Source organism: Arachis stenosperma, chromosome 6, assembly GCF_014773155.1.
Source record: "Arachis stenosperma cultivar V10309 chromosome 6, arast.V10309.gnm1.PFL2, whole genome shotgun sequence".
Lineage (NCBI taxonomy): Eukaryota > Viridiplantae > Streptophyta > Magnoliopsida > Fabales > Fabaceae > Arachis > Arachis stenosperma.
This window is the reverse complement of record NC_080382.1, coordinates 89,612,801-89,684,889: the sequence shown is the minus strand read 5'-3', so window position 1 is coordinate 89,684,889 and position 72,089 is coordinate 89,612,801. Positions and strand designations below refer to the sequence as shown.

The window sequence follows — 72,089 nt, the reverse complement described above, 5'->3', positions numbered from 1 at the left end:
CAAAAGGGATACAACAGAAGGAAGAATCAAAGGGCTGCAACTTCAAAGGTTGTATCTAAACTTACTCCTTGCTGCTATAAATTGCTTTGAATCTGGGAACCCTTATATATCTTGCTAAAGTGTTTATCTAGTTGCAAGTGAAGTTGTTTGTTAAGAATGCTTATTTGCATAAGTGCTTGTCATTAATCACTTAGCTTGAATTCTGTTTTGTTTCCCATCTGCTTGAAAAAAAAAAGAGAAATATTTGAATTAGAAAGTAAATATCCAATGTTGCATAAGTTAGAATGGAAGTTAATGGTGGTGTATGTGTTTGATTAAATGCATAACTCATGAAATAATTGCTGCATAATATCATTTTCATTGAAGTGTGAGCTAGCTTGCTGTTATAAAGGGTCTTATCAGTAAAGAAAAAGCCCTTGAGAACAAAAAAAAAAACAGAAAGAAAAGGAAGAAGAAAAAGCCAATGTGGCAAGAAAAATAAAGAATAAAGGCTGGACACCAATAGCTTGGACCCTAGGACACATGCCTGTGGTGTTCTTGTACTAGGATATGCTTGGATAAGTAAATTCTGAGGGGTATTTCAAAACCCGGTCACTTAGATCAACTGATTTGGGATGGCCAATTGAAAGTCCACAATAAAGAGCAACCTAGATACAGAACATTTAGTTATCCAAAGAGATGTTGGGCATCAATGATTCTAGGAGAAAATAGTGAGCCATGTGTCTGTGGTGGAAAGATGTTGAGTAAAAATAAAGCCAAAGGCTACTATTGCAACATTAGACACCAAGCCTTCAAAGAATAATAAGCTTGATAAGCAACATGAGAAAGGAAAAGTCAGCAAGGGAGCAAAGAAAGAATAAACCTTATAACAGCAAGTTTAGTAAGCCTTTGAGGAAGAATGTATATTATGTAACAGCAACAATAACTGAGTTATCATTGTCTGCATAAAAACTCCATGAATCAAGTTCTGCTATATGCCTAATAAGGATATGTTTTCTTTTCTTGTTCATTTCATTTTCTCTTAGTTTTGATGCTTGCTTGGGGACAAACAAGAATTAAGTTTGGTGTTGTGATGACAGGTCATCATATACCCATTTTTCAAGCTAATTTCACTTGTTTTATTAGCCTTTATGCACTTTCTTGTATCTTAAGTAAGCAATTTGGAATGAAAATGCACAACTTCTTTAAATCAAGCAACCACCATTAAATTCATGCTAAATCATGAGGTTTGAGCTAAAATTAATTGATTTTTAATGAATTATAAACCTTATGAATTTAGAGATACTTTGAGTGGTTGTTTTGGTTTCTTATAGGTGAAGAAAGGAAGAAAAGAGGAAAAACGTGGCTTAAAGAAAGCGTGGCCCAAGGGAAGAAGAAGTGTGGCGCATGGATGGGAGGAAGCAAACATTGCCCTCCTGGTGCACGAAATGCAATCTAACTCTTTGGCAATTCGCACAACTAACCAGCAAGTGCACTGGGTCGTCCAAGTAATACCTTACGTGAGTAAGGCTCGATCCCACGGAGATTATTGGTTTGAAGCAAGCTATGTTTATATTATTATTCTTAGTCAGGATATTAATTAAAGTTATCAGTTGGAATTATTAGATTGGAAAAATAAAAGAGAATAATGGCGTTACTTGTTGTGCAGTAATGAGAAATATGTTGGAGTTTTGGAGATGCTTTGTCCTCTGAACTTCAACTCTTCCTTAAAATCCTTTTCCCCACGCAAGGTCCCTTCCATGGCAAGCTCTATGTAGGGTGTCACCGTTGTCAATGGCTACTTCCCATCCTCTCAGTGAAAACGTTCCTATGCTCTGTCACAGCACGGCTAATCATCTGTCGGTTCTCAATCAAGTTGGAATAGAATCCATTGATTCTTTTGCGTCTGTCACTAACGCCCAGCCTTCAGGAGTTTGAAGCTCGTCACAGTCATTCAATCCTAGAATCCTACTTGGAATACCACAAACAAGGTTTAGACTTTCCGGATTCTCATGAATGCCGCCATCAATCCGGCTTATACCACGAAGATTCTGATTAAGGAATCTAAGAGATACTCATTCAATCTGATGTAGAACACAGGTGGTTGTCAGGCACACGTTCATGGATTGAGGAAGGTGATGAGTGTGACGGATCATCTCCTTCTCCATAATTAAGCGCGAATGAACATCTTAGATAAGAACAAGCGTGTTTGAATGGAAAATAAAGGAATTGTATTAATTCATCGAGATGCTGCAGAGCTCCTCACCCCCAACAATGGAGTTTAGAGACTCATGCCGTCAAAAAGTATGTAATTCAGATCTGAAAATGTCATCAGGTACAGAATAATTCTCTAAAAGTTGTTTAAATAGTAAACTAGTAACCTAGGTTTACAGAATATGAGTAAACTAAGATAATTGGTGCAGAAATCCACTTCTGGGGCCCACTTGGTGTGCGCTGGAGCTGGGACTAGAGCTATCCACGAGTAGAGGCTTTTCTTGGAGTTGAACTCCAAGTTATAACGTGTTTTGGGCGTTCAACTACGGATCATGACGTGTTTCTGGCGTTTAACTCCAGACAGCAGCATGTACTTGGCGTTCAACGCCAAGTTACGTCGTCTATCTTCGCGCAAAGTATGGACTATTATATATTGCTGGAAAGCCCTGGATGTCTACTTTCCAACGCCGTTAAAAGCGCGCCAATTGGACTCCTGTAGCTCCAGAAAATCAATTTCGAGTGCAGGGAGGTCAGGATCCAACAGCATCAGTAGTCCTTTTTCAGTCTAAGTCAGATTTTTGCTCAGCTTCCTCAATTTCAGCCAGAAAATACCTGAAATCACAGAAAAATACACACACTCATAGTAAATTAGCCAACACTAAACTACATGAAATTACCCCCAAAAAGCGTATAAAATATCCGCTCATCACAACACCAAACTTAAACTGTTGCTTGTCCTCAAGCAACTAGATAAATAAAATAGGATGAAAGAATTTAAGAAGTAATAATATCTAAGAGTTTGAAATGGAGCTCAGATTCTTTTTAGATGAGCGGGGCTTGTAGCTTTTTGTTTCTGAATAGTTTTGGCATCTCCCTTTATCCTTTGAATTTCAGAATGATTGGCATCCATAGGAACTCAGAATTCAGATAGTATTATTGATTCTCCTAGTGTAGTATGTTGATTCTTGAACACAGTTATTTTCTGAGTCTTGGCCGTGGCCCTAAGCACTTTGTTTTCCAGTATTACCACCGGATGCATAAATGCCACAGACACATAATTGGGTGAACCTTTTCAGATTGTGACTCAGCTTTGCTAGAGTCCACAATTAGAGGTGTCCAGAGTTCTTAAGCACACTCTTTTGCTTTGGATCATGACTTTAACCACTCAGTCTCAAGCTTTTCACTTGGACCTGCATGCCACAAGCACATGGTTAGGGACAGCTTGATTTAGCCGCTTAGGCCTGGATTTATTTCCTTGGGCCCTCCTATCCATTGATGCTCAAAGCCTTGGATCCTTTTTACCCTTGCCTTTTGGTTTTAAGGGCTATTGGCTTTTTCTTCTTGCTTTTTCTTTCTTTCTTTTTTTTTCGCAAGAATTTTTTTTCACTGCTTTTTCTTTCTTCAAGAATCAATTTCATGATTTTTCAGATCATCAATAACATTTCTCTTGTTCATCATTCTTTCAAGAGCCAACAATTTTAACATTCATAAAATTCAATATCAAAAATATGCACTGTTCAAGCATTCATTCAGAAGACAAAAAGTATTGCCACCACATATAAATAGTTAGAATTTTCCTTATTAAGAACTCGAAAAAAATTAAATTGCCTCTTTATTCTAAAAAATCTACTATTTTATTCATGTTTGATGATGATGAGAAAAATAAATTATAACTTAATTGAAAATAAAATCAAAATAGATATGCTAATTACTACTACTCTTATATAACTTCTAAGGTAAAATCCTATAATAATACTTCCACAGAGTTAAAGTTAGAATTAGAACTTAACAACCTGTATTTTGGGAAGTGGATATTCCTCTAGTCTGTGGGTTGCTTGGTCTTTCAAGGAATAGCTTCTGACACTTTAGTTTCTTTAGTTCACATCCTTGCTCTTCCTATTCCCTTAGATGCCATGATCTTGATGGGTTTTACCTCAGTGATCATGGCAAATCACACCAAACTTAGAGGTTTGCTTGTCCTCAAGCAAAAGAAAGGAAATGAGAGGAATAAAGGGAGAGGTAATTTCGAAATCCAAAAGAAATGATGAGTTGAAAGAGATTTGAAAAAGATTTGGATTAGAAAAAGATTTGTGTTTATAAATTAAGATACATTTGATATTTTTGAAAAAGGGATTTTAGAAATTAGGGTTTTTAGAAATTAGGATTAAAATTTTTGGATTTGAAGGATGATATTTTGAAACATGTTTATGCAAGAAATCATGAATTGAAACATAAAAATTAGAAAATTTTTGAAAAAAAAACGAATTTTACCTCCTCCCCACCATCCTGGCGTTAAACGCCCAAACGCTGCATGTTTTAGGCGTTTAACGCCCAAATGTTGCTTCTCCTGGGCGTTCAATGCCCAGCTGATGCTTCTTTCTGGCGTTGAACGCTAGGAAGTCCTTTGTCACTGGGCGTTTTTCTAAACGCCCAGGATGCTGTCAATCTAGCGTTAAACGCCCAGAAGGTGCTTCTTTCTGGCGTTTAACGCCTAGAAGATGCTTCTTTCTAGCGTTTAACGCCCAGATGGCTACCCTTACTGGCGTTGAACGCCCAGTGGGTGCTTCTTTTGGGCGTTCAACGCCCAAAATGTTTCTTACTGGCTTTTATTCGCCAGTGGACTTCCAAATTCCCCTGTAACTCTGTGAATTCAAGCAATTGCTATTTTACCTTGAAGATACTTGGGCACATACCTGTAAAAAAAAGGAAATTTATTTAATTAGTAAATAAACTTTGTAAATGGCTGGGTTGCCTCCCAGCAAGCGCTTCTTTATTGTCTTTAGCTGGACTACCACTGAGCTCTAATCAAGTCTCAGTTTCGAGCATTCTTGCTCGAAGTTACATTCAAGATAATGTTTAAATCTCTGTCCATTAACAATGAACTTTTTGTTAGAGTCATTATCCTAAAGCTCTACGTATCCATATGGTGATACACTTGTAATTAGATATGGACCTCTCCACCGGGATTTTAATTTCCCAGGGAATAATTTGAGCCTAGAATTAAATAGCAGAACTTTCTGCCCCGGCTCAAAGACTCTGGATGACAATTTCTTATCATGCCATCTTTTCGCTTTCTCTTTGTATATCTTTTCATTTTCGAAAGCATTGAGTCTAAATTCCTCTAGCTCATTTAGCTGAAGTAAACGTTTTTCTCCAGCTAACTTGGCATCAAGGTTCAGGAATCTGGTTGCCCAGTAGGCCTTGTGTTCCAGTTCCACTGGCAAGTGACATGCCTTTCCATACACAAGCTGGTATGGAGAGGTCCCTATAGGGGTCTTGAATACTGTTCTGTATGCCCACAGAGCATCATCCAAGCTCCTTGCCCAATCCTTTCTACGGTTAATTACAGTCCGTTCCAGGATTCTTTTGAGTTCTCTATTTGAGACTTCAGCTTGCCCATTAGTCTGTGGGTGATATGGAGTAGCTACCCTGTGGCTAACTCCATAACGAACCAAAGCAGAGTAAAGCTGTTTATTGCAGAAATGACTGCCCCCATCACTGATTAATACTCTAGGGGTACCAAATCTGCTGAAGATGTGTTTCTGGAGGAATTTTAACACTCTTTTAGTGTCATTGGTGGGTGTTGCAATAGCTTCCACCCATTTGGATACATAATCCACTGCCACCAGAATATAAGTGTTTGAGTATGATGGTGGGAAGGGTCCCATAAAGTCAATACCCCATACATCAAACAACTCAATCTCCAAGATCCCTTGTTGAGGCATGGCATAACTGTGAGGCAGATTGCCAGATCTTTGGCAACTGTCACAATTAAGTACAAATGCTCGGGAATCTTTATAGAGAGTAGGCCAGTAGAAGCCACATTGGAGGACTCTTGTGGCTGTTCGCTCACCTCCAAAATGTCCTCCATACTGTGATCCATGGCAGTGCCATAGAATCTTCTGTGCTTCTTCCTTAGGCACACATCTACGGATTACTCCGTCTGCACATCTCTTAAAGAGATATGGTTCATCCCAAAGATAGTACTTTGCATCTGTGATTAATTTCTTTGATTGCAACCTACTGTACTCTTTGGGTATGAATCTCACTGCCTTGTAGTTTGCGATATCTGCAAACCATGGCACTTCCTGGATGGCAAAGAGTTGCTCATCCAGAAAGGTTTCAGAGATCTCAGTGAGAGGAAGGGACGCCCCTTCTACTGGTTCTATTCGGGACAGGTGATCTGCCACTTGATTCTCTGTCCCTTTTCTGTCTCTTATTTCTATATCAAACTCTTGCAGAAGCAACACCCATCTTATAAGTATGGGTTTTGAATCCTGCTTTGTGAGTAGATATTTAAGAGCAGCATGATCAGTATACATAATCACTTTTGATCCTACTAAATAGGATTTGAATTTGTCAATGGCGTAAACCACTGCAAGTAGCTCTTTTTCTGTGGTTGTGTAATTCTTCTGTGCGTCATTTAGAACACGGCTGGCATAGTAAATGACGTGCAGAAGCGTGTCATGCCTTTGTCCCAACACTGCACCAATGGCATGGTCACTGGCATCACACATCAATTCAAATGGTAATGTCCAGTCTGGTGCAGAGATGATTGGTGATGTAACCAATTTAGCTTTCAGAGTCTCAAATGCCTGCAGACACTCTTTATGAAAGATAAATGGCGTGTCAGCAGCTAGCAGGTTGCTCAGAGGTTTGGCGATTTTTGAAAAATCCTTTATAAACCTCCTATAGAATCCTGCATGCCCCAGAAAGCTTCTGATTGCCTTAACATTGGCAGGTGGTGGTAATTTTTCAATTACCTCTACCTTAGCTTGATCCACCTCTATCCCCTTGTTCGAGATTTGTGCCCAAGGACAATTCCTTCAGTCACCATAAAGTGACATTTTTCCCAGTTTAAAACCAGGTTAGTCTCTTGGCATCTTTTCAGAACAAGTGCTAAATGGTTAAGGCAGGAGCTGAATGAGTCTCCAAATACTGAAAAGTCATCCATGAAGACTTCCAAGAATTTTTCCACCATATCAGAGAAAATTGAGAGCATACACCTCTGAAAGGTTGCAGGTGCATTGCACAGGCCAAATGGCATCCTTCTGTATGCAAATACTCCAGATGGACATGTGAATGTCGTTTTCTCCTGATCTTGGGGATCTACTGCAATTTGATTATAACCTGAATATCCATCCAGGAAGCAGTAGTATTCATGACCTGCTAGTCTTTCTAGCATTTGGTCTATGAATGGTAAAGGAAAATGATCCTTTCTGGTGGCTGTATTGAGCCTTCTATAATCAATACACATACGCCACCCTGTAACTATTCTTGTAGGAACCAGTTCATTTTTTTCATTGTGAACCACTGTCATGCCACCTTTCTTAGGGACGACTTGGACAGGGCTCATCCAGGGGCTATCAGAAATAGGATAAATAATCCCAGCCTCTAGTAACTTAGTGACCTCTTTCTGCACCACTTCCTTCATGGCTGGATTCAGCCGCCTTTGTGGTTGAACCACTGGCTTGGCGTCACCCTCCAGTAAGATCTTGTGCATGCATCTAGCTGGGCTAATGCCCTTAAGATCACTGATGGACCACCCAAGAGCTGTCTTGTGTGTCCTTAGCACTTGAATTAGTGCTTCCTCTTCCTGTGGCTCTAAGGTAGAGCTTATGATCACAGGAAAGGTATCACCTTCTCCCAAGAATGCATATTTTAGGGAGGGTGGTAATGGTTTGAGCTCGGGTTTAGGAGGTTTTTCCTCTTCCTGAGGGATTTTCAGAGGTTCTACTATTCTCTCTGATTCCTCCAAATCAGGCGGAACATCTTTAAAGATGTCCTCTAGCTCTGATTCGAGACTCTCAGCCATATTGACCTCTCTTACCAGAGAGTCAATAATATCAACACTCATGCAGTCATTTGGGGTGTCTGGATGTTGCATGGCTTTGACAACATTCAACTTGAACTCCTCCTCATTGACTCTCAAGGTTACTTCCCCTTTTTGGACGTCAATGAGGGTTTGGCCAGTTGCTAGGAAAGGTCTTCCTAGAATGAGAGTTGCACTCTTGTGCTCCTCCATTTCCAGCACCACAAAGTCAGTAGGAAAGGCAAATGGCCCAACCTTGACAATCATGTCCTCAATCACGCCTGATGGGTATTTAATGGAGCCATCAGCAAGTTGAAGACATATCCTGGTTGGTTTGATTTCTTCAGTTAAACCAAGCTTTCTGATAGTAGATGCAGGTATTAGGTTGATACTTGCCCCAAGATCACATAAAGCTTGCTTGGTACAAGTACCCTCTAATGTGCATGGTATCATAAAGCTCCCAGGATCATTAAGCTTCTCAGGTAAGCTTTTCAGAATGACTGCACTGCATTCTTCAGTGAGGTAAACTTTTTTAGTCTCCCTCCAATCCTTCTTATGACTTAAGATTTCTTTCATGAACTTAGCATAAGAGGGTATTTGCTCAAGTGCCTCTGCAAACGGGATCTTTATTTCAAGAGTCCTTAGATAGTCTGCAAAGCGGGCAAATTGCTTATCCTGTTCCGCTTGGCGGAGTTTTTGAGGATAAGGCATTTTGGCCTTGTATTCCTCAACCTTAGTTGCTGCAGGTTTATTACCTACAGAAGTGGGTTGGGAAGCCTTTTTAGAAGGGTTGTTATCAGCACTTGTATGTGACTGATCCCCCACTGGCAATTGAATGCCAGGGGTGGAAGCTGGAGTGGCGTTAGATGCCACCTCCTTATTTGTTACTGGCGTCTGAACGCCAGAACTATGCTCCCTTTGGGCGTTCAACGCCGAATTCATGCTTGTTTCTGGCATTGAATGCCAGGAATGAGCATGAGCTGGGCATTCAGCGCCAGCTTTATTCCTCTCTGGGCTCTGATTGTCCTCAGAGGGATTTTGAGTAGCCATTTGTTCATTTCTTGGCTTCCTGCTGCTTTGAAGTGAGGTATTTAATGTTTTCCCACTTCTTAGTTGAATTGCTTGGCATTCTTCTGTTATTTATTTTGACAGTTGCTTTTCTGTTTGCTTTAACTGTACTTCCATATTCCTGTTAGCCATTCTTGTTTCCTGTAGTATTTCCTTGAATTCGGCTAGCTGCTGAGTTAGAAAGTCTAATTGCTGATTGAATTCATTAGCCTGATCTACAGGACTGAGTTCAGCAGTTACTGTTTTAGCTTCTTCTTTCATGGAAGATTCACTGATTAGGTACAGATGCTGATTTCTGGCAACTGTATCAATAAGCTCTTGAGCTTCTTCAATTGTTTTTCTCATATGTATAGATCCACCAGCTGAGTGGTCTAGAGAAATCTGAGCTTTTTCTGTAAGCCCATAGTAGAAGATGTCTAATTGCACCCACTCTGAAAACATTTCAAAGGGGCATTTTCTTAGCATCTCTCTGTATCTCTCCCAGGCATCATAAAGGGATTCATTATCTCCTTGTTTGAAGCCTTGGATGCTTAGCCGTAGCTGTGTCATCCGTTTTGGAGGGAAATAGTGATTCAGGAATTTTTCTGACAGCTGTTTCCATGTCTTTATGCTGTTCTTAGGTTGGTTATTTAACCATCTCTTAGCTTGGTCTTTTACAGCAAATGGAAACAGTAATAATCTGTAGACATCCTGATCTACTTCCTTATCATGTACTGTGTCAGCAATTTGTAAAAATTGTGCCAGAAACTCTGTAGGTTCTTCCTGTGGAAGACCAGAATACTGACAGTTTTGCTGCACCATGATAATGAGCTGAGGATTCAACTCAAAGCTACTAACTCCAATGGAGGGTATACAGATACTACTCCCATATGAAGCAGTAGTGGGGTTAGCATATGACCCCAGAGTCCTCCTGGACTGTTCATTTCCGCTTATGTCCATGTTGGAGTAAAGGGGTAATGTGGATTTAAATTTTTAGTTTATAAATAAATAAAAAAAATTTGAAATAAAATAAAAACCAAAATAAAATAAGGTAAAATAAGAAAATTAAAAAAAAAGTAATAAGAATTTGAAAATATTTTATGAAGATTTTTGAAAAAGATAAATTTTTTTTTTTAAAACTTAAAAAGACAAGAATTGAAAAATTTTAAAATTGAAATCTGAATTTTTATAAAAAAATTTCGAAAAAATAGTTCAAAATTAGTTAGAAAAGATATTTTTTTAAATTTTGAATTTTATGATGAAAGAGAAAAACACACAAAAGACACAAGACTTAAAATTTTTAGATCTAATGCTCCTTATTTTCGAAAATTTTTGGAGGGAAAACACCAAGGAACACCAAACTTAAAAATTTTAAGATCAAGACATAAGAAAAACTCAAGAACACTTTGAAGATTCACAAGAACACCAAGGGACACCAAACTTAAAACTTTTAGAGAACTTTAATAAAATTTTCGAAAATTATGAAAAGATTAACAAGAAAACACCAAACTTAAAGTTTGGCACAAGATTAAATCAAGAAAAATTATTTTTGAAAAGGATTTTTAAAAAAGAAAGTGCCCAATTGCTAAGAACATAAACCCACGCTATAACTAACTGAGCTAAAAATGTAACGTGTTTTAAAGATGTATTATTTTTATAGATAAAAGTATAATTTTTGAAAGTTGATGTTTTGAAAAAGCACAAGAAAAACAAGAAAAGACACAAAACAAGAAAAACTCAAGATCAAACAAGAAAAATAAACAAGAACAACTTGAAGATCAATGAAGAACAAAGAACACAAGTTCAAAAATTTTAAAGAAAAATATAGAAGATGCAATTGACACCAAACTTAGAACAAGACACTAGACTCACGAAAAAGTAACAATTAATAAAGAAAAATAATATTTTTGAAGAAAAAAAATTTTTTTTTGAAAAGAAACTATCCTACCAAGATTTAATGACTCTATAACAATAAAAATAAATTATTCCTAATCTAAGAAATAAAATAAACCTTTAGTTGTTCAAACTTGAATAATCCCCGGCAACGGCGCCAAAAACTTGGTGCACGAAATGCAATCTAACTCTTTGGCAATTCGCACAACTAACCAGCAAGTGCACTGGGTCGTCCAAGTAATACCTTACGTGAGTAAGGGTCGATCCCACGGAGATTATTGGTTTGAAGCAAGCTATGTTTATCTTATTATTCTTAGTCAGGATATTAATTAAAGTTATCAGTTGGAATTATTAGATTGGAAAAATAAAAGAGAATAATGATGTTACTTGTTGTGCAGTAATGAGAAATATGTTGGAGTTTTGGAGATGCTTTGTCCTCTGAACTTCAACTCTTCCTTAAAATCCTTTTCCACAGGCAAGGTCCCTTCCATGGCAAGCTCTATGTAGGGTGTCACCGTTGTCAATGGCTACTTTCCATCCTCTCAGTGAAAACGTTCCTATGCTCTGTCACAGCACGGCTAATCATCTGTCGGTTCTCAATCAGGTTGGAATAGAATCCATTGATTCTTTTGCGTCTGTCACTAATGCCCAGTCTTCAGGAGTTTGAAGCTCGTCACAGTCATTCAATCCTAGAATCCTACTTGGAATACCACAGACAAGGTTTAGACTTTCCGGATTCTCATGAATGCCGCCATCAATCCGGCTTATACCACGAAGATTCTGATTAAGGAATCTAAGAGATACTCATTCAATCTGATGTAGAACGGAGGTGGTTGTCAGGCACACGTTCATGGATTGAGGAAGGTGATGAGTGTGACGGATCATCACCTTCTCCATAATTAAGCGCGAATGAACATCTTAGATAAGAACAAGCGTGTTTGAATGGAAAATAAAGGAATTGTATTAATTCATCGAGACGCTGCAGAGCTCCTCACCCCCAACAATGGAGTTTAGAGACTCATGGCATCAAAAAGTATGTAATTCAGATCTGAAAATGTCATCAGGTACAGAATAATTCTCTAAAAGTTGTTTAAATAGTAAACTAGTAACCTAGGTTTACAGAATATGAGTAAACTAAGATAATTGGTGCAGAAATCCACTTCTGGGGCACACTTAGTGTGTGCTGGGGCTGGGACTAGAGCTATCCACGAGTAGAGGCTTTTCTTGGAGTTGAACTCCAAGTTATAACGTGTTTTGGGCGTTCAACTCCGGATCATGACGTGTTTTTGGCGTTTAACTCCAGACAGCAGCATGTACTTGGCGTTCAACGCCAAGTTACGTCATCTATCTTCGCGCAAAGTATGGACTATTATATATTGCTGGAAAGCCCTGGATGTCTACTTTCCAACGCCGTTGAGAGCGCGCCAATTGAACTTTTGTAGCTCCAGAAAATCCATTTCGAGTGCAGGGAGGTCAGGATCCAAGAGCATCAGCAGTCCTTTTTCAGCCTAAGTCAGATTTTTGCTCAGCTTCCTCAATTTCAGCCAGAAAATACCTGAAATCACAGAAAAATACACACACTCATAGTAAAGTCCAGAAATATGATTTTTGCCTAAAAACTAATAACATTTAACTAAAAAGTAATTAAAACATGCTAAAATCTACATGAAATTACCCCCAAAAAGCGTATAAAATATCCGCTCATCACCTCCACAAGGGCACACTGCCCTCCAGGAGAGCAACATTATGAGCCAAACCTTGAAAAGCATCACTGCCCTGCCCAACACAAGGGCAGAGCACAATTTGATGCCCAGGACCAAAGGGAGCAAAAACTCTGCCCTGCCCTCCTCAAGAGCAATATCGGGCTTCACCCAAGAAAAATTCAAAGGAAATTGCTTCATAATGCTTCCTATGGGTTTCAAACCCAAGGACAAAGAGGAAAGGAGTAGCGCTCAAGCACAATAAAATCAAGCAAAAATTGGCTTGCTTTCAATCTCCCAGGATCGAACACGGCACCATGAGGAAACAAGGAACTAAGCATGATTTTGGTGCCAAGAAAACCAAAGAAAAGAAGAAGCGTGTGCCTCCACCAAGTTTCGAACTTGGAACCTCACCATTGGCAACACTGCCCTACCCTCCACAAGGGCAGGGCAGCATTTTTGTGGTGCATGGCCAGCGCACAAGATTGGCGCGCACCAAGGGAGTCTCGGCCAGCAAGCACGCACGGGCAGAATCTGGTGCACCAAGAAAATTCTGCCCTGCCCTCCACAAGGGCAGGGCAGCATCCTGCAGCACCACACGCACCAAACACGCACGCAACAAGGGCCGCACGCACCATTTCCTGCCTTGCCCTCCACAAGGGCAGGGCAGCCTCCTGGGAGCTACGTCTTCATGGGCTGAAATTTGATTAAAAATCCAATTAAATTCATTTCTTCACCAAATCAAAAGCCCATCCAAATTCCAAAATCCAAGAATAGAAAGTGTATAAATAGGAGATAGTTTGATGTAATTAGGACCTTTCTTTTGGACTTTTGAATTGAGAGCTTCTTTTGATTTTTGAAATTTTGAGACTTCATTGAGAGCTAGGAACTGAGATTTCAAGGAATTGGGGAGGAGAATTGATCTCTCTTCTTCCTCGTTCTTGCTTGAGCATTTTTACTTTTCTTGTTTGAGTCTTGGGTGTGAAGAATTGAGGAATTTCTGTCTCAATCTCCATTCAAGATCTCTTTAATTCCTCTTCTGCATAATTAAGTTCAATTACATTTCCTTTACTGCTTCCTCTTTAATTTCTTGTTAATTGCTTTGTGAATTTGGATCTGGGAAGGCAATTGAGATCTAGACTTTGCTATCTAGTCTCTGGAGTCCTGAGATCCTATTTTCCTTTTGGTTCTTCTGTGAACCCCTGCTGCAATTTAATTTCCTTTTCTGTTGAGATCTAACAGAATTCAAATCATCTTTTACTTTGATAATTGTGCACTTTAATTTCCCTTGCTTGAATTCTGAAATCCCAGTCCTCAAATCCCTTTTCATTACTGCAATTTATATTTCTTGCACTTTAAGTTACTGCAATTTACATTTCTTGCACTTTAAGTTTCAGTCATTTAATTTCTTGCTCTTTAAGATTCACCTCTTGTACTTTCAGTTTTCTTTAATTTTTGCAATTCTTCCCTTCCCCTTTACATTTTCTGTCATTTATTTACTGTTGGATACAAAATCACTCAACCAATACTTGATTCGCTTGACTAAATCAACCACTGAACTAAAATTGCTCAATCCTTCAATCCCTGTGGGATCGACCTCACTCCCGTGAGTTTTATTACTTGATGCGACCCGGTACACTTGCCAGTGAGTTTTGTGTTGGATCGTTTTCCACACATCACTCATCACCCTCATTTATGGAGACATGGGGTAGACCAAGTAACTCGTAAGTGTTCCAGAATCAAAATTCCAATCCATACTTGAGTTTTGTCACTCATATGAGAGCGGAGACCATTTTGGTCCTCAAAGGACTGCAAAGAAAGTGTTGGATTATGGATTCTGGGGGCCGACGTTGTTTCGAGATGCAAACCAATATTGCCTTGTTTGTCACCAATGTCAGAAATCTGGAAATGCTTCCCAAAGGGATGAGATGCCTCAGCAACCCTTGCTTTTTTGTGAAATCTTTGATGTTTGAGGCATTGACTTTATGAGACCCTTTTCTAGTTAAAATGGATTTTTTTACATTCTTTTAGTTGTTGACTATGTGTTAAAGTGGGTGGAAGCGATTCCAACCCGTATTGAAGATGCTAACACAGTTGTTTATTTCATAAGAAATAATATTATTTGCCAATATGAGTCACCACGAGCAATCATGAAAGACCAAGGAACTTATTTTTGCAACAGAAAGGTGGAGGCATTACTGAAGAGATATGGTGTGATGCAAAAAGTTATTGTTGCCTACCACCGAGAGATCAAGAAAATTTTGGAGAAATGGTGAACCCACAGTGGAAGGATTGGAGCTCTTGGTTGGGTGATGCTTTATGGGCTGATCCGATGGCGTACAAGACCCCAATAGGGATGAATCCCTTTTGGATCGTCTATGGTAAAATGTGTCATCTTCCGATTGAGGTGGAGCATAAGGCATATTGAGTAGTCAAGAAGTGCAACATGGACCTTACACAGGCGGGTATTACAAGAAAGCTTCAACTAGAGGAGTTGGAATGCCTTAGGATGGAAGATTATGAAAATGCAAGGATCTACAAAGAAAGGACCAAGGCATTCCATGATCACCATATCCGTAAGAAGTACTTTTAAGAAGGTGATGAGGTTCTCCTCTACAACTCAAGACTTCGTGTCATCCTTGGCAAATTTCGCTCAAGATGGGATGGTCCATACAGAGTTAAGGAAGTGAAGCCCTATGGGGTAGTGGAGCACCTTCATCCTCAAAGTGAAATCACTTTCAAAGTGAATGGTCATCGGGTGAAGCGCTATCATGGATATAAATCACAGAAGGAGTTGGAGGTGTATCTTCTCATGAACACACTGATAAACCATAATTTTATGGTTTATCTTGTATTGAAATGAGTGGATTTTATTAACTTATCTTTCATTTATTCACTGAATTCGCATGTTTTTATGATTTCCTTCTATTTATGCTTAAATGACTAAAGCATGCTTTTTAAAGCTGATGTGTGAGCATTTTATACCCTTTTTCCTAGCATTTTCTAGTTATTTTTAGTTAGATTTCATTTGGTTTTGCTTAGTTTTAGTGTGAAAATCCCTTTTGAATGCCATTTTGAGTTGTTTTAGTATTTTTTTATTTCAGGTAAAATTCGGAGCAATCTGACAAAGTTTAGAGTTGAAAAGGAAAATGCTGTCAGCATCCCCCCTTGGGCGCTAAATGCCCAGCTGGCGTTTAACGCCAGCAGAAGACCTCAGCATACATGAGTTTTACTCCCCGTAGGGCGTTTCACGCCTAAGCTGGCGTTTCACGCCAATAGCAGGCCGAAGTCACCTTTTCTTTGGACTTCCAAGTGGATCTTGCACTCCTTAGTCTTATTTTATTTTCTTTTTGTAATTTTTATTTACAAACAATATCATTTTAGGTCTAGCATTTAATATTGCGTTAGTATTTAAGGAATAAGATGCACCCTTTCTAGGGCATCAAACATCATTAGATGGCAATTGTTTTTCTCTGTAAGTATGAGCAACTAAACCTCTCTTAGTTAAGGTTAGGAGCTCTGTTTATTTCTACGTATTAGAACTATTATTCTTCTATTTTAATTAATGTTTTGATTCAATTATAAGGATTGTTTTCATTCTTAATCTTATGAACTGGGTGGAACGAGATAATAACCCTTTTCTACATGAGTCCTTGTGATTCTCGAGAGAGTAATCTCACTTGAACTAAAACTTGAAAACAAATTCCTTTTAAATTGGTAATTGCATGAACTAATTGGGATATGTGACATATAATCCTGTTAGTCTCGGGTAATTAGGGTTTTTGTGGCACTAAACTAGTTTTCTGAACTTCACCCTCTAATCGGAATTAAGTGACCACGAGAATGGCAGTTAATGAAGGTTAGAGGAGGCTAAATAACTAAGAGATTAGGTTTAGACATTTAAAATTTGCCATAGAATGAATCATTCATTGTTAAAATAGTTGGTAAGAAATTTTTATCCTGAAAGATAAAATCTCCAAAGCCTTAACTGCTTTCTTATACTATTTTCACACCAACCCTATTTATTGCTTTCTTTACTTGCTTATTTATTGTTTATGCAAATTGCACTCATCAAACCCCTTTTTGATTCACCTGACTAAGTCCAACTTGACAACCATTGCTTGCTCAGTCTGACGATCCTCGTGGGATCGACCCTCACTCACCTGAGATATTTCTTGGATGACCCGGTACACTTGCCGGTTAAGCTGTGGAAAATTAAATTTCCCGCACCAAGTTTTTGGCGCTGTTGCCAGGGATTGTTTGTAATTGACAACTACTAGTTGTCTTATTTCTTAGATTAGGTATTTTTATTAGTTTTTTTTTATTTATTTTTTTTTAATTTTTTATCTCTATTTTATTTATTTTTCTTTATTTTTGAATTTTTATTCTATTTAATTTTCTTTAAATTCTGATCTTAAGTTTGGTGTCCCTTTATGTTTTCTCTTTTATTTTCAAAAATTTTTGCATTTTTTTATTTATTTACTTTCAAAAAATTTTTAGGTTATTCGTTCATTTTGATTTTCGATTTTTTTGGTTAATTGCCTATTTTATTTTACTTTAATTCTTTTTTCATAGGATATCTCACTGGGAGTTCTCTATACTCTGACATAAAGACTCCCACCTTTTCATTGTTTCTTATTTGTTTATGAGTAGGAACAGGGATAAGGAACCCCTTCTCGAGTTTGATTCTGAACCTGAAAGGACGTTGAGGCAGCATTTGAAACAAACCAAACCTTACAAAGCCAGAGAGGATCTCAAGGAGACTTTTGAGAAGGAAGCTGAAGAGCCCACCATGGACTCTAATGGTGGAAATGCTGAGGAGCCAGCAAGGAGAGTGCTTGGCTAAACACTGCACCTACTCCTAATTTCTATGGGGCAGCATAGCTGTACCCACCATTGGTGCAAACAGCTTCGAGTTTAAACCCCTGTTGATCACTCTGGTGCAGCAGAATTGTCAGCACCACGGACTTTCACAGGAATATCCCAACAAATTCATCTCTAACTTCCTATAGATCTGTGACACTGTAAAGATGAATGGAGTGAATCCTGAAGTTTACAAGCTCATATTCTTTCCATTTGCTGTAAGGGACAGAGCAAAGCAGTGGCTTGACTCACAGTAAAAGGAGAGTCTGGACACATGGGACAAGGTGGTCACTGGATTTCTGACCAAATTTTTTCTACCTCAGAAGCTGACCAAGCTTAGGATGGACGTCTAGACCTTCAAACAGAAAGATGGAGAGTCCTTTTTTGAAGCCTGGGAGAGATACAAGCTGATGATCAGCAGGTATCCTCCTGACATGTTCTCTGACTGGTCCAGTCTGTAGATCTTTTATGATGGCCTCCCTGAGATGGCTAAGAGATCATTGGATCACTCTGCAGGTAGCTTTCTACACATAAAGAAGATGCCTAAAGAGGCAAATGAGCTTATTGAGATGGTTGCTAACAACCAGTACCTACACACTTCTGAGAGAAATACTGTGAACAGTGGAACCATGCAAAAGAAGGAAGTCATGGAGGTGGACACACTGGACGCCATTTTGGCTCAAAACAAGCTCATGTCTCAGTAGATTAGTATGATCTCTCAACACTTGACTGGGATGCAGGTTTCAGCTGTCAATACTCAAGATGCATCCTATGACATGACTGGAAGCTAAACTCAAGAGGATGCCTGTGGTAACAGTCAACCCACCATGGAGAAAGTTAATTACATGGGAAATTTCTCTAGAAACCCCAACAATGATCCCTATTCGAACACTTTTAATCTCGGATGGAGGAATCACCCAAACTTTAGGTGGAACGAACAACCACAAAGGCCCCAATAAAGCTTCAACAACAATCAGGGTGGAACCAATCAAAATAGCGTTAACACACGGCAGTTTCTTCCCTCTCAACAGTAGCTAGAGTCTTCTCAGAAACATAGTTTCTCTGACTTAGCCACAATAGTCTCTGAGATTTCCAAGACCACTCATAGCTTCATACAAGAGACTAGATCTTTAATTCGAACCTTGGAAGTGCAAGTGGGTCAGATGAGCAAGAGGATACCTGAGAGATCTCCCAACACTCTTCCAAGCAACACAGAAGTAAATCCAAGGAAAGAGTGCAAAGCCCTCACCATGGGCAAGGAGACCAAACCTAAAGAGGAGTATGTTGCGAAGGATTAAAAGGAGAAAAAGGCTCAAGAATAAACTGGAAGTACACCAGTATACGCCCCAGTAATGGTGAAGGAGCCTGAAATACAACACCCTCAAAAAGTGCAAGAGGAGACCAAGGATGAGCTACTCGCTCAATTCTCAGAAATTTTCAAAAAAAGTTACAAATCAATATTCCTTTTGTTAGGTGATGGAAAAGATGCCTCCCTATATGGTCTGCATGAAAAGCGTATTCTCTGAGAAGAAGGCCTTGAGGGGAGATGAAACTATAGTGCTGACCAACGAGTGCAGTGCATTGGTGCAGAAGAAGCTACCCCAGATGATGCCAGAACCCGGGAATTTCCTGATTCCCTATACAATTTGGACAATTACATTTGAGAAGGCACTATGCGACCTTGGATCAAGCATAAATTTGATGCCGCTCTCTATGATGAAGAAGTTGCAGATCCAAGAGGCGCAGCCCACAAGGATCTCACTAGAGATGGCGGACAAGTCCCTAAAGCGGGCATATGGATTGGTAGAGAATGTCCAAGTAAAGACTGAAGACCTTTACCTCCCTGCTGACTTCATGATGCTTGATACGGAAGAAGAGACAGATTACTCCATCAGCGTAGGAAGGCCGTTCCTAGCCACAGGGAGAGCCTTGGTTGACGTGGAGAGAGGAGAGTAAGTCCTAAGGATGCATGAGGACTATATGCCGTTCAAGAATTTAAAACCTCCACCACTCTCTGACAAAGGAAGCACTAGCATGGAGAGCTCAGTGCTCAAACCTTCTCACTTGGTGGAAAGCCATACAGTCCCCCCTGACATCAAACCTAAGTTTAGTGTTGGGCATTTACCACCCACCAAAGATGGAGAAGGCCCTAAGAAGAAAGTTCCCAAAGGCTGGAGAAATAAAAAGATTCCTACTGAGGACTTCTCACCTAGCATGAAAGTAGTCTTCACAAATAGCCCAGTCATTCTACATACTGTGAACAGAATCCTGTCTCTAGAGCATATTGAGCTGATTCATGAAAGTACAGAAAAGAAGTTCACCATGAGGGGGTGAAGATCTGAGCCCCTATGATCCTTTTATTTGGTTTTGTGTTATTTCACTTTTATTTTTGTTTGAATTTCTATCATTTTAACTCTCGTTGTTTTTCATCGTTTTGCTTTTTTTTTTTTGACATTTGTGATCATGTATAACACTTAAAAAAGGAACAAAAACATTTAGGTGAGAAAATAGCACACCCTAGAGGAGCCTGCTGGGGGTGCTAAATGCCAGTTCTGGCGTTTAGTGCTAGGAGAGGAGCAGAGCATGTGGATTTAACGCCCATTTTGGGTGTTCCACTTCAAACTTGGCACCCCTAGAGGAGTTAAATGCTAGGGAGGGCATTTAGTGCCGGGGGTGCCTTAAAAAAATTTTTACCACCCTCTGCTGGCACTAAATGCCAGCTAAACATTTAGCACCCAGGGAGGGTCTACGAGGAAAGAGACATGGCTTCAGTCATTGGTTACACCCACTACCCACCACTTTTACCCATTCAAACTTCATCCTTTTTCTCTTTCCCTCTTACCCACTTTTCCATCCACATTCATCCATCCCATCAACCATCACTTCCCTTGATTCTCTCAAACCACCTCTCACTCCACTAAATCACCTCTCATCAATCCCATCCATCTCTCCTCCCAACAACCCAAATTCAAATTTAACTTTTTTCCCCCACCACACCCAAAAACCAAACCCAAACCCTCCCCCACCTATAAATACCGCCCTCTTCATCCACTTTCACCATACCTCACACTCTTCTATACTTCTTACTTACCTTTCACCGTACACACTTTCTTCCTTTCTTTTCCATTTCATCCACCACCAAGGCCGAAGCCTCCTAACCCATTCCCCTTTATCTTTTTTCTTGTTCCTTTCTTTTCCCTTCCTCATTTTCCATTTTTATTGTGCTCGGGGATGAGCAAAACTTTTAAGTTTGGTGTTGGGTGTTCCACTTTTTCTCTCATTTTATCTCCATGGCACCAAAGAAGGGAAAATCCTCATCGACAAAGTGGAAGGAAAAGGCGCCTTCCTCCGATCCATGGGACTTCGCCCTGTTCTTTTTCAACACATATGAGGACCACTTTTATGAAGTGGTGCAAAAAAAAGAAGGTGATCCCCGAGGTCTGCTTTGATCTTAAAGATGATAAGCACCCGGAGATCCTATATCAGATTTTGAGATGGGGTTGGGAAGTTCTGGCCAATCTCGTGACTGAGGTTGGAGCGTTAAAGGTGCGAGAGTTCTATGTCGATGCTTAGGTGACATACAAGCATGCAAGACACGTGAACTAGGAGCCAAAGAATTGGCGCACCATAGTCAGAGGGCACATCATGGATTTCAGCCCGGAGAGTGTGAGGGTGGTGCTACAGTTACCACCATCTGGAGATTACTGGCTAGATCAAGTTCTTGCTGACGTCTACCTTCTCAGAGCTCAGTGGATGAGGGATTCAAGAGGCAAGCCGTACTAGCTGGGGAGGCATGACCTCAAGCCAGTAGCTAGAGGATAGTTGGAGTTCATCCAACGCTATCATCCCTACTAGTAACCGTTCTGAGGTTAAAATCGAGCGAGCAGTGATGATTCACTGTATTGTGCTCGGCAATGAGGTTGAGGTGCATGAGGTGATACCTCAAGAGATTTACAAGATAGCTGACAAGTCCTTGACCACTGCGAGACTGGCATTCCTTCATCTCATCTACTGCCTATGTGCAGCAGCTGGAGCTCACATTTATGGAGATACCCCAATTGGAGTTGAAAGACTGATCACAAAGAAAGGTTTGGAACAGATTAGAGAGCTTGGGCATGGACAGCAATAGTAGCCAATTCCACCACCACCACAAGATCTTCTGGAAATGCCTCAGGAAGTTTACTTCTCTCTCTGTGGTTACTAGGATCAGTTGACCATATCTTTAGTTGAGCTGATATCATCAGTTGATCAGTTGAGGATAGAGCATCAGGATCACGCTGCACTCCTCTATCAGATGATGGAAGAGTAGAGGAGGCAGGGGGTGTGATATAGAGGAGCTTAAGCACTCCAGAGGATTCTTCCGTGGGAGTAGCAGCCACCATCACTGAGGTGGTTGAGTTTCATTCTCCCTTTTCTTTTATATTATGCCTATTTTTCAATATTTCATTCTATTTTCTATTTTCTTTTCTAAGTTTGCATGATCACTATTAGGATTTCCCTGCTTTCTAGTTTAGTGGTTATATCACGTTGCAAGTATAGTTCTAAACCGACAATTAAACCTCAATCAATATTTAAATTGTTTGTCACATAAGCAAACATAATAAAATTAACCGAAGTATTTAAACCTCAGGTCGGCTCTTAATGAATTACAGGGAAGTGTATTTATTATTGGTTATGAGACTGTATCTTTTTGGATTTTGAGTTTAATAAGCAAGGAATGTAAATAACAAGAAAATAACTAACAACTAAGAAAAGTCCTAGCAAGGGTTGAGAGTCAGAATTTCTATCCTCATTATCATTGTCAATTGTGATGGTAATTACGAATTGCTCTCACTTAGTTAACCTCTAACCAATAGAGGAAGGTCAAGTGTACAATTAACTTGAGTTCACAAGGCCTAGTCAACTCATAGTGAGAGACTAGATTTAGTGAAGTTCAAGCTAACCGGCAATCTTCAATTACCATTCAACAAGAGAGTTTTGATAACTCAAGAGTCTCTAATTAATCAATTCAAGTTAAGAACATAAAATTATAAATTAAAATTCACCCAAGAATTTTATCAAAGACTTGGAAGGCACAAAATAAAAGCATAGAAAAGTAATAAGAGAATGTAAAATTTAAAACCAACAATTGCAAGGAATCAATAAGAACAAATGAAGAAACAAGCAATAAACATAAAATACCTTAAATTGCATTAAAAGGAAACTGAATCTAACATAAGAGTTCATAAACTAAATTGGGAAAATAGGGAAATCAAAAAGAGAAATAGATAAACTAAATTACTATAACAAATAAAAGTAGAAGAAAAACTAAATTAAAGCAAGGTAGAAATCTGAATTTGAGAAGAACTAAAACAAAAAGAGACCCTAAAACCTAGAGAGAGGAGAGAGCATCTCTCTCTAGAAATTAACATCAAAAACCTAATGAGTATGAATGAATATGTGAATGATTGATTCCTCTCTAGCCTCACTCTGTAGCCTCTAATAAGTATTTTTAGCTGGGTCAAAAGCAGCCTAGAAATCGACCCAGCGTTTTCAGCAATTGTAGCACGTGACGCTCTGTCACGCGTACGCGTCGCCCACGCGTGCACTCCGCTTTAACATATCCCTGGTCACGCGTATGCGTACGCGCCGCTTGTCGGCTGCACTTGTCATGCGTACGCGTCACTTGCCGGCTGCACTTGTCACTGCTAGCTTCTCAAAACTTCAATTCCTTGTGTTCTTTCAACTTTTGCATGCTTTTTTTCCATCCTCTATGCCATTCCTGCCCTGGAAAACCTGAAATCACTTAACACACATATCATGGGATTGAATGGTAATAGGAGAGGATTAAAATTAGCAAATTTAAGGCCAAAGAATCATGTTTTCAATCATAGCACAAAATCAGGAAGAAAAATGTAAAAGATGCGAATTATATGCATAAGTGTGAGAATAATGGATAAAATCCACTCAATTCAATACAAAATAAACCATAAAATAGTGGTTTATCAATCTCCCCACACTTAAACATTAGCATGTCCTCATGCTAAGCTCAAGAGAAACTATAAGAGTGAAGAGGGATGGTAGGACTTTTTAAATGCAACTAAATACAAAAATGCTTCTAACTACTTGGTTAAAAGTTAATCAAATTCTCCAATAATAAATATGAAATGGATTCCACTAATTTAAATCATAAAATGAAGTACTAATAGACTTGCAAGAAGAAAACTTTTGAAAGTCGGGAACAAAGAATCAAGCATTGAACCCTCACTAGAAGTATATACAATCTAATCGCTCAGGTGTTTAAGGTTCAATTCTCTCAATTCTCTACTAAGACTTGCTCTTCTTCTACCAGTCAATAAAAATTTGATGCACAAATACACATATCAAGAGGTCTTTTAAGGGCTGTTATGGTGTTATGGTAAAGGTAGGATTGTATTTGCTCAAGTGGACTAAAATTCGAATCCTTTATTAACCTAAACTTTCCACCTAACTTAAGACAATCCATGTAATCAAAATACAAAACTGAACTACCCATTAACTATGTTTTTCACATATTCATACATCCGAAATTTGAGTACAATACATATGCATTGCTATCACCATTTACTTTGGGGCATTTTGTCCCCTTTTTATTTATTTGCTCTTTTTTTTTCTTTTTCTCTTTTTTTTCTTTTTCTTTTTCTTTTTCTTTCTTTTTTTTTCTCAATGCATATGATTAAGGTATTGAATGCAAGAATATATGCTCAACTATTTTTTCCACATTTTCAACAGAACATATAACAACCAATTCCTAAACCAAACATTTCCAAACCCAATTTTCTCACACTTAATTCATGAGTACTCTCACTAGTCTAAGGTAACCAAGGATTCAAATTAAGGAATTATTGTTTTTCGCTTAGAGTTAACTATGTGCTAAAGTAAAAAATAAAAGGGGTGAAATAGGCTCAACATTTGTTTGCAAAGGATAATGAGAGGGTAAGACCATATGGTGTAAGCTCAGTAAAACAAATGCCTCAATCACATAAGTGCATGCATACATCGAACAATGGAAATATAGAATCAAGCAAGACAAAGATCACAATTATAGAGAGAACAACACACACCAAAATAAAACATTGGTTGATAAGATGCAACCAATCTAATAGGTTCAAAAAGCTCACTAGGTTTTGTGTGTTCGAGCTGTAAAACCATGTTCTAAAATAATTTCTTCAAGCAATTTTAACAAAAATTTTAATTCAAATTAGTGAAATGCTATAGAATAGTTTCTTGAAAAAGAAAATATTACTTCAACCAAGTGGTGGTAAAATATGCACAAACTCTAAGTATCGTGCAATCTATCATGCAAATGCATCAATTAACTAACAAAGAAAATTAAAAATTGGTGTTAAAAAGAAAGTATCTAACCCACGGGAGTCGGTATCAACCTCCCCACACTTAGAGATTGCACCGTCCTCGGTGCATGCAAAGATGTGCAAGTGAACAGGTTGCTGTAACTGATGTGCTTTCTCCAAAGATTATGCGGCGGAACTGGTTTGTTGCCTCAATTAGAAGTTTTCCGTTTTCCTTCTTGGTGGCCATCCTAAAAGAAGACAAAGAGGAAGAAGAATAACCCACAAACAAAAATATCAAAATAAATAAAATATAGGTGGGCTAATGCCAAATAAGAATGAGGTTCTCAACTGTATGGTAGCTACAACATGCAAGTGAGGAAAAAATACAGGCCAATGTCATATCAATAGTGCAAGAATTGCAACAATAAGGGAGAGACAGTGGGTCATGAAAGACAATATAAGTTCATATCAATGCACATGGAATACAAGTATCATAAAAGATTAACATTGACCTATAAATAATATCACCTAACAATATAAAACAAGTCTCTTAGCACCATAACAATGGAAGAAATATTCAATAGTTGAGTAAGAAATGTAACATTGATAAACCACTATTTTATGGTTTATATTGTGTTTAATTGTGTGGTTTTATCATGATCCTTACCCACTTGTTCATCAAAATAGCGTGCATTTAGATTTCCTTCCTGAATTCATTACTTGTTTGAAAATTGCTTTCTAAAGGCTTTAATTATGTACTTTTAATTCTCCTTTATCCCATTCGATGCCGTGATCTGTGTGTTGAGTGTTTCAGACTTTACAGGGCATGAATGAGTTAGAGATTGGAAAGGAAGCTTGCGAAAAATGGAAAGAACACAAGAATTTGAGGAGATAACCAGCGAGAAGTGACGCGGTCGCATGGCCCACGCGACCGCGCGAAGGAGAGCAAATCGCAGTGACGCGGCCGCATGGATCGCGCGGCCACACGGATTGGAAAAGCTCAATCGACGCGGTAGCGTGGACGACGCGAACGCGTGGTATGGAAAAGCGCGAGTGACGCGTCCGCATGGGTGACGCGATCACGTGACATGTGCGATCTGCATAATCTGCAGAATTCGTTGGGGGCAATGTTGGACCCTATTTCAACCCAGTTTTCGGCCCAGAACAGCAGACTAGAGCCAGAAAATATGCAGAAACAAAGACAACATTCATTTTACACAGTTTTTAATTATTAGATCTAGTTTTTCCCTCCTCCTCTAGGTTTTTCCCTTTAGGTTTTAGAATTTAATTTTCAATTGGTCTTAGCATTGGAACATTGAGAAGAGTTATTTCCTCATCAAAACTTCGTCATTCTAGTTCGTTCTCTTAACTTGGTTTATTTCTTCCATGTTATTTGCTTTGTTCAATTTTGTCATTTGAATACTTTTATGATTATTTAATACAAGAATTATTTCTTTCATTTTAATCCATTTTACCTTCCAATAATCATGTCTTCTTTTAATTCCCTTTCATATGTTATGGATTTATTATTTACAATGAGCGAATAGTTCCCCTCACTTGATGGGGAGTTGATTGAAAGGAACTCTTGAGTTGGAAGGATTGAAATGGAATTTGTAATTGGGTTAACTGTTGGATTGCTATCTTGTTACTAACACCAATCCCTTTGAACTAAGTGGGTTGCAACTCGTGAACAGATCTATCATTCCAACTTGTTTGACTTTCCTTTACCTAGTAAAGAATAACTAAACAGAATAACCATTAATTATAAATTAATCCTAAAATCACTCCATCAATAATAGAGATTCCAACTAATCAACTCCCAGTCAAGGCTTTTATTTATATTATTCAAATTTCCTCAATTTAATTTTCCATCTACTTAACTCAACTTTTGGAAACATCTAATTAATAAAATAGCACACTTTCCTGCAACTCGTTGGGAGACGACCTGGGACTCAAACTCCCAGTAACTTTTAATTTAAACTCTCCGTGACATATTTCTAAATTGATAGGCAGATTTTCGGTGAGTTAAGAACTATACTGACAACGTAATTAATTTAATAATTTTTAATTCACCAACTTCTGTGCTCCATCAATTTTTGGCGCCGTTGCTGGGGAGATGCAATAGAGTGCTAAAGTTATTAATTAGAATTTATTTATTTGCATTTTATTTTGTTGCTGTTAATATGAGCTGCGTATTTCTTTCGTCAAATGACGCGTTCTCTACCTGACCCTAATTTGCCAATATTTGATCCTGAAATTGAAAGGACTATTTCACGAATAAGGCGAGTTAAGCGTCAGTTAGTCCTCTCTGAGGACGAATCTGAAATGTCAGTTGAGGAAGGAACCAGCCCCCGTCCTACTAATCCGGTTGTTTTACGTGCAGAAAACATGGCAGCTAGGAGAGTTAGCATCCAGGAGGATGGAGCTCCTGATTTTACAATGCAACCGTTCCAAGCGCATCATCCAGCGGTAGCTACAGATTTTGAAATAAAGATCGCACTGCTAAATTTGATGCCCAAGTTTCATGGCTTACCTGCTTAAGAGCCCATCAAGCACTTGAGAGATTTCCAGGCCGCCTGTTCTACTGTCAGGCGTGATGGTACTGATGAAACTTCAATTTTGCTAAAAGCTTTCCCATTTTCTCTTGAGGGAAAAGCAAGAGAGTGGTACTACACTCAACCTCTAGCGAATGTATCCAACTGGGATACACTCAGAAAGGAGTTTTTGGAGAAATTCTTTCCATCTGAAGTTACTGATAAACTGAGGAAGGATATTTCCACCATTGTTCAGGATGACAATGAATCTCTTTTTGAATACTGGGAGCGCTTCAATAATCTTCTGGAAGCATGCCCCCACCACATGATTGATAAGATAGTGTTACTCAGCTACATCACACAGGGTATGAGACCCCAAGATAAGACCACATTGGAAAGTGCTAGCAATGGGTCTATGAAGAAGTACAAAACCACTGATGAAGCATGGCAATTGATCAGTGATCTAGCTGAATCTACTAGGTACCAAAGGCAAAGGCAAAACCGTTCAAAAGCCGTTGCAGAAGTATCCTCTAACAGAGAGACTGCGGCTCTAGTTCAGAGTATATGTAAGATGACCAACTTGCTGAAGCAGATGCAATTGAATCAACAACAAGCTCAGCAAGCTCAACCCCCTCCACCACAGCAAAACCAACAGCTAGTCCCCCAGAGAGTTTGTGGAATCTGTGCTAATTATAGCCACTACACTGATGAATGCCCGCAGCTCCAACAAGAAGACAAGATGGTAGCATCCATTCATAATTTCTATGACCACCCCAACTAAGGGTACAATCAAGGTGGAAACAATAACCATGGATGGCAGGACAATTATAACCAAAATTGGAGGGACAATAATAACAGAGGAGGCAGAGATAATCAGGGAAATTAGAGGTGGAATAATAACAATAACAGGCAGCAGAATCAACCTTACAGAGTAGCTCACCTGAGGCAAAACCAAGGACCACAGAATAATCAACAGCAGGCCTCTCAATTTAATCATTCTTCTTCATCTCATAATGAAGAGTTACTACAATCTTTTGAGCGAAGACAGCAGGCCATGGAAAACAATATCATGAATAGTATTAATGCCAGTTTGAATGGTCTGACTTCTACTTTGCAAGCTCTTGTCTCACAGATCAGAGTTTCACAAAATTCCAGTAACCAACCTTCAAATTCCACTAGAATCCCCTCTCAACCACTACCCAATCCAAAGGGAGGCATTAGTGCCATCACCCTGAGGTCCGGAACCACACTGCAGGAGAGGAACCAGGAGGAGCCAAGCTCACCAGAACACGCCTCGGCTGAAGAGGTGGTAGAAATAGAAGATGATGAAGAAGAAGAGGGCATACAGGACATAGCTGAAGACGAAATAGCTCAACCACAAGAGGAAGCACCAAAAGGCGCAGACACTACAGACAACACTACTCCTATTCCATTTCCACAACTTGCAAGGAAGCCCAGGAAGCAGCTGGAACCCGATCCTAAAATGGTAGAAATATTCAAAAAGGTCGAGGTAACTGTTCCTCTCTTTGATGTTATTCAGCAAGTACCTAAATATGCAAAGTTTCTAAAAGATTTATGTATCCATAAAGACAAAATTAATGAATTAGAAACTATTCCTTTAGGTAGTTCTATATCTGCTTTAATGGGAGGACTACCCGAAAAATGTAGTGATCCAGGTCCTTGTATAGTTAGCTGTACTATTGGTGGTGTAGTAATTTATGATTGCATGTGTGATTTAGGAGCATGTGTCAGTATAATGCCTTTGTCTATATATGATATTTTGAGGCTCCCTCCCTTAAAAAGGTCGGCAGCTTATTTTGTGTTAGCAGATAAAAGCATTATTACAGTAGCTGGAGTTGCTGAAGATGTTCTGGTGAATATTAAAGGGCTTACATTTCCCACTGATTTTTATATTTTGGAGATGCCCCATAATGATTCAGATAAGCCATCATCAATCCTACTTGAAAGACCATTCCTGAAGACGTCAAAATTCAAATTGGATGCTTTTTCAGGAACATACTCCTTTGAAATAGATGGCCGCATTGTGATCTTTAATTTGAATGGAGTTATTAATAACCCTCCAGAAGATCGCTCTATCTTCCAGTGTGATGTCATAGATGAAAGTGTAGCTGAAGTTCACAAGGAAGAGTTAGAAGAGAGGCACACTGGACAAGATCCAAGTGTGGGGACCCTCTTAACTGACAATGTGGGTACTTCATCATTTTCACATGCTCCAGATACTCTAGAGCCTGCCCATGAACAGAAGTTAGAATTGAAACCACTCCCTCCACATCTCAAATATGCTTATCTTGGAGATGAGCAGAAGTTTCTAGTTATTATTGCAAGAGAACTTACTTCTCAACAAGAAGAGCAGTTACTTGATGTGCTAAGGAAGCATAAGAGGGCAATTGGGTGGAGTTTGGCAGACATAGTAGGAATCAACCTCAAGTATACGAGCACAGAATATTTTTAGAAGAGGAAGCAAGACCTGTCTGTCAACCCCAAAGAAGATTGAATCCCACCATCTTCGAAGTCGTCAAAAAGGAAGTGACCAGACTATTAGAAGCAGGTATCATACATCCCATTTCAGACAGCGAATGGGTAAGCCCAGTACAAGTGGTGCCCAAGAAGTCTGGAGTCACTACAGTGAAGAATGAGCATGGAGAGCTCATAGCAACTAGAGTTCAGAATCCTTGGAGAGTCTGCATTGATTACAGGCGTCTCAACCAAGCTACCCGTAAGGATCACTACCCACTTCCATTCATTGATCAAATGCTGGATCGCCTATCAGGTAAATCACATTATTGCTTTTTAGATGGTTACACAGGTTATTTCCAGATTCATATAGCCCCTGAGGATCAGGAAAAGACCACTTTTACATGTCCTTTCGGAACGTATGCTTATAAGCGAATGCCCTTTGGCTTGTGCAATGCACCAGCTACCTTCCAAAGGTGCATGATGAGTCTTTTCTCTGACCTTATTGAGGATTGTATGGAAGTTTTTATGGACAATTTTAGCGTTTATGGTGATTCTTTTAGCCTTTGCTTAGATGAATTATCTAGAGTATTAGATAGATGTGTTAATACAAACCTTGTATTAAATTTTGAAAAATGTCACTTTATGGTAAAACAAGGGATTGTATTAGAACATGTGGTATCTAATAATGGCATTTCTGTAGACCTAGCAAAGGTGAATGTTATTTCTAGTTTACCTTACCCCTCTTCTGTGAGGAAAGTCCGTTCGTTCCTTGGCCATGCAGGTTTTTATAGGAGATTTATTAAGGACTTTAGTAAGGTAGCACTTCCCTTATCCAGATTACTGCAGAAGGATATTGAGTTCGAGTTCAGTGACGATTGCAAACAAGCGTTTGATAAGCTGAAGACTGCTCTGACTCAAGCTCCAATTGTGAGAGGACCAGACTGGAGCCAGCCATTTGAAATCATGTGCGATGCTTCCAACTATGCAGTAGGAGCAGCGCTGGCTTAGCGTGAAGGTAAGGATCCTTTTGTTATTGCTTATGCATCTAAGACTTTAGACACTGCCCAGTCCAATTATACTACTACTGAGAAAGAGCTTCTTGCTATTGTTTTTGCTCTGGATAAATTCTGGCCTTATTTACTTGGTACTAGAGTAGTAGTGTATTTGGACCATGCAGCTTTAAAGTATCTATTAGATAAAACGGAGTCCAAACCAAGACTTATACGTTGGATACTGCTATTACAAGAATTTGATTTAGAAATAAAGGATATGAGTGGTAATCAGAATTTAGTAGCAGACCACCTGAGTCGCCTTGAGCATATTAAGGATGATTCTACTCCTATAGATGATAATTTTCCTTTTGATAACCTACAAGCAGTATCTGAGGTAGTCCCTTGGTACGCACCTGTTGCTAATTATTTAGTTAGCCGCACATTTCCTCCAAATTTTTCTAAGCATCAAAGAGACAAGCTGAAAAGAGAGTCTAAATATTATATATGGGATGACCCATATTTATGGAGATGTGGCACTGACCAAGTAATTAGACGTTGTGTGCTTGAATCAGAATTCCAGTCCATTTTAGAGGCTTGTCACTCATCTGAGAGTGGAGGACATTTCGGTCCTCAAAGAACAGCTAGAAAGATCTTAGACTGTGGATTCTGGTGGCCTACTCTTTTTAGGGACGCTGCCAAATTTTGTAAATCCTGTCTCCCATGCCAGAAATTTGGTAATATATTCAGGAGGGATGAGATGCCTCAACAAATTATGCTTTTCTATGAAATTTTTGATGTTTGGGGCATTGACTTCATGGGTCCATTTCCAAATTCTAATGGTTATTTTTATATATTGTTAGCTGTGGATTATGTTTCCAAATGGGTAGAAGCAATTCCTACCCATACTGATGATGCTAACACTGTTGTTTCCTTTGTGAGAAACCATATTATATGTCGCTTTGGATCACCACGAGAAATCGTGAGCGATCAAGGCACCCATTTCTGTAACAGGAGACTAACAGGATTAATGAAAAAGCATGGGATAATCCATAAAGTCGCAATAGCTTACCATCCCCAAACTAATGGGCAAGCCGAGGTGTCAAACAGAGAAATCAAGCGTATCTTACAAAAGATAGTAAAGCCTCATAGAAAAGACTGGAGCACCAGGCTACAAGATGCACTTTGGGCATATAGAACAGCATATAAGACACCCATTGGGATGAGTCCTTTCCGCTTGGTTTATGGAAAAGCTTGTCATCTCCCAGTTGAAGTAGAACACAGAGCCTTTTGGGCAGTTAAGGAGTGCAACATGGGAATTGATAAAGCCGGAGTTGAAAGGAAGTTGCAACTGCAAGAATTGGAAAGCCTTCGCCTAGAAACGTATGAGAACTCAAGAATATACAAGGAGAAGATGAAGGCTGTACATGATCAAAACATCAAGAAGAAAGAGTTCCAACCTGGAGATTTAGTCCTCCTTTACAAATCTCGACTAAGGCTCATGCCAGGTAAGTTGAGATCAAGATGGGAAGGTCCATATAGAGTAGAGAAGGCAGAACCATATGGAGTTTATCACCTAAGCCATCCTTCAAGCTCTGAACTCATTAAAGTTAATGGACAACGCCTGAAGCTATACCATGGCGAGAAGAGGCAGAGAAACAAGGAGTTTGAGATCTTCCTCTTGGAAGATCCCCACATAACAGAAGATTGAGCTAGTGGTGCGTCCAACATACGGACATTAAAGCAAAGTGCTAGGTGGGAGACAACCCACCATGGTATGATCGTTCCTTTCTTTATTTTTAGTTTTTCCTATTCAATAACTCTTCTCTTTATTAGTAAATTCGTGCATTTGCATTTACATGTTTTTATTTTTCAAAAAAAAAAAACAAAACAAAAACAAAACAAAACAAAATTTTCGCTACGCGACGCGATCGCATCAGCGACGCGTCCGCGTCGCTTGGAGAGAAAGGAAAATTAAAAATGAACAGAAAGTCACGCTGGAGCGTGGCTGGAGGCATGCTAATGGCACATATCGACCCACGTGACCGCGTTGAATGGGAAGTATGGCCTCCCACGCGACCGCGTGCCCCATGCGGCCGCGTGCCCGGGGTTTTCAACGTAAAGGGGTGCACGATGAAATATTGTGCGAGAGTGGTGCTAGATTGGTTCTGAAAGCACAATCCTTATCACGCGACCCCGTCCTCCATCTTCTGCAAACACTCACGCGATCGCGTGCCCCACGCGATCGCGTGCCCCACGCGATCGCGTCACCCCAATTTTGGCAAATAAATTAATTTGAACAGAGAGTTGTGCTGGCGCGAGGCTGCACTCGCGCCAGAAGCATAACATGGGTCAGCGACCGCGTGACTGACGCGATCGCGTGCCCATACTTAACGTGCATCCACGCTAACGCGTGTCCCACGCGGCCGCATCGCATGCGCCGCACAGCTCACCCTAAACTTGCCACATATCTTATCTTTCTCTCCTCCAAATCCTAATTTTTCTTCTCCCTCCTTATTTCTTCCTTTTCCTTTCTTCTTCATATCTCACCTTTCACTTTCTCTCTCACCTCCATTCCTAAGGTTCTATTTTCTTCTCCCCTCTTCAATTTTCTATCATTCTTATTATTTTATAAGTTATTTTCTTTTTCTTTTCTTCTTCTTTTCATTATTCTTATTTTCTTTTTCTTTTTTTCCTTTTTACATGGTGTTAGAAATTTATTTAAGTCCTTATTCCTCATTATATGCTTGTGAATTGTTACAAATTGTTTGACAATTATTATTCTTATTTTTTTTAAGGGATTGCTTGCATGCTCACTTTCATACTTTTTATATCTTATCTACCATGCATGTCATGTGTTTGTGAAAAAGCCCATAGAGCATTATGCACTTTTCTACATTACCTTACTCTACCATTCAATGCTTGCTTTTCACAAATTCTCTTTGCTATTATTTTACTTGAATTTAATTGTCAATACAAATAATTTTGGCTTGTTACAACTGATGCTTGGTCCATGCTACCCATGCCCCTTTTTCGGCATGCCAATAAACACCTTGCATCCACTTATGTTTCCATGCACTTCCTACTTTTCATTGATGGCTTTTCACATGTACTCGAGAGCATGTGTTAATGTCATTTACATTCTTTTGTACATCCATCACCAATCTTCCGTTCTCTTCCTTGCTGTATATCTATTTGAATTTAATTTACTTTCTCCTCCCTTTTTTAGGATGGTTACCAAGAAAGGAAAAGAGAAAGCAAATCCTAAACCCCCAGCAAGAAGAGGAACTAAAAGAGCATTAGTGACACAGCTCCCTTCAACCGCGGTCAAGCCCTCAACAAAGAGAGTTAAGAGGATAATAAAGGTTGATGAAAAGGAGAAAGCCTTTCCAGCAAAGGACACTGCGCGATTTCCCAATCGTTACTGTGAGCAGATGTTCCCTATCCTAGCAGAAAGGAACTATAACAATGAATACCTTCTTATCCTCCCGTCCAATATTGCTTCCTTTGTTGAGCCGTAAATTGAACGAAGACAATGGGGTTTCCTACGGAGAGAGCCAAGGCAGGTCAATCTTTCTTGGGTAGTTGAGTTCTACTCCAACTTCTACATGCCAACCCTACAGTCTGTTTATGTCCGGCAGAAGCAAGTCCCCATTATGGAAGAAGCCATTCAGCAAGCTCTGAATCTTCCCCCTATTCCAGAAGGAATGGACGCCTTCCAAGAAGCCACACTTAAGCGCCAGAGGTACCAATTTGACTGGGACTCCGTTCTCGGAGTTATCGCACTACCTGGCAACCGTTGGATCTACGGATACCACCGTACCCGCCCTAAGGGAATCTTGGCTTCAGCACTTACCTTGGAGGCTTGCGTATGGGCACAGATCAGGTCCCATTACGTCTTTTCGAGCACTCACGAGTCCTCCTTCACCATGGACATGGCTGTTCTACTATGGTATATCCTTACAGACCAACCTTTGAATCTCTCAAGCCATATCAGGAATGCTATGGGACACGTACAAATTGCGGGCAATTTACCTTTTCCCGCTTTGGTCTCCGATCTTGTCTCAGCAGCCGGAGTCACCCACAGAGCTGGGGACACCAAAGCCGTGCTTCCACGGGATGATCAGCATGTCCCTAACGGGAAATACCTCAGACTTCAAGCAGCCACTACAAGCCTCCCTACTGCTCCAGTTAAAGATGATCCTTCTTCAACACCACAAGCACCTACAACTGATGAATTGCTCCAGCAGATAATCAAACGGTTGGATCGGCAAGAACACAAAGCTAAATTGAGAGAGCGCCGCAACAACCGACGATTCAAACACCTCAGGGAGCTACTTAGAAGAGATTGCAAAGACTCCGACACCCCGGAATCCACTTCTTTCACTAGCACAGAGAGCCATGACGGTCCCGATTGTGGAGATACTGCTACCAGCCCATCCCTGTTCCTGACAGATGGCACCGAGGACGGTGCAAAGCCTTAAGTGTGGGGAGGTCAGTCAGTACCTGACTTCCGGAGGTAATTTCTCTTCTCTAGCACCAATAATTAGGATATTTTAGTTAGATTTTCTTTATTTTATAGAATAGAATAAATTGCATAGGTTAGGATAGTTGCATGCATGTTCTACTTGATTGAAAAGACAATAAGTTTCTTCTAAGACTCTATCTTTGGAACAAAAATTTCACTAATTTTTCAAAAATTTTTTATGATAAATTTGCTTGAGTTGTATTTGGAACATGATGTTTGAGCTAAAGAACACACAACCTATGAAAGATTTGAGCCTTTATGTATGGTTACATTATTTAACCATAATTATTTTATTCTTGTGTGTTTACTTCTCTATGATTGTAATCTATATTTTGTTTTATCTTATATGTCCAATATTTATTATATTTGCATGCTTGCACATGATTGAGGACATTATTTGTTTAAACTCACTTATCCAAATTAAGCCTACCCTTTTCAATTACCTTTGTTAACCACTTTGAGCCTTTAAATCCCATCTGTTCTATATTCTACCACATTAATAACCTTAAGCTGAAAAACAATTGTATATCCTAAATTGAATCTTTGGTTAGCTTAAGATAAAATTGTGTGTGCTAGCTAAGTATGGGAAATTGTGGGAACAAAGGTTGTTAAAGAAATGTGTCATTTAATAGGAATTTGGATACCTACTCATGCGAAACTACAAGAACCGAAAATCTATGTGCATTGATAAGATATATTTATTTTAATCTTTCAAAAAAAATACTAAATAAATAAATGAATAAATAAGGGGACAAAATTTCCCCAATGTTGAATTCAAAATTCAAAGATCAATGCACATATGATAGAACCAAAATATAAGTTGAAACATGAGTATGGATTGAAAAAGGGAATTCTGGGTAGCTAGGTATGAACTTTAAGATTACATTAAAATATATAGGTTGGGTTGAAGCTTGGGTTAATTAAAGATTCAATTTATCAGCTCACTTAACCAAATGTATATCCATACCCTCACCTTGGCCCCATTACAACCTTGAAAAGACCTCATGATGTTTGCATTGGTATATTAACTGTTGTTGATTGGTTAGGAGAAAAATAAAAGATAGAAAGCATGACTAGAGAAGGATAGAGCGATTACCCTATACACTAGAGATTAGAGCTACATACATTATCAGTGAGGGTTCAATGCTTGAATTTTCATGTTCCCTACTTTCATGAGCTATCTTCTTGCATTTTTATCTGTGTCATTGTAAAATGATAGAATTAGTAGAATTTGATTTGTAATTGTTTTGAAGAGCTTATTTACTTTTGATCAAGTGGGCAAGAATCATATAGTTGTATTTGTTTATATATATAGGATTGCATTGCATGGGTTTTTACATGTTCATACTTATTCATTTTATCTCCTTCAATTAAGCATGAGGACATGCTAATGTTTAAGTGTGGGGAGGTTGATAAACCACTATTTTATGGTTTATATTGTATTTAATTGTGTGGTTTTATCATGATCCTTACCCACTTGTTCATCAAAATAGCGTGCATTTAGATTTCCTTCCTGAATTCATTACATGTTTGAAAATTGCTTTCTAATGGCTTTAATTATGTACTTTTAATTCTCCTTTATCCCATTCGATGCCGTGATCTGTATGTTGAGTATTTCAGACTTTACAGGGCATGAATGAGTTAGAGATTGGAAAGGAAGCTAGCGAAAAATGGAAGGAACACAAGAATTTGAGGAGATAACCGGCGAGAAGTGACGCGGTCGCATGGCCCACGCGACCGCGCGAAGGAGAGCAAATCGCAGTGACGCAGCCGCATGGATCGCGCGGCCTCACGGATTGGAAAAGCTCAATCGACGCGGTAGCGTGGACGACGCGAACGCGTGGTATGGAAAAGCGCGAGTGACGCGTCCGCATGGGTGACGCGATCGCGTGACATGTGCGATCTGCATAATCTGCAGAATTCGTTGGTGGCAATGTTGGACCCTATTTTGACCCAGTTTTTGGCCCGGAACAGCAGACTAGAGCCAGAGAATATGCAAAAACAAGGACAACATTCATTCTACACAGTTTTTAATTTTTAGATCTAGTTTTTCACTCCTCCTCTAGGTTTTTCCCTTTAGGTTTTAGAATTTAATTTTCAATTAGTCTTAGCATTGGAACATTGAGAAGAGTTATTTCCTCATCAAGACTTCTTCATTCTAGTTCGTTCTCTTAACTTGGTTTATTTCTTCCATGTTCTTTGCTTTGTTCAATTTTGTCATTTGAATACTTTTATGATTATTTAATACAAGAATTATTTCTTTCATTTTAATCCATTTTACCTTCCAATAATCATGTCTTCTTTTAATTCCCTTTCATATGTTATGGATTTATTATTTACAATGAGCGAGTAGTTCCCCTCACTTGATGGGGAGTTGATTGAAAGGAACTCTTGAGTTGGAAGGATTGAAATGGAATTTGTAATTGGGTTAACTGTTGGATTGCTATCTTGTTACTAACACCAATCCCTTTGAACTAAGTGGGTTGCAACTCGTGAACAGATCTATCATTCCAACTTGTTTGACTTTCCTTTACCTAGTAAAGAATAACTAAACAGAATAACCATTAATTATAAATTAATCCTAAAATCACTCCATCAATAATAGAGATTCCAACTAATCAACCCCCAGTCAAGGCTTTTATTTATATTATTCAAATTTCCTCAATTTAATTTTCCATCTACTTAACTCAACTTTTGGAAACATCTAATTAATAAAATAGCACACTTTCCTGCAACTCGTTGGGAGACGACCTGGGACTCAAACTCCCAGTAACTATTAATTTAAACTCTCTGTGACATATTTCTAAATTGATAGGCAGATTTTCGATGAGTTAAGAACTATACTGACAATGTAATTAATTTAATAATTTTTAATTCACCAACTTCTGTGCTCCATCAAACACCAATGGAAAAGTAATAAACTTAGAAAAGAAAATAAAAACATGCACAAAGTTAAAATGCATTGAATGAAAGTATGCAAATGCATTAAGCAAAAGAGAATGAAAGAGAATAAGGATGAGAAGTTAAAGAAATGAAGAAGAAAAAAGTAACAAAGAAATAAGAAAGGAAGGAGAAAAGAATAAGAAAGGAGAGAAGAAATAAGAAGAATGGAAAACAGAAAGTGGACGCGACGCGTGAGTTGCAGAATCTGTAGGTGACGCATACGTGTGGAAGTGAATTGTGCTCCCCGCACAACACTCACACAGTGGCAGCCCAACTTTCTGTTTGTAGTACTGGACCAGCAAAATTTTGATGTCAACGCGCATGCGTCGCCCATGCTTACGCGTGGGTGGCAAAAAACGCAAATGACGCGTACACGTCAGCGAGGCGCATGCGTGAGTTGGGTTGTGCGTCTAGCACCCCACCAGCGTGATTCCAGTGCAACTCTCTATTCATTATACTAGAGAGTGAAATTGGCATCGACGCGTACGCGTCGGTCACGCTTTCGCGTGACAGGCCCTTTTCTCTTTTGTTTTTGTTTTTTTTTTAAATAAGAAACTAACAAGCTATCAAAGTAATGCAAAACATTATTAAACAAGTAAAAGCACAACTTAAAGTAAATAAACCTAACTAAAAGTAAAAATGCAACCTATTACCAATATAAACAAAAGATAAAATAGGAAGAATTTAACATGGTGGGATGTCTCCCACCTAGATCCTTTAGTTAAAGTCCTTAAGTTGGACATTTGGTGAGCTCCTTGTCATAGTGGCTTGTGCTTGAACTCATCTTGAAACTTCCACCAACGCTTGGACTTCCAATAAGCTCCGACATTTCCAAGTGAATTCACCAAGCCTTGATGAAGTTCTTCACAAGTTTTGAGCTCCCAAAGTTGATCCTCTTGTATGCCCAAATCCCAAATTCTGTTTTCACACCCGTCTTCAAGTGAATCATCATTGTTCCAACCGGGTGACAAGAAATACAAATTCTCAATGGGGTACCAAACTCTTCTCTCAGATCCAACCAATGGACTACCAGTCTAACCCCTTGCATCTAGCTCTTGAAATCTCAACCTTGATGAGTCTTGATTTGCAACTCCAACCACTAAACATCCTTCTCTTACGCTTAATGCCACAAAGCCTCCTAAGTTGGCCATCCATTTCAAGTATATCATACTCAAGTGGGAGAATAAAGCTAATAGAGATAAGTTTTACCTACTCAAGTGAAGGAGTAGATGGCAACCTAGGTAGAGAAGTCTCCAATGATCTTGAAAAAATATATTCAAATCCCATCCATCCTTTTCAAAAGGCTTCCATCTCTACATCATTCTCCAATTCAATCGGAGAGGGTTCTTCAAACTCAAGGAGTTCATTTGCTGATGCACATTCATCACTAGGAGGACTTGATTCACGATCATCATCACCAAGGGAACTTGCTTCTTGATCTATCCCGTCCAATTCTTCATGGGGAACATGCCTTGGAGGTTGTGCACTAGCCTCTTCAACATCAAATTCAAGCTTTTTGGAGGAATACTCTACAACTCTAGATTCCCATGGAGGTTCAGCATCTCCTAAGTCTTCAACCACTTCTTCCTCTTCAATAATTATGATTTCTTCCAATTGTTCCAGTATAAAGTCACATTCTTCACTCTCCACCAGAGTTCCTAATCTCTCCTTCATGCTACGTTCTTCGTTAGATTCTCCATATGTAGCCTTGGGAGTTCCTTGAGGGTCAAAATTTAGGGAAGCTAAATTACCTACTACCTCGGTCAAGGTATCTATGAACTCTAGTGTCATCCTTTGCATCTCTCTTTGCCCTTGAAGAAGCACACCAAGAGTGTCTTCCATTGGAGATTGGGATGGATATGAGGGTTTATTATTTGGGAGGAAAGGTTCATGATAGGAGGGTGGTTCATCATGATAAGAATGTCGCAGTTCAACACTCTCCATCTTTTCCACTTGTTGCACAACATACTTCAGTCTCTTGTTCTCAAGTTGAGATTCGTTAGCCATGAGAGGTTTGTGTTCTTTTCGGCTTTCCTCTCACACCATTTAATGGATAGTTGCTTGAAGTGGATATATTGTTTCCTTAAAATGATCCCTTGGCTCTTGTTCCACTTGGCTAACATATTTAGGATCATATTGTGGTTGAGAGTTCACATACATTGGAGGTGGTGTATATTAAGGTGGTGGTTCTTGGGAGTAATTATGTTGGAATTGGGGTGGCTCAATGTATGGTTCATTTGGCTTATAAGGTGGTTGGTATGGTTGATATGGGTTAGGGTAATATGGAAGTGTTTGGTGGTGTAGGGCTTGTGAGTATGGTAGTTGAGGGCTATATTGAGGAGGGGGTTAATAGGTATATGGTGGTGGTTGTTGATTATCACAAAGAGATCCACCATAACCATTGTCTTGCTATGCATCATAGAATGGTTGTTGCTTATAGCATATTGGAGGAGGTTGTTGCCAAGAGGGTTGATCAAATCCTTGTGGCTCCTTCCATCTTTGATTGTCCTATCTTTGATGCAAGCCTTCATTGTAATCTTCACTTCCTACAACATAATTATAACCAAACTCAGAGCCAAAAGGGTGAGAATTCATAGTTGCAAAAGAAAATAAAAATAAAAACTAATATGAAATAATTAAAATAAAGTCCTAAAACTAGAAACAACTAACAAAAAAACGAAAAGGCAAACATATTCACAATATTCACAATAACGGATTTGGATCCTCTAAATTTTGAATTTTTACTTTAGAGGGTAAAGTGTGATCTTCTTCCTTTGAATGGTTTCTCTCTCATATTTACTCTTGACCCCACCTATAAAATAAATGGTGAGAGATCACACTTTACTCTCTAAAGTGAAATTCAAACTTTAGAGGATCCAAATCCCACAATAACTAATAATAAGGCACACATTTGCAATTCTGCGGCAATGGCACCAAAAATTTGATGGAGTAAAAATGTCGGTAAATATTTTCACAAAAATATCGTGTTGCAAGTATAGTTCTAAACCGATAATTGAACCTCAATCAATATTTAAATTGTTTGTCACTTAAGCAAACCCAATAAAATTAACTGAAGTATTTAAACCTCGGGTCGTCTCTCAAGGAATTGCAGGGAAATGTATTTATTATTGGTTATGAGACTGTATCTTTTTGGGGTTTTGAGTTTAATAAGCAAGAAATGTAAATAACAAGAAAATAACTAACAACTAAGAAAAGTCCTAGCAAGGGTTGAGAATCGGAATTTCTATCCTCATTATCATTGTCAATTGTGATGGTAATTGCAAATTGCTCTCACTTAGTTAACCTCTAAGGGTGGAAAAATGCCGATTAAGAATTTTTAATGAAAATAGCATTGCAACTACAGTTCTTAATCGACGAAAATTCCACTTATCAATTTAAAAAGAGTTGTCACAATTTAGAATCAATTAACTGGGGCCAAAGTTCCCAGGTCATTTCCCAAAGAGTTGACAAAAGAGTGTCAGAAATTTTCTGAGAAATTTTAGGATTGGAAAACGGAAAAATAAATAATTAGGAATTAATGCAAGGAGCAGATAACATGAGATGTTATGTATTTAGAATAAAAGGCCTTGGCTAGGAGAAGATTAATTGGAGTTTCTATCCTTGTTGTCTTTTCCCAAGTGCAATAGTAAAGGTTATTGCTTCCACTCAGTTATCTTCTTGCAGTTGCAAAGGAAGGTTAAGTGGGTGACACTAACTCTGGTTCACAAGTCCTGATCCCTTCCTAAGGAAGGATTAGAGTCAGTGAAAAGTGAGTTAGTAGCAACTCCCAATTACAAATTTACTCTTGAGTATTCCAACAAGGAATTCAAACAACAAATGGAATTAAGTGTAAAAATTGTTCATTATATTAATAAATCCCAAAATGAACAATATCCATATATGATCATGAACAAATTAAATGGAAAACAAAAGAGTAAGTTAATGGAAAAGCAAACTAGAAAGATGAAGATATCAATCAAAGGTAGACGTAGCTCTCTCAATATCCAATCCAAAAGCATAAAACTAAAATCTAAGAACCCTAAGAGAAGTAGTGTTCTTCTCTCTCAAATTCAAACTAAAAACTAAAACTAAGGGAATGTGAATGGATGACAGAGGATTAAAAATAGCAAATTTAAAGTCAAAGAGGCATGTTTTCAATCATAGCACCAATTTAGGAAGGAACATGTAAAACCATGCATTTTATATAAATAAGTGTATGAAAGATTGACAAAGTCCACTCAATTTAGCACAAGATAAACCATAAAATAGTGATTTATCAATCTCTAACCAATGGAGGAAGGTCAAGTATATACAATTAACTTGAGTTCACAAGGCCTAGTCAACTCATAGTGAGAGACTAGATTTAGTGAAGTTCAAGCTAAACGGCAATCTTCAATTACCATTCAACAAAAGAGTTTTGATAACTCAAAAGTCTCTAATTGATCAATCCAAGTTAAGAACATAAAAATCTAAATTAAAATCCACCCAAGCATTTTATCAAATACTTGGAAGGCACAAATTAAAAGAATAGAAAAGTAATAAGAGAATGTAAAATCCAAGACCAACAATTGCAAGGAATCAATAACAACAAATGAAGAAACAAGCAATAAACTTGAAATACCTCAAATTGCATTAAAAGGAAATTGAATCTAACATAAAGTGTTCATAAACTAAATTGGAAAAATAGAGAAATCAATAAGAGAAGTAGATGAACTAAAGTACTAGAACAAATAAAAGTAGAAGAAAAACTAAATTAAAGCAAGGTAGAAATATGAATTTGAGAAGAACTAAAACTAAAAAAGACCTTAAAACCTAGAGAGATGTGAGAGCCTATCTCTCTCTAGAAAACTACATCTAAAACCTAATGAGTATGAATGAATGTGTGAATGATTGATTCCCCTCTAGCCTCACTTTGCAGCCTCTAATCAGTATTTTTGGGCCCGAAACTAGGTCAAAACCAGCCCAGAAATCGCCCCCGGTATTTTCTGTATTTGCAGCACGTGATGCTTTGTCACGCGTATGCATTTCCCACGCGTACGCATTGTGATGAGCGGATAATTTATACACTTTTTGGCATTGTTTTTACATAGTTTTTAGTATGATTTAGTTAGTTTTTAGTATATTTTTATTAGTTTTTAAGCAAAATTCACATTTCTGGACTTTACTATGAGTTTGTGTATTTTTCTGTGATTTCAGGTATTTTCTGGGTGAAATTGAGGAACCTGAGCAAAAATCTTATTCAGAGGCTGACAAAGGACTACTGATGTTGTTGGATTCTGACCTCCCTGCACTCGAAATGGAATTTTTGGAGCTACAGAAATCCAAAGGGCGCGCTCTTAACTGCGTTGGAAAGTAGACATCCAGGGCTTTCCAGAAATATATAATAATCCATACTTTGCCTGAGTTTAGACGACGAAACCTGGCGTTTAACGCTAGCTTTCTGCCCTATTCTGGCGTTAAACGCCAGAAACAAGTTGCAAAGCAGAGTCAAACGCCAGAAACAAGTTACAAACTGGCGTTCAACTCCAAGGAAGACCTCTACACGTGAAAGCTTCAATGCTCAGCCCAAGCACATACCAAGTGGGCCCGGAAGTAGATTTCTGCATCATTTACTTAATTCTATAACCCTAGTAACTAGTTTAGTATAAATAGAACTCTTTACTATTGTACTAGGGGTCTTTTTCACTAATTTTGAATTCATATGCCATTAGGGGAGGCTGACCATTCGGCGATGCCTAGACCTTGTTCTTATGTATTTTCAACGGTGGAGTTTCTACACACCATAGATTAAGGTGTGGAGCTCTGCTGTTCCTCGAGTATTAATGCAAAGTACTATTGTTCTTCTATTCAATCCATGCTTATTCTTATTCTAAGATATTCATTCGCACACAAAAACATGACGAATGTGATGATTATGTGACACTCATCACCATTCTCACTCATGAACGCGTGATTGACAACCACTTCTGTTCTACATGAAACAAGCTTGAATGTGTATCTCTTGGATTCCTGGTTCATGCATTTGATTGCCTCTCTTGACAACAGAGCCTTCAATTCTGTGAGATCAGAGTCTTCGTGATATAAGCTAGAATCCATTGGCAGCATTCTTGAGATCCTAAAAGTCTAAACCTTGTCTGTGGTATTCCGAGTAGGTATCTGGGATGGAATGACTGTGACGAGCTTCAAACTCACGACTATGGGGCATGGTGACTGACGCAAAAGGATAGTAAATCCTATTCCTACACGATCGAGAATCGACAGATGATTAGCCCTACGTAACCCGTAGTTGGACCATTTTCACTGAGAGGATGGACGGTAGCCATTGACAACGGTGATCCCCCTACATACAGCTTGCCATAGAGAGGAGTACGAAGGATTAGATGAAGGCAGTAGGAAAGTAGAGATTCAAAAGGAATGAGGCATCTCCATACACTTATCTAAAATTCCCACCAATGAATTACATAAGTATCCCTATCTTTATTTTATGTTTTATTTATCTTTTACGTTATTAAAACTCCATAACCATTTGAATCCGCCTGACTGAGATTTACAAGCTGACCATAGCTTGCTTCAAGCCGACAATCTCCGTGGGATCGACCCTTACTCACATAAGGTTTATTACTTGGACGACCCAGTGCACTTGCTGGTTAGTTGTGCAAAGTTGTGAAAAAGAGTGATGTTACAATTGTGCGTACCAAGTTGTTGGTGCCATTGAGATCACAATTTTGTGCACCACATTGCTTTAACAAATTCCTGATCATGCGTACGCATCATCCACGCATACGCATCGCTTGCCTGCTGCACTTGTCACGCGTACGAGTTGCCCATGCATGCACATTGCTGCCTGCTTCTTAAAACTTCAATTCCTTGTGTTCTTCCTAGCTTTGCATGCTTCTTTTCCATCCTCTAAGCCATTCCTGCCCTGAAAAACCTGAAATCACTTAACACACATATCACAGCATCGAATGGTAATAGAAGAGGATTAAAATTAGAAAATTTAAGGCCAAAGAAGCATGTTTTCAATCATAGCACAAAATCAGGAAGGAAAATGTAAAACATGCGAAATATATGCATAAGTGTGAGAATAATGGATAGAATCCACTCAATTCAATACAAAATAAACCATAAAATAGTGGTTTATCACCCAGCTGACATTTAGCACCAACAGAGGACCTCAGCATACATGAGTTTTACTCCCCCTAGGGCATTTTACGCTCAAGCTGCCATTTCAGACCAACAGCAAGCTGAAGTCACTTCTCTTTGGGCTTCCAAGTGGATCTAGCACTCCTTAGTCTTATTTTATTTTCTTTTTGTAATTTTTATTTACAAACAATATCTTTTTAGGTCTAGCATTTATTATTAGGTTAGTATTTAAGGAATAAGATATACCCTTTCTAGGGCATCAAGCATCATTAGACAGCAATTGTGTTTTCTCTGTAAGTATGAGCAACTAAACCTCTCTTGGTTAAGGTTAGGAGCTCTGTTTATTTTTATGGATTAGAACTATTATTCTTCTATCTTAATTAATGTTTTGATTCAATTCTAAGGATTGTTTTTGTTCTTAATCTTATGAACTGGGTGAATCGAGAGAATGACCCTTTTCTACATAAGTTCTTGTGATTCTCGAGAGAGTTATCTCTCTTGAACCACAGCTTAAAAGCAAATTCCTCTTAAATCGCTAATTGCATGAGCTAATTGGGTTATGTGACATATAATCCTATTAGTCTTGGGTAATTAGGGTTTTTGTGGCGTTAAACTAGTTTTCTGAACTTCATCCTTTAATCGGAATTAAGTGACTACGAGGGTGGCGGTTAATGAAGGTTATAGGAGGCTAAATCACTTAGAGATTAGGGTTTAGCCATCTACAGTTTTCCATAGAATGAATCATCCATTGTTAAAATATTTTGTAAGAAATTTTAATCTGGAAAGATAAACATCTCCGAAGCCTTAACTGCTTTCTTATAACGTTTTCATACCAACCCTGTTTATTACTTTCTTTACTTGCTTATTTATTGTTTATGTGAATAGCACTCATCAAATCCCTTGTTGATTCGCCTGACTATGTCCAACCAGACAACCATTACTTGCTCAGTCCAAAAATCCTCGTGGGATCGACGATCACTCACCTGAGGTATTACGTGGATGACCCGGTGCATGTTAAACTCTAATTTTATGGTTTATCTTGTGTTTATTTGAGGAGATTTTGTCAATGCTTTCCACACATATCCACATAAAATGCATGGTTTTGTGTTTCCGTCCTTATTTTGCCTTGTGATTGAAAACATGCTTATTTGACCCGATTTGCCATATTTTGATCTCTTCTATTATCACTCGATGCCGTGAAACGTTTGTCAAATGATTTCAGAGTTTACAGGGCAGGATTGGTCTAGAAGATGGAAAGGAAGCATGCACAAGTGAGGAAACATGGAGATTTGGAGCTTTGAAGTTTACGCATCGATGTGCACACGCACCTTGCGCGTACGCGTGGATGCGTGCTGATGGGAACCGGCGCGCGCGCACCATGCGCTTACGCGTGTATTGAGAAGCCCATCGACGCGCACGCGCTCTTGGCGCGTACGCGTCGTGACCAGCACGTGACCTCATTAAAGAAATCGTGGCTGGCAATTTTTGAGGCTTTCCAGGCCCAATTCCAAGCACACTCTGAAGGAAAAAGACCCAAGGACTGTAGGGGAAAGGGGGGATCACTCATTACACACTTAGACACTTTTTGATAGTTTTTGGTTCTTGTTGTTCTAGGGAGAGAAACCTTTATTCCTCTCTAGATCAAGTTTGATTTTTATTTCCCATTGTTGAATTTCTGGATTGGATTTTATTAATTGATAATTATGATTACTTAATTTGAATTCTCTATTATAATTTTGCTTAGATCTTGTGTTGAATTATGTCATCTTGTTATTTTCCAATTTTCTACCCATTTCACGAATATTATGGATCTTGATTTCTATGAGTGCATTGATGTTTTCTATGGTCACTAGTGTTATTTGAGTTGTTCTTTATAGATAATTGTTAATGGGTCCTCATAATTTCCAATTTAATTGCAAATTGAATATGTCTTTTGTTAGTGTATTCCATGTGTTTGATGAAATGTTTCCTTTGATTATGGAGTAGTTCTCTTTACTTTTGGTCTAGGCTATGAGAATTGGGTGACCTTAAGTCATTGGGTCTCATTGGATTGTTGATTGGAGAACCTTTAGTGATCAAGTTGATACCCATTGACACGAACCCACTACTAATCTAATTAGTAGATTGTTTGGGACTTATGGGTTGAAGTTGATCAAGCCACTTGACGTACCTCAAACGTAGGAGTAGATGTTATGTACTTAAGGTTCTTGGAGGTAGACTTAGTGAGTGTTAGAGCCGATGTTCCTTTTCGAAGAGCAGAGTCGAAGTATAGTGTTGAACAAGTAGGTGTAACTATTGAGTTCTATGGTGGCGAACTCAACGGAGTCAGTTATAGTGATCCCGCTACTGTGAAAAAATATGCTAGACGTGCTCAATTGGGTGAAATTTTTGAATTAGATCGTGCCACTTTGAAATCAGATGGTATTTTTTGTAGCAGCATCATAATTAGCAAATTATGGTTGTAGAAAAGGATGGAGACCCCAATTCCCATGCTTAGCCAAGAGTTTCTTTTATTATTCATACTTCAAATTCCAAATCTCACTTGTTTAGTTCTAGCCTTAATTCATTGCTTAATTCTAAGTAGAAGTAGATTATATGCTCTCTTGACTTGGTTACTTGATTTAGTTTCTTGCATTTTAAGTTTCCTTGCATGATAAGTTTAGTAGTTTAGCTTTGTGATCATGATTTACAACCCCGGATTTCTAACCAATGTTAATGCAATGTTTGCCCATTCTTCGTGAGACGACCCGAGGTTGAATACTTTGGTTTATTTGTATTGGGGTTGTACTTGTGACAACCAAATCCCTCTTTCTAAATTTGATCCGAGGATTGGACATCGGTTGGGAACTATACTATCAACGGAATCATTTTATGTGAAATTCCTAACCGGTATTGATCCTTGGCGCATCAAATTTTTGGCGCCGTTGCCGGGGAATGGTTGCAACATTTGCCTTAGCATTGGTTATGTGAATATGTAAATAGTGTAGATAGTTTATTTGCTTTCTATATTTTGTTCTTATTTTAGATTTCTTGTGTTTATGAGCTATGACTCTCAAGTTTGATGACTCGGTCCCAACCAAATGCTAGCTTAGCTGAGCTTGATTTAGAAATTGAAAGGACTTTGTTATGCACTCAGCAAGCTAGGCATCGGTTGGACTATACCACTAGTACTTCAGCCTCACTTGAGAGCATACCGAATCACTTGACAGGTCCGAGAGCGACTTGGAGTCCGCTACTTCCTATTCTTCTGTTGGTGCTACTGTTACATCTTCGCATTCCACAGGTGAACCTCACATAGCAGAGCCACGTAGAATTACTTTGCATGAACAAGGCGTGCCGGACCTCATTCTTCCACCATTGCAAACAAGGTTCCCAAATCTTGACTCGAACTTTGAATTGAATAATTGCTTGATCAACTTGTTTCCTAAGTATCATGGGCTTCCGGGTCAAGACCCCATCAGACATCTAAGAGATTTTCAAGTAGCTTGTGCCACGGCTCGAAGACATGGGGCCGATGATATTGCCATCATGGTCTTTCCTTCCCTTTCTCCCTTGAAGGGCAAGCGAAGGAGTGGTATTATTCCCAACCGGATGAGGTAGTGACGAATTGGGATTCATTGAGAAGAGAGTTTTTAGACAAGTTCTTCTCACCAGAAAAGACCGACTACATCCGGAAGGAGATCTCGGGTATAATACAGAGAGATAAGAGACCTTGTATGAGTATTAGAGTCGATTCAAGAGGTTATTAGAGACTTGCCCCCACCATGGGTTGAACACTCACTTGCTCATAAGTTACTTTACCGGAGGTCTTTGTGCAGAAGATAGAAGACTACTTACTGCTTCTAGTGCTGGTTCCCTTTCCAAAAACAAGACGGAGGCGGAAGCATGGAGCTTGATAAATAATGTTGCCAATGCTACACAACACGTAAGGGTGAGGAGCAACCCCCTCAAGGGTGTGACGGAAGCATCCCCTTCCGAAACAAGTTTGACCAAAGTACTTGGGGATATGACTACCATTCTCACCGAAATGCATAAGGAGTAAAAGGCATTCTATTCCATCCAAGTCGTTCAAGCTTCACCTCATGTTCCTCAAATTGAAGGGCATCCTAGAATATGTGGCTTGTGTTCTAGCACCATACATTACACCGATCAATGCCACCAAATTCAAGAGGAGTACACCCTAGCCATAGCCAATGTGAACTATAACAATCATCCATCCTACCAAAACCAAGGCCACAACAACTACTCTCATGGCAATAACTCCAATCAAGGGTGGAGAGATAATGCACAAGGGAATCATCAAAATCAAAGATGGAACAACTCTTCTTCTCACCACAACAATAACTACCATTCTTCATCCCAACACGATAATAACAACAACCATCAAGCCAACCAAAATAACCAAAACAACTACCCTAAATACCAAGCACCACATCAAAGACACCAAACCAACCAAGCCTCTTCTTCTTCTACCAACCAAGTCGATGAGCTTAGAGTTATTGTGGAGAAAAATAAAGAGAATAAAAAGGCTCAATTTAGTGCCATAAACGCTCAATGTGGTAGCATGAGTTCTCAATTAGCCAACCTCACCGAGATGATCTCAAGATTGGCTTCACGCTCTTCCAACAACACCAACCAACCCTTAAGCTCTTCTAACCTTCCATCCCAACCCCTTCCAAACCCAAAAGGTGCACTCAATGCCATTACACTACGGTCGGGGACTACATTGGAGGAGATACCTCCTAGGGCCTTGGAAGACATTCATGAGGAGGAAGTGATTGTTGAAGCTCCACATGAAGAGAAGAAGACGAGCACAAAGCAATAAGAGGAAGAAGTGAGCCTCAAGGAGCCTAAGAGAAAAACTACAATGGATAAATCCATTTCTATTCCGTTTCCTTCGATGATAAAGAAAGCCAAGAAAGCTCCGGAGTTTGATTTGAACATGCTTCAAGTATTCAAGAAAGTTGAGGTAACCATCCCACTCCTTGACGTCATTCAACAAATTTCGAAGTATGCAAAATTTTTAAAAGACTTGTGCACACACAAGGATAGGATAGGTGAGTTGGAGACATTGACATTGGGTAGTTCTATTTCTGCATTGATGAAGCCTATTCTTGAAAAGTTTGGTGATCCTGGACATTGTTTGGTTTGTTGTCGTATTGGTGGAGTTGTTTTTCATGACTGTATGTGCGATTTAGGAGCTTGTATGAGCATCATGCCATTCTCAGTGTTTGCAAGGTTGAATTTGGCTCCTTTGAAAAGGTCGGCTACAAGGTTTTCCTTAGCCGACAAGAGTGTGATTACCGTGATGGGTATAGCCAAAGATGTACTTGTGGCAATCAAGAATTTGGTATTTTCGGTCGACTTCTATATTCTTGAAATGCCACCAACAGAGGGTAGAAGTTCCTCCTCCGTTCTACTTGGTAGACCCTTCTTGAAGACCTCTAAATTCAAGTTGGATGCCTTCACTGGCACATATTCTTTTGAGGTTGTAGAAAAGACAATCAAGTTCAACTTGGAGGAAGCCATGAAACACCAACCCGAAGATCATTCCGTTCTCTGATGTGATATAATTGATGAGGTAGTAGCGGAAGTGCAAAGCGAAGATCACAATGAGCTATGCTACTCTATTGTTGAGGAGAAGGATGATCAAGAGGGTGAACAAGGGGAAGTTATTGAGAATGAATCCCATGAGCTTGGTGAAAAAGAACCCCAATTGGAGGTAAAAAGTGAATTGAAGCCTCTTTCATCTCATTTGAAGTATGCATTCCTTGGGGACAATCAAAAGTTTATGGTTATTATTGCTAGTAAGCTCTCTAGCCAAGAAGAGGAGAAGCTCCTAGATGTCCTAAGGAAGCACAAGAAAGCAATCGGTTGGAGCTTGGGTGACATTGTGGGAATCGATTCACATATGTGCATGCATCGTATCTTTCTCTAAGAAGGAGCTCGGCTGATTAGACAATCCCAAAGAAGACTCAACCCAACTATCCTTGATGTGGTGAAAAAAGAAGTCACGAGGCTACTTGATGCGGGTATTATACACCCGATTTCTGACAGTGAATGGGTGAGTCCGATCCAAGTTGTCCCAAAGAAATCGGGCATCACCGCCGTCAAGAAGGAAGATGGTGAAGTGGTCACCACAAGAGTACAAAATGCTTGGCGAGTGTGCATCGATTATAGGAGGTTGAATGTTGCAACGAGAAAAGACCATTACTCTTTGCCATTCATTGACCAAATGTTGGACCGACTTGCGGGTAAATCCCATTATTGCTTTCTTGATAGTTTTACTGGATACTTCCAAATTCACATTGCTCCTGAAGATCAGGAAAAGACCACATTTACTTGCCCCTTTGGCACCTTTGCTTACAAAAGGATGCCATTTGGGCTATGCAATGCACCCGCCACTTTTCAGCGGTACAGGACAAGTGTCTTTTCCGATCTTATAGAGAGTTGTCTGGAAGTCTTTATGGATGACTTTAGTGTGCATGGAACTTCATTTGATAGTTGTTTAGAGAACTTGGCCAAGGTCCTAGCAAGGTGTGTTGACACTAACCTTGTTCTAAATTTTGAAAAGTGCCATTTCATGGTAAGACAAGGCATAGTGTTAGGACACGTAGTTTCTGACAAGGGCATTTTTGTGGACCCTGCCAAGGTTAATGTCATTACCAGTTTATCTCACCCCTCATCTGTGAGGGAGGTCCATTCCTTTTTGGGGCATGCAGGATTCTATAGGAGCTTTATCAAGAATTTCAGCAAGATTGCATTGTCATTGTCGCACATTCTCCAAAAGAACGTGGACTTTGAGTTTGATAGTGCTTGTGCGAAAGCATTTGAGGAGTTGAAGAGAGCTCTTACCATAGCACCGATTGTGAGAGGCCCTGATTGAATGCAACCGTTCGAGATCATGTGCGATGCGTCCAATCATGCCGTAGGTGCCGTGCTTGCACAGTGCGATGGTAAACTCTCTTACATCATTGCTTACTCCTCAAAGACATTGGATGCGTCACAATCCAACTATACCACTACCGAGAAAGTGCTTTTAGCCATTGTTCATGCTTTAGATAAATTTCGATCTTACTTGCTAAGCTCTAAGATAGTGGTATACACGGATCATGCAGCTTTAAAGTATTTGTTGACAAAGAATGAGTCGAAACCTATGCTCATACGTTGGATCTTGTTCTTACAAGAATTTGACATTGAGATTAGGGATCGAAGTGGGTCACAGAATCTAGTTGCAGACCATCTAAGCCTCCTTGAAAATCTTAAATATGACCCATTTCCGATTAATGACTCATTCCCTTTGGATAGTTTGCATGCTGTTACGGATAATTTTCCTTGGTTTTACCCTATGGCGAACAACTTGGTTGCTAAGATTTACCCTCCTAACTTTTCAAAACACCAAAGAGCTAAGTTGAGGAGTGATTCCAAATACTATATTTGGGATGACCCTCACTTGTGAAGGAGGAGAGTAGACCAAGTAATTCGTAGATGTGTTCCAAAATCCGAAATCCAACCCATTCTTGAGTCTTGTCACTCGTCCGAGTTTGGTGGCCACTTTGGCCCACAACGGACGGCTAAAAAGATTTTGGATTGTGGATTCTGGTGGCCAACACTATTCAAGGATGCTAACCGATTTTGTGTGTCATGTCACCAATGTCAAAAGTCAAGAAATGCATCCTAAAGGGATGAAATGCCTCAACAACTGATGTTATTTTGTGAAATCTTTGATGTATGGGGCATAGACTTTATGGGGCCATTTCCTAACTCAAGTGGGTATTTGTATATTTTGTTGGCGGTTGACTACGTCTCAAAGTGGGTAGAAGCGATACATACTCGCCTTGATAACGCTAATGCTGTGATTTCTTTCATTAGAAATAATATTGTGTGCCGCTATGGGTTGCCACGAGCAATCGTGAGCGACCAAGGTTCCCACTTTTGTAACAGGAAGGTAGAAGCACTACTCAAGCGCTATGGGATATCACACAAGGCCTCAACTGCATATCACCCCCAGACAAATGGGCAAGCAGAAGTGTCCAACTGAGAGATTAAGTGAATTTTGGAGAAAGTGGTGAATCCACAAAGGAAAGACTAGAGCTCTCGGTTGGGAGATGCACTATGGGCATATAGGACGGCCTACAAGACCCCATTAGGGATGAGTCCCTTTCGGGTTGTCTATGGTAAGGCATGCCACCTTCCGATGGAAATTGAGCATAAAGCCTATTGGGCGGTGAAGCAGTGTAATATGGACATCACCAAGGCGGGAATAGCCCGGAAATTGCAACTGGAGGAGCTTGAATGTCTTAGAATGGAGGCATATGAGAATGCCCAAATTTACAAGGAGAAGACTAAGGCATTCCATGATCACCACATTCGGAAGAAGGATTTTCAAGAAGGTGATGAAGTTCTCCTCTACAACTCAAGGCTTAGATTCATGCTTGGAAAGCTCTGTTCAAGATGGGAATGTCCCTTCAAAGTGAAGGAAGTCAAGCCCTATGGTGTGGTGGAGTTGTTTGATTCCCAAAGTGAGGCAACCTTCAAGGTGAATGGCCATAGAGTGAAGAAATACCATGGCTACATGTCACCCAAGGAAGTGGAAGTGCTCCTACTTGAGGATGCACCAAAAGGAGAGGAAACTTAAGCCGAGGACCGTCCAACTTAAGGACGTAAAAGAAAAGTGCTAGGTGGGAGACACCCCACCACGGTATGATCGTTCTTGTATATACTTTATTACTCCTAGCCTTAGATTCTTTAGGAACTTTGTGATTCTTCATGTTGTTGAGTTTCTTTTAATATGTTTTGATATGATAGGTTTTGTTGAATTTGTTAGATTGTTGTGGTATTCACTAGGATTTTATCAATCTTGGCAAATTTTGTTGTATTGGTTGTGTTGAGAAAATACCTCTTCTTGAGTATTGAATGATTTTGTGAATGTTTTCTCAACATATCTAGCTAATTGAATGCCAAGAATGTGTTAAATTGCATTTTTCTATATTGAAAAAAAAAAAGAAAAAGGGGGCAACGACGCGCAAGCGCACTGTGTGCGCGCACGTCGGCGTGGTTTCATAACTCCTGGTACAAAAAACTGTGAATTGTGCCCACATTATGTAAACTCTGTGCCAGGCAACCCACGCGTAAGCGTGCTTGACGCCTGTGCGCCCCTTCCTGTTTCGCCAACCCACGTGCAAGTGTACTGTGCGCGCGCGCATCAGTTGCGCATACTGCACTCTCTGGGCATTCAGGATCTCCATATCAAGCTTAGCCTCAAGTCGGGACACCTCAGTAGAAGGGGTTGCAGAAGACTTGGCGGACGGGTCCAACCCAGGAATCTCGTCATCATCAGGGGAAGGCACAATCTTGCCATCCTCCACAACATTGTCCATGCTAAATGAGGTGAGGTCGGCATCAGGAGCAAGAACCCAGACCTGAGCCTTCAAATTCTCGTACAGAGCCATGATACCATTCATTATATGGCCCTGAAGCTTGGGATAATCATCGTAAGAAGACTGGAGCTTCTCCTTCACCTCCAAAAGCTCACCATAAGTCCGGGTGTAGCTTTCCTTAGCCTTCTTGGCCATATCTTCAGCCAGATTGGCAGCCGCTTCCACAACAGTAGCCCGGGCCTTCTCCCTCTCCACAGCAAGCTCCAACCCAACATTCTTTGCCTCCAACTCAAGTCTTAATCCCTCCACCCTTTCATAATCAGCCTTAGCCTTCTCAAGGAAAGCACTAGTAGCATGGATAGGAGACTTTTTGAAATCCCTAGACAAAGCGGTGCTAAGATTGGCCATCCAGATGCTGTTACTGGCTATGAAATCAAGGTGGTAAAGAATGGACACATCATCAGTCGGAACAAAGCAATGCGGGGCGATATGCTCCACAGCAAATGCCACGCCGTCAAAATCCTTGTCATTAAGGTCATAAACCCCAACAATCCTCGGCCTCTTGGGAAACGGGCCAAACGAAGAAGGAGAGGAGGGAGGATCTCCTAAAAACGTCTTTGTTTCCAAATGAGGGGCTCCCCTCAGTGCTCCTCCAAAACACCCACAAGGCCCTCTCTACCTCATCTAACTCTCCCATGAATATTTCTAAACAATATGCTCCTCTTGCCACCAAAGGGGAAAGGTGGGCTCCTTATTTTTATCAAGAAAAAATGGGTGAACACCATCCATCGCCCGAATTTTAAAGTAGAAATTCTTAAAGTCTTGAAAGGAGTCATAAAAAATAGAAAACACCTTTCTCCCCTGGGTGGCACGGAAGAAGATCCAAGAGGCCTTCTTCTTGGCCAACCCCGGCTTGGTCAACAGGAACAGATAGAGAAAAAGACTAAGGGAAGGTCAAACACCCAAATCCTGGCACAGTAGTTAAAAAACCTTCATAAAAGCCAAAGAGTTAGGATGAAGCTGAGAAGGGGCAATGTTACAGTTCCAAAGGAGGTCAGACTCAAACTCGGTAAAGGGTAGAGTAACACCTAACTTGGTAAAGAAGCAGTCATATGCATAAAAGAAGGGACGTTCTGCCCGACTTAAAGGAGGAAAACTGACCCTCTCCTCGGGATCAGGGGACACCAGCTCATAGTTTTTCTCATCCTCCCGATTCTCAAAGATCCTATGAAATCTCCTAAATTTCTCACAGTATTACAGGTCTGCTACAGTAACGCATCCCAACACTATAGAATCTAACCAGTCAGCCATACCATGAGGAACCTTTGTGGACATCTCAACAATATTTTTACGAGAAGACATAGAAACTACACCTATAGTAAGAAAATGAAAAGGACGTCACTACCAAGCAACTTAGTTGGAAACAGAAAATGAAAGAACAACTAGCAAAACAACTAACTATGGCAGCAAAAAGGGCGCCCCAAGGTTCACAAAAAACGAAGATCACCACTAAAACATATAGGCACCCTTTGGAGGCAACGCAGATACAGAAAGAAAATAAAGTCAAAAACCTTAGCCCTTCCAACAAACAAGAAAAGTGCAAAATAAAAAAGCCTTAACCTTTTTCAGACCAAAAAGCAAAGCTAGATCAAAACTTTGAAAGGAAAACAGAAGCATGCAGCAGAAAACAAAACACCAAATGGAAAAATCTTGACCAAGAAAAATACGAAATACGCAAAGCATGTACCAACCTACAACAAGAAGAAACAGTGGCGATAAGCACACAGCAAAAACACGAACGATCCACACCAACAAGCGCTTCGAGGCTTCAGAGAAAGTAGGAAGCTTGGGGCAAATTGAAGGAACAAAGGCCGAAGGAAAGAGGCTCTTTCTCTAGAAATGTGAAAGCAAAACAGAGGGAAGCGAAAGATTGAGAAAATAAAAAAACCCTTTTCGATTTCAAATTAAAGGGGGAAACGAAATGGTAAAAGAAATAAAAGCCCAATTAATAGGCTTGAAAAATGTTCACATGAACCCAAAGAATTAACGCCCTCGAGAAGGGCGCATCATTTAAAGAGCAAGGCAAAAATGCTGTGCGTTTTGAAAGCATTAAAGACGCGAAGCTCACACAAGGAGGAGCAGACCAGGCGCAACCAAGCATATGCTTGAACACGACTTCCCCAAAGAGGTCGAAGCTCAGAAAGCACAACCTCGTGGGAAGATCGAAGATCAAGCAGGGGCACTATTCATACCCTGGACCGAGCTGTAAGGTCTGGGTTGGCCAAAAACAAAGGGACTGACCTCTTTTAAGGTTGGCCCATCAAAACTACCTCTTCATAAATAACACGGACAAATCATCACAGAGGCCCATGGAAGCCCAAAACGAATAAACCACCGCCTACCGAGACGCAGTTAACAAAAGATATGACCTCAACCATAAAAAATAAAGATAAGATAACAAACATATCTCAAGGAAGGTTGCCCAGCACTACTATAAATACACTGGAGCACCAAGTATAAGATATACTCCAATTCTACAAAAAACCTGACTAAAGCCCGTACTGACCTAAGCATCGGAGTCTCTTGCAGGTACCACCACCCTCCAGTGAATGAGGACCAATGGCATCCTCCATCCCAACAAGTCGGGCACGGTAAATCTTGACCAAAATAGAAGATCTCGTCTGAGATGGACCTCCAGTTTAAGGTAACCTTCGGAACAGTTAGTGATCTCGATTCCCATACCTTAGCCAAGAGACTTTTGCAACTTATATTAAAAAACGTAAACTTCCTTTGCTTATTTATTGCTTTAGTCACTTTTTATTTAGTTTAATTAGTTTTAGACTAGATTTGAATTCATACCTTGTCTTGTTAGATTGATACTTGCTTAGATAGTGCTTTGATCACCTTTGATTTAATTCCTTGCAACTTAAGTTTCTTGCATATTAAGTTTTGCAAGTTTAAATTCTTTTCTAGGTTTATCAACCCTAGATACCTTGACCAACTTTGATACACACAATTGCACATCCTAGGGAGGATGAGTGATACGAAATTTATAGAACAATAATTCTATGGCAAGTTTACCGGGTCGTAGTCAAGTAATAACTCACTTTGAGTGAGGTAGATCCCACAGAGATTGATGGATCAAGCAACTTTAGTTAAGTAGATATTCTAGTTAAATAAACATTTAATGATTTTTGTGTATCCGATGAGTAAACCAACAAGAAAAGTAAAGTGCATAAGAATAAAGAACAGTGAAATTAAATGAATGAAAGTAAGAGCTAAAGGTAAATAGATGGAAAGGTAAAGAGCGGAAATATAAATTGCAAGAAAGTAAATGCGGAAGAGTAAATGAGAAGAAAATGTAAATTTGCAGGAATGTAAATGGGATTGGGAAATGGGTACTGATCAGAAATTAACAAATCATAAACTAAAGCAAAGTATTAGAGTAGTGAAAGTGGAAATAGATGATGGGTAAGCTCATAAGGGATTGGAGATGTTAGATTCTTCCTGAATTAATGGGTCCTACTCCTTCTCAATCATGTGAAGCAGATCTATGGTAGATTGTAAGTAACTGGGTCCCAATCTCTTGGTGCTTCAATTTCTCTTAACATAAATAATTTCCAATATCTTGATCTATTGCTCATGAGAAGAGGAGAGGTGCATTTGCAAATCTCAAGCCACACAACCTTCAGGATCTCAATTTAAAGTGGTTATATCTCACATACCAACTAAGAATGTATCAGTCAAGAAAGCTATGAGAGAAGAGTCTCAATCTGAATTTCACAACTTCTTTCTCAAGTTCATCATGAAATTCAAGTAGATCCAATTACTCTCTTGATGGTAATTGGATATATGAAGCATAAAGACTTTCTCTTAGGTTAATAACACTCAAATTGAAGAGAAAAAAATTAGCATTCATTCATTGAAATAAAACAGAGCTCCTCCCCCTAATGAAGTGGGGTTTAGTGACTCATGGCTCTTCTATAAAGGACTTGCATAATTGAAAGTGTAGAAAAATAAAAGTTAACTAAGCTAAGTACAAGCAAGAGAAAGTGAAAAAGTAATGTAAAATGTGTAGTACAAAATTCAGATCCAGCAAAAGTCCCATTTATGTTCAAAACTTCTCCTATTTATACTAATCCTTTAGTTTCTCAAGTGTGCCTTCAAGTCTCTGGAAGTGGGCTTCTTAGATCTTAAGTTGGAAATATTTTTGGGGCACTTGGCGTTGCTGAGGTAGAGTTAGCATTGCCAACGTTCCAAAAAAAATGCTTCCAGGCCCCTTCCTAGCGTTGTCACCCAAAGGTGGCGTTGCCAACGCCAAAAATTTACTTCCAGGACCCTTTTCTAGCATTGTGATCCAACGTTGACGTTGGTGTCATTTTTCATCTGTGCGTACGCATTTTCACACATGCGTGTGCACCATTGAAAAATTTCCCTTTGTGCGTACACATCCTTCCTCATACGCATGCATGCCTGCAATATTTCCCATCATGCATATGCACACTGGAGCGTGCATACGCACAACTGCAAAATTTTCCAAACTCAACTATCGCAACTATCGCAGGCATTGTTGGGAGTAAAGGTGGCGTTGCTAACGCTAGAATCTGTTCCCTGGGCTAAGCTTTGGCATTAGTGGCCAAAATTGTCATTGCCAACGCCTTCTTCTTCATCTATTCTTCTGTTGAACGGACAAGACTCCTCCAAGAGCGTTGTTGCACCAGAGTTAGTCTCACCAATGCCTTCATTGTCTCAGGATTGGCGTTGGTGAGCCCTAATTACTATTGCCAATGCTTTCAATATCTCATGCTTGGCGTTGCCAACTCCCTCTTCTTCATGCTTGGTGTTGTTGCACCAAAGTTGGCGTTGCCAACTCACTATTCTTCTTGCTTGGCATTGTTGAGCCAAGTTGGCATTTCTAATGCCATCAATACCTCATGTTTGGTATTGTTGAGCCAAGTTGATATTGCCAACGCCTTCAATACCTCTAAGCTTGGAGTTGATGCACCAAAGTTGGCATTGCCAACTCCCTCTTCTTCATGTTTGGCGTTGTTGAGCCAAGTTGATGTTACCAACACCCTACATGTCTTCAAGCATGGCATTGTTAAACTAGAGTTGGCGTTGCCAATGCCTTCAATACCTCATGCCTGGCGTTGTTGAGCCAAGTTGGCGTTGCCAACGCCTTCAATACCTCCAAGCTTGGCGTTGGTGAACTAAAGTTGGCGTTGCTAATGCCATTGGTTCTTGTATTCCCCTGCCTCTTCTCTGCCTTACCTATCATCAATCACAACAATTGCATCAAAGCTTGCCATTCAATAAATAATCACAAGACATTTCATCCATCTAAGTGCAATATAATTTTCTTAAAACATTTTTCTTTTTTATCACTCATTGCATCTCTTAGCTTCTTTTATTATTTTCATGAAAATGATCACAATTCAACTAGCGCTTGATGCATCAAAGCATGTAGAAATAAGTCATCCAGTTGCTTGTTTATTGATAAGGAAAATTCATGAAACTAGGCTAAAACTAACTAAACTAGCTCACTAATCTAGCCAAGATGCATATGTATCACAACACCAAACTTAAAATGTTGCTTGTCCTCAAGCAAAGAAAAGAATATACTACAAGCATTGAAATGGATAATTAAAGGTGTGTCCTTATTTGAAAGAGTTTATATGCTAATCAGTGGGGTTTAGTAAGCATCATGATGGTATTCATGGTTTCTTCTTAGTGAACTTTAGACTTTTATGATATAAATTACCCTTGGATCTAGACTTGATTATTATTGTGAAGTCTCATCATTATTACTTAACCCTTAACTTTATCATTAACTTTCTGTTTCATTTCATGAGGACTTCCTAGTTTATTCAAGTCTAAGTGTTTTGTCTTAAGTTGGCTCTTAAGATAAGCTTTCAATCAACACTCCCATACTAGTTGATTCAAGGTGTTAAGTGTTGAAATACTCCTTAGGATCTACTTGCTCAAGCCTCTTTCCTTAACACAATCACACCACAGGTATATAACCAAGAATTTGCTTTAGATATAGGTGTCCAAAATCCCTTTGTATTGCTAAATGCTCTGTTACAAAGTGGCTCTTGATTGTGGACTTTCAATTGATAATCCCGGGTTAGTTAACCCAAGTTACTGGGTGATGAGGCACCCCTAGGATTTACTTATCCAAGCTCATCCTTGAACATACACTTCACAGATACATGTCTAAAACCTTGATCATTGATGCCTAGACCTTATTATTATTTCTTCCTCTTTTCTATTTTTGAACCTTCTTTTCTTTTCTTTGTCAAGGACTTTCTTATTCTCAGGACTTCACTTTGACATCTAAGCCTATGTCCAGGAACTCTTATATCATTCTTCTTTGTTCCTTATTCATATACCATCTCTTTAATCAAGCTTTTATACCTCCACTTTCATAAGAATTATTTATTCCTTCTAGCTTAGACTCAATCCTTCTTTCATTCATAACAATACTTTTTATTGAACTTAAAATTCATAACAAGCAATAATTTCAAGTTACTTGAATGATCCACACTCATCTTAGCTAGCAAATAAACAACATGAAAGCAATTAACAAAAGAAAGGACAATTTAGAAGGCATATCATATTTCATACATGCTTTTCTTTATTCATTAAGACTATGAAAAGAGCTTCACCACCTTTTAGTCCTCGCTTTCTTTGCCTTTGCTTGTTTACCCTTGTTTGCTTTTCTTCTTTGATTCCACTTTCTTTCTTTTTCCCCCTTGTTTGCTTCTTCTTGATTTGCTGGTTGTTCCTCATTTGCTTTGCTTTGATTCTCTATTTGCTCAGTTACCTTCCAAAGTCCGGAGCTTATTATGTTTTTTCTCAGCCTTTCATCACTAAACTTCACCCTTTCTATCTCATGTGCTTCTAGTTCACCATATGCTTGGTCAAGAGTCTTGATCCGTGGGTTCAAAGTGGGCATTCCAAAGCATAAGTAATTGAGCCTGGACTGGATACTTATATCATACTCAAATCTGTCCCTGTGCCTGGCCTCTTTGAACATTCAATACTCACTAAATACCTTGTGATGATAATTTTATTGCTGGCATATTTCCTGAAGGAATTTCTCTTGATGAGCTTGCTTTTGGATCACCTTATTGATGGACTACTCTTGTTAAACTTTCTTTTGAGTCATATTATTGATGGACTCTTGGAGTTGAATGTATTACTCCCTTTATTGATCCATCAATCTCGAGTGAAACTTCCTTTGTTGGTCCATCAATTGTGATTGAAACTCCCTCTATTGTTCTTGAGCTAGAGTGTATTGCCTTGAAATTTCTTCAATGGCATCTTGAATTTGGCCAAAGTCAAAAGGGGCAGAGGCTTGTTCTTTTTCTTTCTGTGGTACTTTCTTTCTTCTTTGAGGTCTTCTTTAGATCTGAGCGCTTATGACATGTTCCATCCTTTGTTTGGTGATTGGCTTTCCTATTGACACCTATTGTGTGTCTTCATCTTCGAAGAGTACCCCAGCTTTCTCACACAAACGCAGGATGGTACTGGGATGGCTGAGCCAAGCTCCAGAGCACACTTCTCTGTTATTTCTTGAATACTATTTGCAATGATCTCTGGGACTTTGTCCTCTCTTTCTTTCATTATGCAATGGATCATTATTGCCCTATTTATTATGACCACCGAAGTGTTTGAGGTGGGGAGTATTGATCTTCTTACTATCTCAAACCACCCTTTGGCTTCAGGTATGAGGTCACCTCTTTTCAGATAGCTTGGAAGTCCATCAGAGTCTCTCATCCAATTGGTTCCCAAAGCACAAATGTCATTCACTATCTCTTCGTAGTTGGGGTTACCATTGATTCTCTCTTCATAGCCAGCTTGTTCAAATGATCTTGGCCTTATCTTGAGAGCCCTCATGATTGATTTTGGGTTAAAATCAACCTCCACTCCTCTTACATAGATCTTGTAAGGAGGAGCATTTTCATCTTCTCTCGCCGCATTTGCATAAAACTCCTTACAAGAGTTAAGCTCAAATTCGCAAGTTAGTCATAAAGAAGCTTCCATCTCCTTTTTCAAATCTCTTCCCTTATTGAAGGGCATTCATCCTTCCCAAATTTGAAAGCTATTTCTAGGGCTGCTTCTTTGTTCACCATCCATCCATTAAATTAGAGCTTAGGGAATTGAGATTCAAACCTTCTCTCATCAAATGGGGGTTGCTCCATAGGTTGCTTCCCTTTTCTTTTCTTTGCACTTGATGATGAGGCATTGAATGTTAATTAGAAGACGGCTGAATCTACACCAAACTTAAGGAGGTGTGGTGGACGAAATTGTGATCATCAACAACGGCTCCAAAGACTTGGTGCTCTCAAACGTGAATCTCACTTTGTCATAACTCCGCACAACTAATCAGCAAGTGTACTGGGTCGTCCAAGTAATACCTTACGTGAGTAAGGGTCGATCCCACAGAGATTCTTGGTATGAAGCAAGCTATGGTCACCTTGTAAATCTCAGTCAGGTGGATTCAAATTGATAGTGGTTTTCGGAAAATATAAAGAGATACTTAATTAAATAATAAAGGATAGAAATACTTATGTAAATTCATCAGTGGAAATTTCAGATAGGTGTATGGAGATGCTGTGTTCCTTCTGAATCTCTGCTTTCCTACTGCTTTCATCCAATCTTTGTCACTCCTTTCTATGGCAAGCTGTATGTAGGGCATCACCGTTGTCAATGGCTACATCCCATCCTCTCAGTGAAAAAGGTGCAAATGCTCTGTCACGGCACGGTGAATCATCCGTCAGTTCTTGATCATGTTGGAATAGAATCCCTTGATTCTTTTGCGTTTGTCATCACGCCCAGCAATCGTGAGTTTGAAGCTCATCATAGTCATTCAATTCTGGAATCCTACTCGGAATACTACAGACAAGGTTAGACTTTCCGGATTCCCATGAATGCCGCCATTAATTCTAGCTTATACCACGAAGATTCTGATTAAGGAATCCAAGAGATATGTGCCCGGTCTAAGGTAGAACGGAAGTGGTTGTCAGTCTCGCGTTCATAGGTGAGAATGATGATGAGTGTCACGGATCATCACATTCATCATGTTGAAGTGCAAGGAATATCTTAGAATAGGAATAAGTCGAATTGAATAGAAAATAGTAATTGCATTGAAACTTGAGGTACAACAGAGCTCCACACCCTTAATCTATGGTGTGCAGAAACTCCACCGTTGAAAATACATAAATGATAAAGGTCCAGGCATGGCCGAATGGCCAGCCCCCAAAACGTGATCACAGGATCAAAAATACAATCCAGGATAAAAATACAATAGTAAAATGTCCTATTTATAATAAACTAGCTACTTAGGGTTTACAGAAGTAAGTAATTGATGCAGAAATCCACTTCCAGGGCCCACTTGGTGTGTGCTTGGGATGAGCTTGAATGTTACACGTGCAGAGGCTTTTATTGGAGTTGAACGCCAAGTTGTAACGTGTTTCTGGCGTTCAACTCTGGTTCGTGACGTGTTTCTGGCGTTACTGGCGTTGAGCACCAATTTATGTCATCAAATCTCGAATAAAGTATAGACTATTATATATTGCTGGAAAGCTCTGGATGTCTACATTCCAACGCCGTTGAGAGCGCGCCATTTGAGGTTCTGTAGCTCCAGAAAATCTATTTCGAGTGCAGGGAGGTCAGATTCCAACAGCATCAGTAGTCCTTTGTCAGCCTTCTTATCAGAGTTTTGCTCAGGTCCCTCAATTTCAGCCAAAAAATACCTGAAATTAGAGAAAAATACACAAACTCTTAGTAAAGTCCAGAAATGTGAATTTAACATAAAAACTAATGAAAACATCCCTAAAATTAGTTAGATCATACTAAAACCTACCTAAAAACAAAGCCAAAAAGCGTATAAATTATCCGCTCATCAAGGTGCTTGTCCCCAAGCATAAGATAGTGGATAAGCATGGGTGGAGAAGAAAAAGAATGTAAGTGGAGAATGAGGTAAAGAATGAAGCAAGAAAATAAATGAAGAAAGGGAGTGGTGCATAAGAAATCTAAACAGTTTTGGCATCTCACTTCATCCTTTGAAGTTTAGAATGATTGGCTTCTCTTGGAACTCAGAGTTCAGATAGTGTTAATTGATTCTTCTAGTTAAGTATGTTGAGTCTTGAACACAGCTACTTATGAGTCATGGCCATGGCCCAAAGCACTTTGTTTTCCAGTATTACCACCGGATACATAAATGCCACAGACACATAACTGGGTGAACATTTTCAGATTGTGACTCAGCTTTGCTAGAGTCCCCAGTTAGAGGTGTCCAGAGCTCTTAAGCACACTCTTTTTGCTTTGGATCACGACTTTAACCACTCAGTCTCAAGCTTTTCACTTGGATCTTCATGACACAAGCACATGGTTAAGGACAGCTTGATTTAGCCGCTTAGGCCTGGATTTATTTCCTTGGGCCCTACTATCCATTTATGCTCAAAGCCTTGGATCCTTTTTACCCTTGCCTTAGTTTTAAGGGCTATTGGATTTTTCTGCTTGCTTTTTCTTTTTCTTTCTATTTTTTTTCGCCACCCTTTTTTTTTCACAAGCCTTTTGCTTTTTCACTGCTTTTTCTTGCTTCAAGAATCAATTTTATGATTTTTCAGATCATCAATAACATTTCTCTTATTCATCATTCTTTCAAGAGCCAATAATTTTAACATTCATAAACAACAAGATAAAAAACATGCACTGTTCAAGCATTCATTCAGAGAACAAAAAGTATTGTCACCACATCAATATAATTAAACTAAATTCAAGGATAAATTCGAAATTCATGTACTTCTTGTTCTTTTGAATTAGAAACATTTTTCATTTAAGAGAGGTGAAGAATTAATGGAATTATTCATAGCTTTAAGACATAGTTACTAACTACTAATGATCATGAAGTAGAGACACAAAACATAGATAAACATATAACATAAAAACCGAAAAGCAGAGAAAATAAGAACAAGAAATGAGTCCACCTTAGTGAGGGTGGCTCCTTCTTGAAGGACCAATGGTGCTCTTTGAGCTCCTCTATGTTTCTTCCTTGCTTTTGTTGCATGATCCCTAGTGATTTTGGTGCTCCTATCCTTAGTTGCTCCCAATAATTGTGTGTAGGAAAATTTATCCCTTGAGGTATCTCAGGGATCTCTTGATTTGCAGTCAAATGTTCTACCACTGAGCTATAGACCCTTTAGATGAATCTCTCCATCTCCTATGACTCGGGGGTGGAAGCTTTTGTCTTCTCTTTCCTCTTTCTAGAGGTTTCTCTGGCCTTAGGTGCCATCAATGGTTATGAAAAAACATAAAGCTATGCTTTTACCACACCAAACTTAAAATGTTGCTCGCCCTCGAGCAAAAGAAGAAAGAATGGAAGAAGATATGAAGGAGAGGGAGAGATGTATATGTTTTGGCCATATGGGTGGGATTGGGTGGGGAAGAGATGGATAGATGTGAGTGGTGAAGGGGTGATGGGGAAGAGAGATTGAGGTGATTGGTGAAGAAGAGTGAAGGTGAGTTGAGGTGGGTGGAGATCCTGTGGGGTCCACAGATCCTGAGGTGATCTTGTGGGGTCCACAGATCCTGGGGTGTCAAGGATTTACATCCCTGCACCCATTAGGCATGTATAATGCCTTAGCATACAATTTTGGCGTTTAAAAACCAAAGTGATGCTCATTTTGGGCGTTCAACGCCCAATTGCAGCATGTTTCTGGTGTTGAACGCTAGTTCCATGCTTCTTCCTGGCGTTCAGGGCCAGCTTTCCTCAGAGCATATTCCTGGTGTTCAAACGCCAGGATGTTGCTTGTTTCTGGCGTTCAATGCCAGATCCATGCTCTGTTCTGGCGTTGAACGCCAGCCAGATGCTCCTTACTGGCGTTTAAACGCCAGTAAGTCCTTCCTCTAGGGTGTGATTTTTGTTCTGCTATCTTTGATTCTGTTTTTAATTTTTGTATTTTTTTCTGACTCCACATGATCATGAACCTAATAAAACATAAAATAATAGTAAAAAAAATAAAATTAGATAAATAAAAATTGGGTTGCCTCCCAACAAGCGCTTCTTTAATGTCACTAGCTTGACAATGGCTCTCATGGAGCCTCACAGATGTTTAGAGCATGATGAGGGCCTCCCAACACCAAACTTAGAGTTTGAATGTGGGGGCTTCTCAACACCAAACATAGAGTTTGGTTGTGGCCTCCCAACACCAAACTTAGAGTTTGATTGTGGGGGCTTTGTTTGACTCTGTATTGAGAGAAGCTTACTGTGCCTCTTTTCCATGTTTACAGAAAAACACCCTTGGGTCTTAAACACAAGGTAGTCCCCATTCAATTGAAGGACTAGCTCTCCTCTGTCAACATCAATCACAGCTCCTACTGTGGCTAGGAAAGGTCTTCCAAGGATGATGCATTCATCCTCCTCCTTCCTAGTGTCTAAGATTATGAAATCAGCAGGGATGTAAAGGCCTTCAACCTTCACTAACACGTCCTCTACCAATCCATAAGCTTGTCTTACTGACTTGTCTGCCATTTGTAATGAGAATATGGCAGGCTGTACCTCAATGATTCCTAGTTTCTCCATTACAGAGAGTGACATAAGATTTATGCTTGACCCCAGGTCACATAGAGCCTTGTTAAAGGTCATGGTGTCTATGGTACAGGGTATTAAGAATTTTCCAGGATCTTGTCTCTTTTGAGGTAATGTTTGCTGAACCCATGTATCTAGTTCACTAATGAGCAAGGGAGGTTCACCTTCCCAAGTCTCATTACCAAACAACTTGGCATTCAGCTTCATGATAGCTCCTAAATATTGAGCAACTTGCTCTCCAGTTACATCTTCATCCTCTTATGAGGAAGAATAGTCTTCAAAGCTCATGAATGGCAGAAGGAGATTTAGTGGGATCTCTATGGTCTCTATATGAGCCTCAGATTCCTTTAGGTCCTCAATAAGGAACTCCTTCTTGCTTGAGAGACGTCCCATGAGATCTTCCTCATTGGGATTCGCGTCCTCTCCCTCCTCCTTGCATTCGGCCATATTGACTATGTCAATGGCCTTGCACTCTCTCTTTGGATTTTCTTCAGTATTGCTTGGGAGAGTACTAGGAGGAGTTTCAGTTACTTTCTTACTCAGCTGGTCCACTTGTGCCTCCAAATTTCTAATGGACGATCTTGTCTCACTCATGAAACTTAAAGTGGCCTTTGACAGATCAGAGACTAAGTTTGCTAAATTAGAGGGGCTTTGCTCATAATTCTCTGTCTGTTGCTGAGAAGATAATGAAAAAGGCTTGTTATTGCTGAGCCTGTTTCTTCCACCATTATTAAAGCCTTGTTGAGGCTTTTGTTGATCCTTCCATGAGAAATTTGGATGATTTCTCCATGATGAATTATAGGTGTTTTCATAAGGTTCACCCATGTAATTTACCTCTGCCATTGCAGGGTTATCAGGATCATAAGCTTCTTCAGAAGCTGTCTCTTTAGTACTGTTGGATGCATTTTTCCATCCATTCAGAGTTTGAGAGATCATGTTGACTTGCTGAGTCAACACTTTGTTCTGAGCCAATATGGCATTCAGAGCATCAATTTCAAGAACTCCCTTCCTCTGAGGCGTCCCATTATTTACGGAATTTCTCTCAGAAGTGTACATGAATTGGTTATTTGCAACCATGTCAATAAGTTCTTGAGCTTCTGCAGGCATTTTCTTTAGGTGAATGGATCCACCTGCAGAGTGGTCCAATGACATCTTGAAAAACTCAGATAGACCATAATAGAATATATCTAATATAGTCCACTCTGAAAATATGTCAGAAGGACACTTTTTGGTCATCTGCTTGTATCTTTCCCAAGCTTCATAGAGGGATTCACCATCTTTTTGCTTGAAGGTCTGAACATCCACTCTAAGCTTGCTCAGCTTTTGAGGAGGAAAGAATTTATCCAAGAAGGCTGTGACCAGCTTATCCTAGGCGTCCAGGCTATCTTTAGGTTGTGAGTCCAACCATGTTCTAGCTCAGTCTCTTACAGCAAAAGGGAAAAGCATGAGCCTGTAGACTTCAGGATCTACTCCATCCGTCTTAACAGTCTCACAAATCTGCAAGAACTCAGTTAAAAACTGGTAAGGATCTTCAGATGAAAGTCCATAAAACTTGCAGTTCTGTTGCATTAGAGCAACTAATTGAGGTTTCAACTCAAAATTATTTGCTCCAATGGCAGGAATTGAGATGCGTCTTCCATCAAACTTGGACGTGGGTTTAGTAAAATCACCAAGCATCCTCCTTGCATTATTGTTGTTGGGTTCGGCTGCCATCTCTTTCTCTTGTTCGAAAATTTCAAAAAGGTTGCCTCTGGATTGTTGTAATTTAGCTTCTCTTAGTTTCCTCTTCAGAGTCCTTTCAGGTTCAGGATCAGCTTCAACAAGAGTGTTTTTTTCCTTGTTCCTGTTCATATGAAAGAGAAAGAGAACAAGAAAAGAAGAGAAATCCTCTATGTCACAGTAAAGAGGTTCCTTATTGTTAGTAGAAGAAGAAAGGAAATAAAGAAAGGAGAATCCAAACAGAAGGGTGAGGATTGGGGTAGTGATTTAAGATGAAGAGAGGTGAAGAGAAGTGTTAGTAAATAAATAAATAAATAGAAGAAAATGAAAGAGAGAATTCAAAAATTAATTTTGAAAAGCAGTTAATGATTTTCGACAATTAAATGTGAGATAGAATTAAAATTAAAATTTAAAATAATTAGTTAATTTAAGAAGAATTTTGAAAAAGGGATGAGATATTTTTGAAAAGTAGAAAGGGAAAAGTAGTTAAGTTGTTTTGAAAAAGATAAGAAACAAACAAAAAGTTAGTTAGTTAATTGAAAAAGATTTGAAAATCAAATTTGAAAAGATAAGAAGATAAAAAGATAAGTTAAGATATTTTGAAATCAAATTTTTGGATAAGATAAAATTTTTGAAAAAGATATGATATAAAAGATATGATAAAAAAAAGATATGATAAAAAGATATGGTTGAAAAAGATTTAATTTTCAAAATTAAAATTAATTACTTAATTGACAAGAAACTAAAAGATATGAATCTAGAATTTATAGATTGAACCTTTCTTAACAAGAAAGTAACAAACATCAAATTTTTGAATCAATCACATTAATTGTTAGTGTAATTTTGAAAATAAAGATAAATTTAAGAAAAAGATTTTGAAAATAATTTTAAAATTTTCGAAATTAATAAGATAAAAATGAAAAAGATTTTATTTTTGAGAAAAAAAAATTTTGAAAAGATAAGATTTTTAAAATTGAAAATTTGACTTGACTTATGAGAAACAACTAATTTTAAAAATTTCTGACTAAGTCAACTCAAATTTTCGAAAATTAGGAGAGAAATAAGGAAAAGATATTTTTTTGATTTTTGAATTTTTAATGATGAGAGAGAAAAACAACAAAAATGACTCACAACATAAAAATTATGATTCAAAACTCATGATGCATGCAAGAACACTATGAATGTCAAGATGAACACCAAGAACACTTTGAAGATCATGATGAACATCAAGAACATATTTTTGAAAAATTTTTTGATGCAAAGAAAACATGCAAGACACCAAACTTAGAATTCTTTAATGCTTGGACTCTAACAAACAAAAAATGCATATGAAAAACAACAAAAGATACAAAACAAGAAAACATCAAGATCAAACAAGAAGACTTACCAAGAACAACTTGAAGATCATGAAGAACACTATGAATGCATGAATTTTCGAAAAATGCAAGAGATTTTTAAAGCATGCAATTGACACCAAACTTAAAAATTGACTCAAAACTCAAACAAGAAACACAAATTATTTTTTAATTTTTATGATTTTATGATTTTTTTGTGTATTTTATTTTATTATTTTTTTTCGAAAATAATTTTTGGGAAAAACGAAAACAAAGAAAAATTTTGAAAACTTTTTGAAAACTTTTTTTTTTGAAAAGAAAATTACCTAATCTGAGCAACAAGATGAACCGTTAGTTGTCCAAACTCGAACAATCCCCGGCAACGGTGCCAAAAACATGGCGGACGAAATTGTGATCATCAACAATGGTTCCAAAGACTTGGTGCTCTCAAACGTGAATCTCACTTTGTCACAACTCCGCACAACTAACCAGCAAGTGTTCTGGGTCATCCAAGAAATACCTTATGTGAGTAAGGGTCGATCCCACAGAGATTGTTGGTATGAAGCAAGCTATGGTCACCTTGTAAATCTCAGTCAGGTGGATTCAAGTTGATAGTGGTTTTCAGAAAATATAAAGAGATACTTAATTAAATAATAAAGGATAGAAATACTTATGTAAATTCATCAGTGGGAATTTCAGATAGGTGTATGGAGATGCTGTGTTCCTTCTGAATCTCTGCTTTCCTACTGTTTTCATCCAATCTTTGTCACTCCTTTCTATGGCAAGCTGTATATAGGGCATCACCGTTGTCAATGGCTATATCCCATCCTCTCAGTGAAAAAGGTCCAAATGCTCTGTCACGGCACGGCTAATCATCTGTCAGTTCTCGATCATGTTGGAATAGAATCCCTTGATTCTTTTGCGTTGGTCATCACGCCCAGCAATTGCGAGTTTAAAGCTCGTCACAGTCATTCAATTCTGGAATCCTACTCAGAATACCACAGACAAGGTTAGACTTTCCGGATTCCCATGAATGCCGCCATTAATTCTAGCTTATACCACGAAGATTCTAATTAAGGAATCCAAGAGATATGCGCCCGGTCTAAAGTAGAACGGAAGTGGTTGTCAGTCACGCGTTCATAGGTGAGAATGATGATGAGTGTCACGGATCATCACATTCATCATGTTGAAGTGCAACGAATATCTTAGAATAGGAATAAGTCGAATTGAATAGAAAATAGTAATTGCATTGAAACTTGAGGTACAGCAGAGCTCCACACCCTTAATCTATGGTGTGCAGAAACTCCACCGTTGAAAATATATAAGTGATAAAGGTCCAGGCATGGCCGAATGACCAGTCCCCCCAAAACGTGATCACAGGATCAAAGATACAATAGTAAAATGTCCTATTTATAATAAACTAGCTACTTAGGATTTACAGAAGTAAGTAATTGATGCAGAAATCCACTTCTGGGGCCCACTTGGTGTGTGCTTGGGCTGATCTTGAATGTTACACGTGTAGAGGCTTTTATTGGAGTTGAACGCCAAGTTGTAATGTGTTTCTGGCGTTCAACTCTGGTTCGTGATGTGTTTCTGGAGTTTGACTCCAGAATGCAGCATGGAAC

At 39.1% G+C, this 72,089-nt stretch overlaps 3 protein-coding genes and 2 non-coding genes across 5 annotated transcripts; 4 read left to right on the top strand and 1 right to left on the bottom strand.

Annotated features, from left to right (window-relative positions):
* Positions 1 to 17,840: 17,840 nt before the first annotated feature.
* LOC130938148 (small nucleolar RNA R71) lies at positions 17,841 to 17,944 on the bottom strand. The gene has a single exon (XR_009069325.1). It is a non-coding gene; the product is annotated as a small nucleolar RNA R71 (small nucleolar RNA).
* A 1,040-nt stretch (positions 17,945 to 18,984) lies between these two features.
* Positions 18,985 to 19,464, top strand: LOC130934270 (uncharacterized). The gene has a single exon (XM_057863857.1). It carries the CDS (start codon positions 18,985 to 18,987, stop codon positions 19,462 to 19,464), a length of 480 nt encoding a protein of 159 aa, XP_057719840.1.
* Positions 19,465 to 50,300: 30,836 nt separating this feature from the next.
* Positions 50,301 to 52,319, top strand: LOC130934269 (uncharacterized). Its single transcript, XM_057863856.1, has 3 exons — positions 50,301 to 50,921; positions 51,015 to 51,346; positions 51,491 to 52,319. The coding sequence occupies exons 1-3, from the start codon at positions 50,301 to 50,303 to the stop codon at positions 52,317 to 52,319; spliced, it is 1,782 nt and encodes a 593-aa protein (XP_057719839.1).
* Positions 52,320 to 53,630: 1,311 nt separating this feature from the next.
* LOC130934268 (uncharacterized) lies at positions 53,631 to 54,071 on the top strand. Its single transcript, XM_057863855.1, has one exon. It carries the CDS (start codon positions 53,631 to 53,633, stop codon positions 54,069 to 54,071), a length of 441 nt encoding a protein of 146 aa, XP_057719838.1.
* Positions 54,072 to 68,621: 14,550 nt separating this feature from the next.
* LOC130938530 (small nucleolar RNA R71) lies at positions 68,622 to 68,725 on the top strand. The gene has a single exon (XR_009069693.1). It is a non-coding gene; the product is annotated as a small nucleolar RNA R71 (small nucleolar RNA).
* Positions 68,726 to 72,089: the final 3,364 nt, after the last annotated feature.

Bases quoted from the DNA above. Each gene is read 5' to 3' on its own strand.
- LOC130934269 (XM_057863856.1), top strand. From the start codon at position 50,301: ATGGATAAATCCATTTCTATTCCGTTTCCTTCGATGATAAAGAAAGCC. The intron at 50,922-51,014 runs GTTGTAGAAAAG...ATAATTGATGAG, and splicing joins CTGGCACATATTCTTTTGAG to GTAGTAGCGGAAGTGCAAAG. The intron at 51,347-51,490 runs GTGCATGCATCG...GATTTCTGACAG, and splicing joins GTGGGAATCGATTCACATAT to TGAATGGGTGAGTCCGATCC.
- LOC130934268 (XM_057863855.1), top strand. From the start codon at position 53,631: ATGGAAATTGAGCATAAAGCCTATTGGGCGGTGAAGCAGTGTAATATG.
- LOC130934270 (XM_057863857.1), top strand. From the start codon at position 18,985: ATGGAAAAGATGCCTCCCTATATGGTCTGCATGAAAAGCGTATTCTCT.